Source organism: Halichoerus grypus, chromosome 1 (assembly GCF_964656455.1).
Source record: "Halichoerus grypus chromosome 1, mHalGry1.hap1.1, whole genome shotgun sequence".
In the NCBI taxonomy this organism is placed as follows: Eukaryota; Metazoa; Chordata; class Mammalia; order Carnivora; family Phocidae; genus Halichoerus; species Halichoerus grypus.
This window is the reverse complement of record NC_135712.1, coordinates 214,325,848-214,395,671: the sequence shown is the minus strand read 5'-3', so window position 1 is coordinate 214,395,671 and position 69,824 is coordinate 214,325,848. Positions and strand designations below refer to the sequence as shown.

Below are 69,824 nucleotides of genomic sequence, written 5' to 3'. Positions count from 1 at the left end.
TTTTATGTACAAAATATATGAGGTGCTATACCTGAAGGTTTTCCAACATTCTTTACGTTCATAAGGTTTCCCGCCAGTGTGTCTGATTGGCTTTACAAGATTTTAAGGACAAATGAAGGCTTTCCCACAGTCCTTGTATTCAGAGTTTCTCCCCAGTGTGAGTCCTCATGTGGACCCGCAGGTTTGCAGGATACCTGAAGGCTTTCCCACAGTCCTTGTATTCAGAGTTTCTCCCCAGTGTGAGTTCTCACATGGGCTCGCAGGTTTGTGGGGTACCTGAAGGCCTTCCCGCACTGCTGACATTCATAGGGTCTCTCCCCAGTGTGAGTCCTCACGTGGGCTCGCAGGTTTGCAGGATACCTAAAGGCTTTCCCACACTGCTGACATTCATACGGTCTCTCCCCAGTGTGAGTCCTCACGTGGACCCGCAGGTTTGCCCGACACCTGTAGGCTTTCCCGCACTGCTGACATTCATAGGGTCTCTCCCCAGTGTGAGTCCTCACGTGTGCCCGCAGGTTTACTGGATACCAGAAGGCTTTCCCACACTCCTTGCATTCATAGGGTTTCACCCCGCTGTGCTTTCTCACATGGACTTGAAGGGAGGAGTGACAGCTGAAGGCTTTCCCACAGTGCGGACATTCATAGGGTCTCTCCTCAGTGTGTGTCTTCACGTGTGCTCGCAGGTTGGCTGGGTACCAGAAGGCTTTGCCACACTGCTGACATTCATAGGGTTTCTCTTCACTGTGCGTTCGCACGTGTTTTTGTAAGGACGAGGACCAGCGGAAGGCTTTCCCGCATTGTGCACACTCGTAACGTTTCTCCAAACTGTGCGCCCTCACATGTCCTTGAAGGGAGGAGTGACGAGTGAAGGCTTTCCCACACTGCTGACACTCGAAGGGCCTCTCCCCAGTGTGCGTCCTCACGTGTTCCTGCAGCGATGTCGAGCTGCTGTATGCTTTTCCGCACTCCTTACACTCATAGGGCTTCACTCCACTGTGCATCCTCACATGTCTCTGGAAATATCGAGGATGTCTGAAAGCCTTCCCACACTGCTGACATTCGTAGGGTCTCTCTTCACTGTGTGTTCTGACATGTTCTCGAAGAGATAAGGAACAACTGTAGGCTTTCCCACATAACGTACATTCATAGGGTTTCAGTCCACTGTGCGTTCTCACGTGTCTTCTAAAGTATTTGGGACAACTGAAGGCTTTCCCACATTGCTGACACAGGTACGGTCTCTCTCCAGTGTGTGTCATCATGTGTCCTTGCAAGGATGCGGGATACTTGAATGTCTTCCCACACTGCTTACATTCATAGGGTTTCTCACCACTGTGTGTTCTCACATGTTCTCGGAAATACGAGAGGCAGCTGTAGGCTTTCCCACACTCCACACATTCATAGGGTCTCTCCCGAGTGTGAGTTCTCACGTGACGTGTAAGGTAGGACTGATACATAAAAGCTTTCCCACACACATCACACACATGGACTCTCTGTCCACAGTGACCCTTTACGTGACCCTGAAAGGATGAGGTGCAAGTGAAAGCTTTTCCACACTTCTTGCACTCTAAAGATTTTTTACTACCGAGACTCTTCAAGTCTCTTTTTGATGCTCTCCCAGTGTCCTGATGTTCATAGGGTTTCTCTACAAGGTCTGTGTCCACGTGAGTGCTAAGCCTCGAGACACAGCTACAGGCCGGCCCACATTCTTCACAGGGACTAGGTTTGTGTCCAGGCTGAGATCTTTGTGAATTCTCAGGGAAAGAACCATCTGCGAAGGCTTCTCTACACTTAGCACATTCACAGGATTTGTCTCCAGTAGGACAATCCTCATGCACACTAAGACTTGTAATCTGGTTTATGGTATCTCCACATTGATTACCTTCATTGCTTTCACAGACACGCTCCACCAAATGATTTCTGTTCAAAATAGGAAGGCACACTGTTAGGGAATAATGATTATAACCAAACTCTTTATTAATGATCTACCGATGCTAAGTAATGATTATCTGACTACAAAATGACCATTTCCAAGGAATGGGCATGTTTGGGGCACCGTCTACACTGCTATAACGTAGAAGCAGCTAAATGCTCAAAACAAGGGCCCAGTAATAGCCATAACTGTCAGCGTTTCTTACACGTGGGTTTTCCTGATAAATGTTTTGAACTGAATTCTATTTCTGATGATCAGTACTACATCACATCTATGAAGATATTGTGTTGTGTAATTCCAACTACACAACTGTTTTTTTTTTTTTTTTTAAAGATTTATTTATTTATTTATTTGAGAGAGAGAGAATGAGAGAGCAAACACATGAGAGGGGGGAGGGTCAGAGGGAGAAGCAGACTCCCTGCCGAGCAGGGAGCCCGATGCGGGACTCGATCCAGGGACTCCAGGATCATGACCTGAGCCGAAGGCAGTCGCTTAACCAACTGAGCCACCCAGGCGCCCTACACAACTGTTTTTTGTTTTTGTTTTTGTTTTAAAGATTTTATTTATTTATTTGACAGAGAGAGAGACAGCAAGAGAAGGAACCTGCAGGCAGGGGGAGTGGGAGAGGGAGAAGCAGGCTTCCTGCTGAGCAGGAAGCCCGATACAGGGCTCGATCCCAGGACCCTGGGATCATGACCTGAGCTGAAGGCAGACGCTCAACGACTGAGCCACCCAGGCGCCCCCCAACTACACAATTGTTCAGCTAGGTTTATAACTTTATACCTTCTTCAATTTCAAGTTATTCTAACATTTGCCAAGATCCCCATTTCTCCTATGGGAGAGAGAGGCACTCACCTCAAACACCTCTCCTGGGATTGGGACCGATCTCCAATGTGATGAAACACCCAGTTTTCTCCAAAAAGAGCCCAGGAATCGTTTCTTGTAAATCTTACTATTTTGTCTTCACTGGATAGTTCATTCTCCAAAATATTCAGCTGAGTCCCTGATCCACAAGGCTTAACTTGAATGCAACAATCTGCAAGAATTGGGAGCAATTTAATTTTTTGGGAATGATCTGATGTTTAAAGGTAAGAAAATTAAGAAAATAGACCATATGTGGATTTCTACTCATATACTGATCCCAAATGTATATTAAGTTCATCAGGAAGAATGAACATGTGACCACAGAAAAATTCTAAGGACCCTAGTGATTTGGGACTTACGCAGTAAGAGGGAAAGTGTATGAAAAGGCAGCCCGTTTACTCAGAAATACTTCAAAATCGATGGAGACTAATGTGGAGATAGTATTATCAGAAAAGCAAAATAGGAAGGAAATGGGCAAGATACAAACATCCATACACTACCTCATAAAGGAATACAGAAAAGCTTGCCACGTGAGTGTGGATGGATGAAAAGTCCGACAGGGAGGCCAGGTAAATGACAAACATCACACTTCTCAAACAAGGACTGAGTCATGTTCCTAATGGACATGTGCAAATGCCATTCCCTTCTCCAGACCCTGGTCCAACCTAGGGTAGCTGGACTGTCCTGAAGGCACCAAGGCCTTCAGTTAAGCCACCTGCCACTAGGGGTCAGATGGTATATGTGTGTGGCTGAACAGCTCAGCAGGAGGGAGGATTTTAAGGGCAACAAGCAATCTGGAAAATGGGCTGTTAATTTGGTCTTCAAGGTCATTGAAGATGACGAAGTGTGAGTTTAATTACAGCATGATTACCATGAGAAATGTGTATTAACTGCAGTGCATCTTCCACAGAAATGAAAACCACAAAGCAGCACTCACTGCCCCAGAGCAACACTGGAGACCATCCTCACACTGATAAAATTAGACAGTCTGACTTTGATCCAGAGCCACAGTCAACTTATTACATGAAACTCTGTTTTCACAGAAAAGGTATGTGACCCTAGGTAGTTTCGGCTTGGACCATGGCTGTCTCTTCTTCAATATATTCCCATTCCTCCGCCCCAGTAAGATCAAACTCTTGTAAGAAACGTTCGTTCCCTAAAACTCCAGTGAAGGGGTGGAGCCATCCTTACCCAGCGAGGCCAGGTTCCTGCAGGTCTCCAGCATCACATCTCTGTAGAGCCTCCTCTGACCACGATCCAGCAAAGCCCACTCTTCCGGGGTGAAGTACACAGCCACATCCGCGAAGACCACCGCGTCCTGAAACATCCCACATATCCTATTGCAGCAACGCTCCCTCCTCACCCATGTGCGTGGGAGGATTGGGGGGGGCGGTGACACGCAGGGAACCGCACTCCATTCCTAGGACCTGAGTCACACCCATGTGGGAAGTGACAACACACAAGCACATCCGCTGCCACGCATTCAGTGATGGGAGGGGCCGGGAACCCGAAGCAGAGGGAGATGACAACGGCTGATTCAGACTTACATACACCCAAATATAGGCTATTTTTGCTGACTCAGAGCAGATCTGAGCACTCCAGTACGGTAAAGAATGGAAAATGAAATCCTCATTCAAACAACACAAAATCAGACAACAAACACATCTTTGACTTGATCAAAGATTTATAGCCTTGTCAGCTCCAAGAACTTGAACCAGAATGTCAGGATGTTGTGGACACTTAAGCAGATCTCTCCTTGGAAGGCAACAAGGTCAAGGAGCCTGGTGCAGTCCCCTCTATCCCGGCAGAGGTAGACACGACCCTTTCCCTGGATCAGGTGGACTGTGAGCATGGACACAGGGACCAGGGACCTAGCACACCTGGTGTGTAAGAGGAATTCCAGTTCTGGAAGAATCATGGAAGTCAGCAGGGCCTCAAATATATACCTCAGTGCCCAGAATTCAAGGAGAAGGGCACCAGGAAGGAGAGCCCCTGAGGGATTGATGGTAACAAACAGCCACTGGTGACTTTAACAGAGAAAGAAAACAAGGCTAATCCATATCTTTAGAGCAACAAGGGATGACACCACACTCATGAAATACAGAGTTCAAAAAATTACTTTTTTCAAAAAATCAGATTTTCCAAACAAAAACTATGTTCTCAAAACTTAATGAAAAAAAAATCCCATATGCCAACCATATCACTTAATAGGAAGGTAAATTCTACTTCAACTGTGGTTATAACTGGGGTCTGCGTATCACACACCTGGTAAGTCCTGTATCTTAAATATGTTTTAAAAATCCATATGACAACCATGAAAAATAAGACAATATAAAGAAAAATAATATGATCAAATCATGGGGAAAGAATATGAGCAGATACTTTTCTACAGAAGATATGCAAGCGGCCAATAGGTTCAGGAAAAGATGCTAGATGTTAGTTATCAGGGAAATGGACGTCAAACTATAAGCAGATACCCCTTCAGACCCACTAGAATGGCTACAAAGAAACAAGTGCTGGTGAGGATGTGAGGAAGGGGAAACTCTCATGCATTTCTGCTGCTGGGGATGGAAAATGGTGCAGCCATTTGGAGGTGTCTGGTGCATCCTCAAAATGAGTAACGTCGAGTTACTGTGCAATACAGCAATTCCACTCCTAATATTGATCTACCCAAGACAAGTGAAGATGAGCACCAACACCAACACTAATTTCCATATACTCTCTCAGCAGCTTGATTCATAATAGCCAGCAAGTGAAAACCACCCAAAGGCCCATCAACTCTTTGAAAATGAATAAAGAAGACATGACTCAAATGAAATTAGAAGGCCACAGGGGGAGCTCCCACCAGTACCACTCATTCTCCATTGCACTCAACAGCAAGAGACAACCTTGGACACATTACTGCCCCAGCAGGAGAAAGGAAGGAAAGTTTCCTCCTCCCCTGCAACAGCCCAGCCAATAAGAGACAGTCACAGCCCACCCTATGAGAAGACACTAGGGGTAGAACCCCAAGTTTGCTCCAGTGGATGTCGTTTGGAACAGCCCCTCCCAACATCCCCTCTCCACTATAAAAGAGAGGTCCTCCCTTTGTTCTCCAGACCTGCCTGTGCTTTTACGTAACAGAATTGCAAATCTCCAGGCACCTGGTTGGCTCAGTCCATTGAGCATCTGCCTTTGGCTCAGGTCGTGATCCCAGAGTCCTGGGACTGAGTCCCGAATTGGGCTCCTTGCTCAGCGGGGAGCCTGCCTCTCCCTCTGCCTCTTTCTCTCTCTCTCTCTCTCTCTGACGAATAAATAAAATCTAAAAAAAAAAAAAGAATTGCAAATCTCTGCTATTACTAAATAAACCCATTTTTGCTAGTAAAATAACTGACAGGTTTACACTTAACCCACTGAGCCACCCAGGCATCCCTGGCAGGTTTACTTTTAAAGTTAACATTACATGATCATCGGTCTTTCCACGACTATTACAAATCAACTCCAAATTGTCTTTAAAGAAAATTCTGGTCTTCCTGTAGATGTGGAATCCACCCAGGTAGCATTTAAGTCTATGTTTATTAAAGAGCGGAACCAGTGTCTTTTTCCTTTAGTTAAAAGGACCAGGATAGAATGTGAAAATATGTCCACTGCAGATATAATTTGGCAAACCATCCACACACATCCTAGATGAGTCACCTAAAAGAAAAACCGCTAAAATTCTTTTTTTTTTATTTACTTACTTTTTTTTTTTTTTAAGTAGGCTCTAAGTCCAAGGTGGGGCTTGAACTCACGACCCTGAGATCGAGAATTGCACACTCTACTGACTGAGCCAATCAGGCGCCTCAAGACCACTAAAATTCCTAATTCTCAATTCTGGCAAATGGAGGTTCCTAAACAAAACTCAAACCTGACTCTTCTCCTCTTCTTGCAGAGGACCAGGACACTGGAAAAAAGATCACTACCAACTTAAACACACCCACATCTCTATCCCTGCAGCCAGACTTTCCAAATTCCTCCTCATTCCCAATGATCGAGCTCCAGGGAACCACAGGGGCCCTTCCCAGTCTTCCCTTGTAATCAGCTCGAAGAAACCACTCTCCACACTGGGAATGAATCTCTGTCCTTGCTGACACGTGTCCAACCCCTTGCTGTACAGCAGCCCCCCCCAGGAGGACTACAATATAAATAGTAGGGTTCCCTAACAAACCTCAATAGGTTCCTGTATCTGAATGCACTGCCTTTTGTCTAGGTCCTTTGAGATATACACCATTTTCTACTTAGTTCCTATGGCTCTATTCATTTAATTGGGCGGATATTTTTTAAACAAGTGTCTTTGTCCTAAAAAGGGGAAATAATTCTAGAATTTGATAACAGTAATCAACACAGCCAAAGAAAATAAATGACCCTTCCAAATCTTTCATCTCTTCCATCTCTGACACACTATAGTGGAGTCTGGGGACACTGATCATTTGTCTTGGTTGGATCACCTACCATCCTCTTCCTGGGCAAAAACCTCAACTGATATTGGTAGAGTCCACAGTGTGACTCCCATCAAGGTTAAAATGGATCTCTCAAAGCATCTCCCAAAAATTAATCAATACCCTATAAATAAAGAAGCTCTTTAAGGCATCAAGCCCATAATAGAAAATTACAAGCCTCAGAGGCCCATCATCCCATACACTAGTCCCTGTTTCTACCCTGGAGAAAACCCAATGGCTGAAGATGGAGGTTTGTCTAGAACCTCTGAGCAATATATACCATTGTTAACCCTTGGGACCCTGTTCTTCCTAACTCCCATATGCTACTGATTCAATTCCTACTGTATGCAAATTCCAGGAGGAATACATGACTCCAGGTTTTTACCAATAGAATAAAAAAATTTTTCCCCAAGTCTGAAAATTGCCAATATTCAACTGGCTATTTTCAGACCTAGGGTCCTGGTTTAGAACCGTCATACAATTTGGATTTTCATGTTACCTTTGCTTTCATAGTTATTACCTGTCAAAACATTGTAAAAGTGATGTATCCAGCAAGGAGATAATCTCCAGTGCTTACCATCTTGATAAATAGGGACCGGAGATGAGAAGTGCCTGAGACTCCTTCCTTCTAATATTTCTTGCTACTCAAATATGGCCTGAACTGGTTTCCAACTGCTATGCACTTTCCCTAGGATGTGTGACATCACTACCAGGAAAGGTCTTTCCCGGCACCAAGAAACAAAACCACTAAACATGGAAAACTGACTCATAATCAATGACGCATTTGAGAAAAGATCTCTATCAAAAGTGGGAAATGTAAGAATTAATATAGGGAAACCTTGCTAAGAATGGAGTCAGGAGGGGCGCCTGGGTGGCTCATTCAGTTAAGCCTCCGACTCTTGATTTCAACTCAGGCCACGATCCCAGGGTTGTGGGATCAGACCCGAGTCAGGCCCCACACTCCGCAGGGAGTCCGCCTGAGAATGCCCTCACCCCCTCCCGGGGCCCCTCCCCCTGTCCGTGCTCTCCCTCTCTAAAATAAACAAATCTTTAAAAGAAGAAGAATGACGGAGTCAGAAGACCAGCAGTGGAGCCTCCACACGCTACCACTCACGGTCAGCTGCAGAAGCCACAGCGAGAGAAGGACCTCGCAGTTGAAGTGGACACCGCTTTACTACGACAACAGGAGGAAGATTATTTCCCCACATGGCAACAGCCCAGCCAATGAGAGACAGTCACAACTCAGCCAATGGGAAGCAACGATACTTCCAAGCCCAGTTTGCTCCAATGGGCTTTCCGCTTACAGCAGCCCCTCTTCAAGGCCCCGCCTCCTCTGTGGAAGAGCCTCCCGTCCTCCGCTCCCCGTCCTGCCTGCGGTCTCACCGCGGCTGCGTTTCGGAGCTGTAATTCTCAAGCCCGTTTTGCTGGCAAATTTAATGACAGTTTTACTTTCACTCATTTCAGTAAGCAAGATGGGGTATATTCATAAAGTGGAGTATTACTCAGCAATGAGCAGGGTGAAGGACTGAGCGGACGCAGACCGGTGAACCCGGGCACGTTCGCAGGCTTCCCGGGGACCACACGGTCGGACGACACAGTGAGCCATCGGCGGGGGGACGACTCCCAAGGCGTCCAGAAGCAGGGCTGGGACGCGCTAGGATGTGGGGTGACCACCAGGAGGACGCAGGTTGTCCTTACGGAATTATTAATACTTTAAAATGTGAAGATGGTTGAGTAATTCTGTCAGTACAATCAACGCCATCAAACTTTATATTTTAAACATAAAATTCACGGTATGTGATCCAAACCTCAGTTAGAGCTATTTAAAAAAACAGTCACAGAGGGGCGCCTGGGGGCTCAGGCGGTCAAGTGTCGAGCTCTCGCTCTGGCTCCATCCGGGTCTCGGCGCCATGAGATCAAGCCCCGCATCTGACTCCGTGGTCGGCCGTCGGCTTGAGATCCCGCCCCCTCCCGCCTCCCCTCCCCCCACTCACATATGCTCTCTCTAAAAAAAAAAAGTCATAAAAGCTAAAAATATATCCTCCTTAATCTTTTGGCAACTCTACTCAAAAACAATAGATTTTAGGCAAATAAGAAGTATGAAAAAGAAACAATATGAAAAAGAAAAATTACAATTTCAGATTAAGCAGATTGAGAGATATTATAAACTAGCTGTGGGAAAAGATTTTTTTTAGATTTTTTTTATTTATTTGAGAGAGAGAGAGAACGAGTGGGGGAGGAGCAGAGAGAGGGAGAAGCGGACTCCACGCTGAGTGCAGAGCCCAACCCCACAACCCTGAGATCACAACCTGAACTAAGCCAAGAGTCATATGCTCAACCGACTGAGCCACCCAGGCGCCCCGATTTTTTTTTTTAAGTAGGCACCATGCCCAGCATGGTGACCGACATGGGGCTGGAACTCATGACCCTGAGAGCAAGACCTGAGCTGAGATCTAAAACATACTTAACCAAATGAGCCACCCAGGTGCCCCACCGGAAAAGATGTTTTAGAACAGAGGGAAAGGAATACATGTATACAAATTGGTGACATACCTGAGATGATGCAAGGTAACAGAACATGTAAGGACGTCCTTGTCATTAAGGAAAGGAAATCAGTAGATTCACATATCCCCACACTCTAAAGGCATCTCCAATGGTGCGTAGGCCAGGTACCAAGCATTTAAACATCGGGGGTTCCCAATTGTCGAGAGGGATCACAGAGTATTACCAAGATGGGAAAAGGACAATTCAAACAGTATTAAAAGGCAATATTCATAAATACAAAGGCAAAAGTCTGTTTAGAAGGAAATCTTGTATAGGTAACATTAGAAGACAAAACCCAGTCTGTTTTATTCTAGAAATGGATTGGATATTGACTCTTCAACGAGTATAATTTGCCCCACTAATGGAAACAAGACACATGAACTACAGGCTTCCAATCCATTCGTGCTGAGGACATGCCTGTCTCATGTCACGGCACATTAATGACGACTGACTTAGAGACCAGATGGAAACATGCACCATCAGGAAAAAAATGTGTCTGAACGAAACCAAGAGCCAACTCCCCATGTGACCGGTTCCCTCCGAGATCAGGAACAAGAAGCTAAGGAGGCATATATACAATTCTACACCCGTGAAGGCCTGGCCAGTGCGGCAACAGAAAACAAGGAATTGGTGAAAGATTTACCAAGGGAAAGGTAAACTTCATTATCAGCAGGTGATCAGATTTAGTGTCTAGAAATCCCAGAATCCTAAGACAAAATTATGAAAATGTACAGGTGAGCCTAGCCACAACCTAAGTGTTGTTTCCATCTGGCAGCGACAGTTCCTGGAGAAGCACCGTCCCATGGATCCTGCGACATTCCGAAGCGGGATCGTCAGAGCCCATCAGGTCAGAAACGAGATGAGAACAACTTTCAAAACTGCAGAATCATACGCCAGCAGATAAAAGGGACCAGCACAGAGAGCGTCCTGAGAACGGGCCGTGTTGATGGGGTGCAGCCTCGTAAGGCAACACTTACACTTTTCCTTCTTCCGTCCTGCGGACACCTGTTCCTCCCGCTCTATTTCCTCCGTGTGTGTGCCTCCTCCACCTCCCCAGGGAACGCTTTCCTTCTGTCACCTCTGTCACCAGACCCACAGAGTTCCGTGCGACACCAGCTGAGGGTTGTACACGGAAACTCACCCTGAGGCTACCGACCCGGAGGCAGGGTCGGATCCCACAGGTAAGCGCTCAGCCCCACGAGACTGCCCCCACCCAAACACACACACACACACTTCAGACGCCAGAAAGAGGCCCTGCTGTCACCTGTGCTTCTGACCGACCAGCAGATCAGGTTCCCACGCTTTCTCCTGGGGTTCCAGTGATTTGCTGGGAGGGCTCACAGAACTCGGGGAAACACTTACTTACGTTTTCCAGTGTAGGAAAGGATGGATAAAGGATACAGATGAGCAGCCAGACCGGGAGAGGCACAGGGGGAGGCTAGGGCAGGGGCGTGGAGTGTCCATACTTTCTCTGGGTGCCCCACCCTCCCCGCACCCCCCACCGTGTTCATAAAGCCCCTTCTCTTAGGATTTTTATGGAGGCTTCACCCCGTTGGCATGATGGACCATTAGCTCCACTTTCAGCCCTTCCCCTTCTTAAGAGAATGGGGGCAGGACAGAAGTTCCAGCTTCTAATCACCGCAGGTCTTTCCGGCGAACGGCCCCCACCAGGAGCCATCCAGGAGCCCACCCAGAGTCACCTGATGCAACAAAAGATGCTCCTATCCCCCAGCACGTGACAAGGGCTTCGGGAGCCCTGTATTAGGAACCGGGGGCAGAGACTGGTATGTACTTCTAGTCTCACCAGCCCGTACATACAACTAGTGCTAGAGGCGAGGAATGTCATCAGACCTGGAGATGAGGAAAGAGAGACCATGAGTAAGCCAGGCTCAACGTCTCTCAGGATCCTTCCCTGGTCTGGAGGGGGCTTCCTGTCAAACACAGTGCAGGTCATTTCTCAGGCAAGAAACACTGAGAGCTCACGGTTCATGAAGAGACGTGATTGTATTAGATTATTTTCACAAACCTGCCTTAATAAAAGGTGAACATGTCACTCTACTGCATTTTTTGCGAAGCCTGTTGAGCTCTGAAAATGGACAAATATGGGGAATAATACACAACCAGTGTTAACTTATCTTATTTTAGTGGATGTGATAAGTTTTCAAAGATGGATCAAGTCCGTTTCAATCACTCGTCTCAATGGAGCAAAATACTAAGTGAACAATCATTCTACTACGTTCTCCAAGTTTCCAATTAATGGAGTTCTCGTGTTACATAAAGCCTTCATCTTGTCTTCCTCTTGATCCCTGAAGCACAAACTGCTTCAGAGAAGGTGAACCAGCAGTTGGAGCTTTGTATATAATCCTCCTTGTAGCTCCTTTTTAGTCTTCAACGGTGAACTGCTTCTCTGTACTAAACAGGTACCGGTCGATACCTGTCTCTTGTTTGGGTCAAGGTGCGCATGCTCATGAGAGCTTTCACAGTGTGTGGAACAGGAGAATATAGCAACCAGTCTGCCGAACGCATTTGAGAATGCTGGTTCCTGTTTAACACACGTCCCTGCTGCATATAGCAGGATGGGAGCAACAGACGCCTTCACACGTCACTGCCTTGTTAGAGACAATGAGTTTAATTACTCCCTCTTTATCTTCTCCTCTGTGTTTTTAGTTGTTAGATAAGTTAGCTTTTTCTTTTTTTTTTTAATTTTTTTTTTTCTTAAGATTTTATTTGACAGAGAGAGACACAGCGAGAGAGGGAACACAAGCAGGAGGAGTGGGAGAGGGAGAAGCAGGCTCCCTGCTGAGTAGGGAGCCTGATGCGGGGCTCGATCCCGGGACCCTGGGATCATGACCTGAGCCGAAGGCAGACACTTAATGACTGAGCCACCCAGGCGCCCCAAGTTAGCTTTTTCTAAATGGATTAACATGAAACCACATTTCAAGTCTTATTTCTTTTTCTTTTTTTTTTTCCTCCAGGGAAAAGTGCGAACACAGTCCCCCACTTTTCAGGGTCTTTTCAAGCATCCAAATGTACTTCTCACCCTGAGCAACTAACTGGTAATGATAGACACAGACATCTCTCTCCTGCTGAAATGTAGTACATGCTTGATTTTTTACAATCACTTGTGAAGAAAACTAATGATGTCGTTTTAGCTAGAAAATATTCTAACTGAAAAACATTTTTCCTTTACTCATAAGTCAAATGATTATGTAGATCGCACCCAAAAAGAATAGAAAGGTAATCATAGACTCAGATTTTTAGTAAGTTTCCAGAATGCAAACTCCTAAATCTCAGGGTACACTTAATCACTAGAAACAAGAGTTGAAAATTAAATATTAAAAAGAGACTTTTTAAAAAAAGATTTTATTTAAGAGAGAGGGAAGAGCATGAGTGGGTGGGAGGGGCGGAGGGAGCGGTAAAAGCAGATTCCCCACTGAGCAGGGAACCTGAGGCAGGGTTCGATCCCGGACCCTGAGCCGAAGGCAGACGCTTAACTGACTGAGCTCTCCAGGCGCCCCTAAAAAGAGACTTTTTAACATTAACCTTTATAACTGCTATTAAACTAATTGTCCTTATGTCCAAAAATATGTCTAATGGAGGATATAAGCTGATTTAATGGAAAACCTACAGAACGCTATTCAATGACACATAGCATAAGGAAATAAATGGAGAGATGCCACATATCTTCCAAAATGAGACCATAAGGCCAATTCTCCCAAAAGGTCAAGAGTTTTAAGAAAATTTCATTAAATCTACAACCAGGTTTGTCTGGGATTTTTGTTCATCCTGTTCCATTTGAACTTAAGAGACACTACTTTTTTTGTATTTATTTTTATTTTTATTTTTATTAAAGGTTTTATTTATTTACTTAAGCGTGAGAGCACGACCCAGGTTGGGAAGGCATAGAGGGAGAGGGACGAGCAGACTCCCTGCTGAACACAGAGCCCGATGCAGGACTTGGTCCCAGGACCCTGAGATCATGACCTGTGCTGAAGTCAGACACTTAACCGACTCAGCCACCCAGCGCCCCTTCTTTTTTTCATTTTTCTTACAGATTTTATTTTAAGTAATCTCTGTGCCCAACGCAGCTCCAACTTAGAGCCCCAAGACCAAGAGTCACGCCCTACCGACTGAGCCGGCCAAGCACTACTGCCTGCACTGAGATGTAAGGAACACTTCTAAGAACAGTGGAGACGTGTCACAGAACACACTGGTGGGATTTTACCTAACAGACATCAGAGCTTTTTAAAGTATGTCAATATGAAAATACAAGAAAACCTCATTTAAAAGAGAGTAGAGAGGCGGGCAGGGGAAGCGCTCAATCCCTAAAGTTCAAGAGCAGCACCTTGCAAGCCTACACTTTAGGTACATTACTGCCCCAGGAGAGGGATGCAGGAAGGTTTCCTCCTGACCCGGCAACAGCCTGACCAATGACATGGTCACAGCTCAGCCAATGACATGGTCACAGCTCAGCCAATGAGAGACGGCCACAGCCCAGCCAGTGAGAAACCAAGACACACTGAACCCCCAGTTTGCTCCAATGGACATTTCCTTTGGAACAGCCCCCCCCAACCCTCCTCTCCTCTATAAAAGAGCTTCCTTCCCCAGACTTGCCTGTGGTTTGGTCCCATATTACAATTCCCATATTACAATTCCCATATTACAATTCTTGCTATTCCCAGATGAACCCATTTTTCCAGGAAAAATAACTGACGGCTTTATTTTTAAGGTCAACATTCCTTGGTGATCATGCACGGACCCAGGGAAGACCCCACGTCTCCAAGCTGCTGAGCAAACAGGTGCGGGTCCCACAGAGCCCACTGCGCCCACTGCTTTCTCCCCCCCCTGAGCTGGAGGGCACTTTGTCCTGGGATCAGAGCCCCGCTCCCCGTCTGCGCTCTGCAGGGTCTACAGGGACCTGGGTTAGGGGCTTCTCCTCTCTGACACTACTCATTCGGCTTTTGTTCCCCTCCTTTTCAGAACTGGCCTGTTCCTCTCGGATCTGGAAATGCGCTGGCCTTGGTCTGATTTCTTCTGTACGGACCAGTGATTAGAAGTTTTTATTCTGGTCTAGACAAAACCACCAAGAATGGATTCCAGTCATCAAAGCGCCATGAGGGGCACCCAACGGGGACCCTGGCCAGTTTTAGGTTTCAAAACCATGGTCGTGGTGCACCTGGGCGGCTCAGTTTAAAAGCAGCCAAATCTTGATTTTGGCTCAGGTCATGAGATCAAGCCCCAGGTGAGGCTCCGCGCTGGGCATGGAGTCTCCCTAAGACTCTTCCTCTCCCTCTGCCCCTCCCCTCCCCCACCATGGCCTGCTAGCAAGCTTTCTCTTAAAAACAAAAAACATGGTCTCTCCTAAAATGCACTGCTAATAATTTAACCAAATGAACTAAATGTAATTTAAAACTACAATGGCCTTTATGGGGAACTTCCGATCTCGATCTCCACAAACTTGTTTTATTGATAACTGAATTAGGAAGTCATGATTCCAAAACACTGAATACGATACATATTTTAATCGGTAGCTCAAGACTTGCAAATATTTTCAGGAAGCTAAGTGCCTCCTCACAAAAGACTATTTGAAATTAACTGAGGCAAACAACTGAAAGAAGACAAACGGCTTCTGAAGCATCTTTTTCTCCTGCCCAGCTTCACGGTCAGGTCCGCAGACCCGCGGGAGCCGCCCTGCCCCCCGCCCTGCCTGCAACCACCTCCCTGCACACTCTCTGCTGACCTTCCCTTTTCTTCTGACCCTGCCCTTGCTCCCTCCTTACCTCAGCCTATTAAAGCCCAGCCTCCTTAAAGATAAGGCTTCTCAAGATCTAAACCCCCAAATGTCTCATGTTCCCTGGACTGAGGCAGAAGTGTCCTGAGCGACTGAGGACCCCCATAATCTTGCTGAAGAACATAACACAGCGTTTCAACCTACCAGCCTGGTTTCCCAGATTTATACAAATTATAACACAGGTGTGTTGCTGAGGGCCAGGCCACAAGTGGGGTGACACGGACCCAGGAGAGAGGAACAGACGCCTCACTTCTGGAAAGACACTACAGCACTCGCTGGAAATCCCCGCGGAGCAATTACAGAAGCTTTTCCTAACACTGCGTATTGACAACATCCAGTCCTCCACACGGAAGCCTGGTGAACCTGTGCGTGGCGATTACAAGGGACTCCAGCTTGTCTCCGATGCAATTTGGGGTCTTTCTTCACATGCGGAGTCTACCCAGGCAGCAGCTGACGGGCTGAGCCGGGATCGTTCTTTTTACTTAAAAGCACCAGGATGGAACGGGAAACCACGTCCACCGCGCATGTAGTTACTCTGGGAAACTAGCTCACTCACACCCCACAAGAAAGAAAGTCAGCTGAAATTCTTAATTTTCACCTCTGGCAACTGAAGGCCCCTAACAAACCAAATGCCTACTGGTTTGCCCTATTCCTGCAAAGAGCCACAACAGCTGAGCCAAGACTGTTACCTGCAGCCCCCCTGCCGGCCATTCCCACTCCCTCCTCCTTCCCAGCGGCTCTTCCCCGAATTCCCTCTTGATGGGCTCGGAGAAACCTCTCTCCACACGGGGAAGGGCTCTCTCTGTCCTTGTGGACCCCGGAGCTACACTCTTGGTGTCAAGCAGCCCCCGCCTCAGGGAGCTCACATCGCTCCTATAGTGGGGGGGCGGTCTCTCATGAACCTCAACAGGTCCCCGCCTCTGACCCCGCTCCCCTGGTCTAGGCCCTGGGACACAGACACATTTTCACGTGAGCCCCTGTACCTCTGCTCACTACTGCTCTCATTCCTCAGAAAGGATCAGGCAGGACTTCCTTCTCCCAAAAAGGGAAAGTAATTCTAGAATTGGATGAAGGGACTCAACCTAATCGGGAATAAAATGCCCCTTCAACATGGTTTATTTATCCCTTGGCACCCCGCTGTCCCAGCTCCCACACGCTACTGACATCCATTCGCACTGAAAGCAAACATTCAACGTGATGAAACTACGCAGTGCATTTCTCGTATTCCGGTTGATGAGGACGGCCAGTAGGAAAGGAGCAGAAATACACCTGGGCACTCAGGCCCTGGGCTGCACAGTCGTTCTGGCTTCTCTGGAATCTCAGAAGCCCATCTGGGTGACGGAAAGCTTTTGCGGGCTCCACTTTGTTAGGATACGTGGATGATTTCATTCTCTGCCCCCTTCTCAGACCTCTTCACAGGAACACAGAATCCACCTGGTACAGCTTTTTGCCTTCAAAGGCCATCAGGATCGCCATGTAGGGCATCTGATCCGGGAACAGTCACTACATCTGGACCCACATGAAGCCCCCATGACTGCTGAACGCTGACAGCTCACCTTCTTTTTTCTTCTTTATTTCAATTTTGTTAGTTAACGTACAGTGCGGTATTGGTTTCTGGAGCAGAATTCAGGACTCATCACTTACATACAACACATCGTGCTCATCACTGCAAGTGCCGTCCTTAATCCCCATCCCCCATCTAGCCCCTCCCCCACCTCCCTCCATCCATCCTCAGTTCCTTCTCTATTGTTAAGAGTCACTTACAGCTTGTTACTCTCTCCCCCTTTTTTCCTCCCCCTTCCCATATGTTCCTCCGTTTTCTTTCTTAAATTCCACGAGTGAGACCATACGGTATTTGTCATGCTCTGACTTATCTCAATTAGCATAATACATTCCAGCATCATCGATGTCATTGCAAATGACACGATTTCATTCTTTCTGATGGCCGAGTGACATTCCGTTGTGTGGGGACACACCTCTTGTCCCTCCGCTCATCAGCTAACAGACACTAGAGCTGTCCCCGTCCTGTGGCTGTTGTTAATGCTGCCGCTGTAAGCACAGGGGCGCACGTGCCCCTTCAATCATAGGTTTGTACCCTTTAGGTAAGTACCCAGCAGTACAGTTGCTGGGTCCCCACCCCCACAGAATAGGGTAGTTCTATTTTTCACTTTCTGAGGAAGCCCAGGCCGCTCCCCAGCTCGGCGGCGCCGAAGCCTTCTCTGCAGACAGGCCGGGGCTTGTCCTGTGGCTGCAGTTCTCTGAGGAAACACCGTCCCCACCCGGGGAACGGCTCTCACACGTCAGAGGGATCGGGGCACCCATGCTACCAGCCGGGGCTTCACCAGCTCCGCTGCGTGTGGTCGGGTTCACGCGTTCGCCGTGCGCACCACGCACAGTCCACGGGCTTCGGGGCACACGCTCGTGTCACTACTCATACTCACTGACAGGCTGGGGGGCGACCCCGCCCAAACACCGCGTCCGAAAGCCCTGCGGTCGGTCCTCCTACACTCCCGGCCTCCCCCCGGAGCTCCTACACTCCCACCACGGAGCTCCCCCAGGACGTCCGAGACACTGGCCCGGCCGCCTTTGACCTCCGGCTGACAGAACGAGATGGACTTCAATCCTGGGAAAGACTGATGGCTTCTATTCAAAACCACCATGCTCTGGGAGAGCAATGGTCACGGCGCCCGCCCAGGGGAGGAAGACGTCAGCAGGACCCCAGCCACCTAGAGAGGTCGTCCCCAAAAAGTCACCTCCAGGTTCTCTCCAACCTCGCTGGAAGGCCCGTCAGGATCTGCCCCCCGACCCTTGTGTGGCCACACTCCAGGGAAGGGGCTCCTGGCTGCAGGGGACACATCTAGACTCACAGCCCACCCTGCCCGGCCGTGCACACCGCGTGCGGACGGGACAGTAAAGATTTCCCGGAACGGCAGCCGACAACATCTGAGCCCCAGGCTCCCCGAGACGTCCGGCCCTGGCCTGGGTTCCCGAGCCTCACGGTCGCGTCTCCTCTCCTTCACGGAGACACAGGCCCTTGTCTGCGTGCACAGCACCCTCGCGGGAGGGGGACCTCTTCTTGGGGTTCTGGCCTTTCAGCAACAGGCCCATGAGGCTCCCGTGACAAATTCATCGTTCTCTTGCCTTTTCTCAAGTGTCAGAGGCTCTGAAATCACAAGTCTTTCCCTCACCTGAACTATTCACCCAAATTCACTGTCGCTCAATACACAACCTCACAGGCTGTCTTACTGGATAACATTTGGTTCCAACAGTTCTGTTGAAAACAACATCCTTCAAAACATCTTTGAAGTTCTGCTATTTTTGCAAAAACTTCACCCGCTGAGCCCGTGTTCTGACCCGCACTGTCTCTTCCCAAAGGCCCCGGCCTCGTTCTCTCCCGGAGCTCCGCAGGATCCACGATGCTGTCCTCACGCTCGCCCGCAGCAGGGACCTCCAGGAGGCACACAGGGCCGCAGCTGCCTCCACGGCGAGAACGTTCCTCCCCAGGCTGGAACAGGGGCCAATAAACACTTCAGCTGGCTGCCTGCACACCTAGGGTCCTGGATTCTATCCATTTTGTCATTTGGAATTGTCTCGTTACTTCTGATTGTATGTTAAAGTTTTGTAATTTATTGCCTATGAATTTGAGAAAACGATGCACATAATAAGTACACGCTCTGCGATCTCACACTCCTGATGAACACGGACTAGACGGCAAGCACCTGAGAGTTTCTCCCTCCTGTCCTTCCTTGCTACTCAGCTGCGGCCTTCGCTGGTTTCCACTGCCATGCACGTTCCCTCCAACACACCACACGACAACCAGAAGACGTCCTTCCTGGCGCTGAGGGACAAACCCACCAAGTATGGCAAACCCGCCGCTTACTCAGAGATGCTTCCAAGGAAAGGTTTTGGTCAAATGGAGGAAATGTAGAAATGCACACAAGGAAAGCTCATTTGGGATGGAGTGGGGAGCCAGCAGGGCCGCCCTTGGGTCCTTACTGGGGGGCCCAGCAGGAAGCCCAGCACCCTGCAAGTCTACACTACTTTCCCTGGGATTTCACCGCCCCAGCAGGAGGCAGCCAGCCTCCCCCTCCCACCACCGCCCAGCCAGGGAGGAGCCCCTGGGCTTCCAACTCCCAATTTCCACCAAGACCTTTGTGTTTCCATAGCCACCCCAGCCCCTGCTCTCCTCTGTAAGAGAGCCTTCCTCCCCTTTGTTCTCCAAATTGCCTGTGGTTTTGTGACCTTACACGTCCAGAATTGCAATTCTCTGCTATTCCAGAATAAACTCAGTTTTGTGGCAAAATAACTGACCATTTTAATTTTAAACTTACTAGTAATCAGAACAGTTGGCATTAACAGAGGGATGGACAAATACCCTGTCAGAAAACCGTGGAATGCAGGCACAGGCCCCCTGATTTCGGGAAGGGAAGCAGGTGTCGTGGGGCAGGGGCAGCGATGGGGACACTTGGACGCAGGGCCAGGGAGGACTGCTTATCTACAGGGGAATAAGGAATCATTTCCCTTGTCAAGTTCATGGACCAGAACCGAGTCCTGTGGATTTCACTGTCATGGAAACAAGGAGAACACACAAGGAGGAAGATCCAGCAGGCGTGTGTATGACCTGAGCGATGGAAGAGGTTTCTCATGGAACAAAAGTAGGGTGATCTACACAGGAAGGACGGGCAAGTGCAAGTGTATTGCAAATGTGAAGAGTCCATCCACGCGGACAACGGAGAGGAACAACCCCTGACCTGGACAAAACACTATCAATACACAGAAATGAAACAGCACGGACATCCCCAGTGCGTGAAGAAAACAGAAGAAATCGGGAAGCAGACAGGTGGGTTACAGGTGATAAGGGGCTGGAAACGCTTCCATAGAAGGCGGAACCCCACAGAGGCCAGTGCTCCACCCCAGTGGGCAGCAGAGAAACCGATGTGTGACCCCAAGCAGATGCCGTGTCCCGCACCCGCGCTGGACAAAGTGAAGCCGGACAGCTGCCGGCGCCGGACTGACAGGCATCAGCCCTGACGGGGGACGCACACACTGCGTGTGCGGCTGCTGGTCAGTTCTCACTTCCTCGCCGTCTACGATACGCAATTCCCCCAGCGTGCAGGTATTTACTATGGATTTACACCTAGTCAGGACTGACTACAGCAGCAGTGCCGACGACAGCAGAGGATGAACGTGGGGACCCCGCGCCCCACAAGGCCCAGAATGGAGAGTTCACTGGGCGACCCGAGCCACAGGCACCTGCCTAAGGGAGACACGAGGGCTGAGCAACCGCACGGCAGCCGTGACCTGAATGGGGGCACCGCTGACATTCTCCGACTGCACCTGCCACAGGGAAAGTCACATGACACGCTGATGGCGGTGACGACCACCATCGAGCTGCCATCAGCAAGGGGCAGGGCACTGGTCCCCCTGGGGCAGCACAGTGGCGGATGCTAACAGTCAAAAATATAAAGAACCTACCCCGCGAACATGGCCCGAAGACAAAAGTCCTGTCGCCCACACGGACTCTCCCCGCTTGCAAGAGCCTCTCCGGACACGGGCGGGAGGAGCAGTGAGCGTGAGCCAGTGGGGACCAGCAGCCCGCTGCGCCCACACAGCACAAGAAACCCCCCGGCAGAGGGTCAGGCCGGGTCCCGAGATGGGGGCCAAGCTCTCCCTGCTGACACCAGCCCAGGACGGCCACTTCCAGGGAAGGAGGGAGGGGACCCTGAGCTCCCGGGGACGAACCCTGTGGCTCCACACACCCGCCCTCCCCCCTCGGTGTGGAAACGGCCCCTCCTCCAGGGCCCCAATTCTCACCAGGGAGGAAACCCTCCGAGTTCGGTTCTGACCCCTAGAAGCTCTGCATTCGTCAACCCTTCCAACAGCACTTGATCCCAAGGAGCCTTCCCCGTGTCTGACCTTCACAGACTTCCTTCCTCAGTTTCCACAAATCCCACTTAGCTCCACCAACTCCACGGCTGATGCCAAACCAATGATCGGGGCCCAGCCCCTGGGCGGCCCCAGCTCGCCCCCCCGCTGCGGTGTCTCTCCTGTTGCATGCTTTGGGGCTTCTCTGGGCAGCAACAGCACCTTCTGCAGGGGTCCTGGGGGCTGGAGGCCGCCTGCAGGGGAGCAAGACCCCACTGGTCCTTCCTTCACCTCCCACCAGGCCCAGCTTCAGGTGCGGCTTGTCCCCAGCCCAGGGAGGCACCTGCTTCCAGCACCCTGGGTCATTTAAGTAGAACAAAGACCCCAACCTAGAGTGTGAAGGACAACGTGCAGAATCCCTCCTTCCACCCTGTGCTCAAGGACCAAGTCGGAAGGGAAGTTCCTGGGCAAGTTTACGGTTTTCAGTATATGAAAACTGTTTATCCTTTTCACCAAACAGGTACTTTACTCTCATGATAACAAATCATATGTCGAATTGATCACGTCTCAGATTACAAAATCTCTATGTATCTCTGACCATCAGTTATTAACCAGAAGTGGGTCAGGATCACATGGTGTCCCAACTCTGGACCCTGCATGGAACACTCACTAGCATTTGGATGAATCCTTTAATCCGTACCTCCACCCACCCAGCATGAAGGTGGGGAACTCCGTGCATATTCCCCCCAATCCTAATGAACAGGGACAGTCTCTGTACTGAGACACTTTTCCCCCAGCGGACATTCTCTGGATAAGCCCCAGAATAACACGAGTCAGCAGGAAAAGGAAGACATGACCCACTGACCACCCTCCACGCGGAAGGGGAAGGAAGGAGGCAGAAAGCATTCAGTCATTTTCCATCTGCTGAACGTGAGGCTGCCTAAGAGAGAGCTGTCAGTGCTGAGCTAGACAGGGACATGCTGCCCCCGGGGTCAGTGACAGGCAGGCTCCACCTGAGTCCTGTGCTCCTGGGCAAGCATCCGTGGAGGTGAAAGGCACTCCCTCCCCCACCCTGTTGGGGCCTGGAAAACAGCAGGCTGCAGAAAGGGCCCCTTCCCCATGCCACCAAGATAGGACTCACAGGAAGTCCCCCTTGTTCATCCACCCCAGGGCCGGGCACAGACCCCCCAAATCCACACTCTGTGCCTCATCCACGATTCGCTCAGCTGCCTGTCCCCACGGACCCATGGGCACAAAACGCTTGCTGCTTCCACGTTGGTCTGGCTTCTCTCCTTCCTCCAGACCCTGAGCGTGGTGGACCTGCCCTCAGCCTGAGCCACTCACAGCCCCTCCTGTGACAGGCTGGCTTCAGGGAACCCCCAGGTCATCATCACACCTCGTCATGCCTGCTTTTCCTTATTCTTCTCTAGAAAAGAAAAACCCCCTTTTACACAACTCTTGAGACACTTGCAGGTCTTATGCTCACAGTGGTGGCCCTACTGATGTAGCCCCCTGCCCCTAATGCAACAGCCCCCTGCCCCTAGCGCCACAGTCCCTGCCCCCCAGCCTTTGCCCTCATCCTTCTCAGTACCAGCCTCTTCCCGCTAAATTCGCATGTTTCACTGGACACTGGTGTGACCAACCGTGCAGCACCGTCCCTCCCCGCCCACACTCTACCCTGACTTTGCCTCCCCATCCCCACCTGGTCCCAACAGGTACCGAGATGCAGAACAAGCCACTGCCCACCTGGGCAAAGGAAGCTCTGAGCACACGGAGGCCATTCCTCTCAAACCACCTTTCTGCCACTGTTCCTCTTAAAGCACAGCCCTGTTTCTGCTGGGAGGTGCTGGAGGGTCTCCGAGACTCGTCTCTCCCGCAGCAGTCTTTGGAATGTTAAAAACAAGACAACAGACCCAAAATGGAGTCCCTCATACTCATCTCAGCTCCTTGTCACCAAACCAAGAGTTAACTTAATTGCAGTTTCGGCCTCTCCCAGCAATGGAATCTTAAACCCGTCCATCAGGAATGAGCTGGTCAGCAGCAGCGAGGTCGTCCGGCTGCTAGACCCCTGCCGGCCCGGAAAGGAAGGTGACCTGCCACGACCCACCATCCACTTTTTCTCCATTATAACTTCCTGCTCCCGCTCCTGGGGCCTGTAAGTCCCTCATCGCGTGCAGCTCCTCCGAGCTCCTTTCTATCCTCGAGATGGCACGCCGCCCGCTTCGTGAATCACTGAATAAAGCCCATTACTCAGCTGAATGTTGTTTTTTCGGCAGGAACAAAGCGTCCTTAACCAAGTACGGATTGGGTATTATCTGCCAGGTGGGGGGGGTCCCTACCTCAGCCGCCCCCCTCCTGCACCCCAGCCCTTGACCGACTGCGCTGGGGTCCTCCCACCTTCCCTCGGACCCCCACCCAGGGGAGGAGGCGGCTCGGGACCGGGGAGGGGGGAAGGCACAGGACGCTGCGACTCCGCCCCGGCCGAGGGCACGCACTGGGGCCGGGACCCCCAGGGGCGGGGCCCCCTCCAGCCGGTTCCGGCCGGTTCGAAGCGGCCCCTCCGGGCTCCGCCCGAACCCGCACACTCACCATCTCGCGGCCCCGCTCGGGGCTCTCCCTGCGTTCAGCCCGCGGCTGTGCGACCCGGGCCGCTGAGACCGAGAAGGACGGGACGGGACACCAGCGTCCGCGCGGGGCAGGTGCGCACCGGCGCCCGGGCAGCAGGGGAGCGATGGACACGCGACTGGAGCGCGCCCTCCCCCGGCCTGATTGGACGGCGCCCCGGGACCTCCGCCCTGATTGGACGACGCTCCGGGCCCCTGCTCCTGATTGGCTAGCCTCCCGGGCACCGCCCCCGGAGCCGGAGCTTGCGGTTAACCACGGACTGGGCTTCCGCGCCTCGGCACCGCCCCCGCAGCCCCTGATTGGACAATCCTCCCAGACCCTGCCCCCTGCGTCCTGAGTGACAAGCCGTTCGGACACACGTGGCCTACTGGCCCGGGCTCCGGGTAGAACCCTGTCCTAGCGCCCGGACCTCTGGGCGCCTGCGTCTTCCTCTTGGACCGTGAAGTCTTGACTCAGTTTATCCGCGGAGCTCCCGTTGTTGGGACCTGGGACAGGAGGGGACAGAGGAAGGAGCCGGTGAAGCCTAGGGTCAAGGGTTGGCCTGGGGGCAAGGTCAGGGCTTAGGTGGGCCTTTTGTTTAAGAACAGTGATCTTCGGGGCGCCTGGCTGGCTCAGATGGTTAAGCGTCTGCCTTCGGCTCAGGTCATGATCCCGGGGTCCTGGGATCGAGCCCCGCATCGGGCTCCCTGCTCAGCGGGGAGCCTGCTTCTCCCTCTCCCTCTGCCTCTCTCCCTGCTCATGCTCTCTCCCTCTCTCTCTCTCTCTCTGTATCTCTGTGTCTCAAATGAATAAATAAATAAATCTTTAAAAAAAAAAGAACAATGATCCTCAACAATGACGTCACTGCGTGCTGGGACGGGTTGGTGGGTTTTGACCTGTCACCTTTCACAGCGAGAGGCCCCGACCTCTTTCCTGTCCCCGTCCCCACCCCACCTCTGGGGCTTGAGGTCAGCAAACCGCCCCCTCCCCACCCCAGGGAAGTGGGACCCCAGCTCTCCAGCCTGGCACAGGACCCCACTCAGCAGAGCCACAATGTGGAAGGTTAGAATTCTCAGATGTGCCTTTTCCTCTTTACAGTCAAGACCACAAGAATATAAAGCAACTAAAAGCATTTATTTGGGGGTCTTAGGCATTGCAATCTGGGAGACACAGAGTCAAAATCCAGGGTGTGCTCCAAATGGCTAGCAAGGAGTGCAGGCTTATAAAGGCGAAAAAATACAAGGTTACATAAGTTGTTTTGAAGGAATTACGATTGGTGCTGGCTGAGTTTGAACTATCTCATACGTGATTGGCTCTTCGACTAACAGGCATTACATTATCTCTATTTCAGTCCCCAGTAGGAAGATGTGTTCCAGGAGCTGGTCCAATGGGGATCGACAAAAGTCAAAAGTTCATGGTGTTCTGAATATTGAAACAGGAGATGTGCGTAAGACCTGCTTCCTCAGTGTCCTTCCGACTTTTTTTTGAGTGACTCTTTTTTTTTTTAAGATTTTATTTATTTATTTGACAGAGAGAGACACAGCGAGAGAGGGAACACAGCAGGGGGAGTGGGAGAGGGAGAAGCAGGCTTCCCACAGAGCAGGGAGACCGATGTGGGGCTCGATCCCAGGACCCCAGGATCATGACCTGAGCCGAAGGCAGACAGTTAACGACTGAGCCACCCAGGCGCCCCTTGAGTGACTCTTTTAGGGATGCCTTCTTCATTTTAAATCTTCTTCACACCCTACAAGGAAATGTTTTTAGATCCATTTCTGAGTGAATCTCTAGGGAATTTTGCAATATAAAAGGCTGTGATATCTTGAAGGCAATTGAATTCCTATTTTAACTGATTTAAAAGCCATAAAAGCTGAAATACATTTATGTTGGACCCGAAACTCTCAATACACCAGAAGCAGCATTTAATATGACCTCTCATTTTGAAAATATCTCCCAGTTTTGGATAGACAAGTACAAACTCCAGTATCATGGACCATTTTACCTACAAACATAATTTAAAAAATTCATTTTCTCTATTTTGCAAAAAGGTGGTATTCACTTTCATAAAAATGAGTGTTCTGGGGCGTTAAAAACAAAATCCATCTCCATGAATTTGAATATGTAATTGGCTTTATTTAATGATTCATGAATCAGGCAACATCCGATCTTAGCAGATGGAAAGGAGCTCCAAGGAGCTGTAAAATAGAAGGCTTTTATGGGCAGGAGGGGACAGGAAAAGGAAGTTTCTAGCAACAGCTGGATTGTTTCAGGCAAGGTCACCTTCCTTTGGCGGGAAGGGGTCTACCCGGCAGGTTATCTAACTGGGCAATCACAGTGACTGGGAGAGGCCAAAACTGCATAAATTAGGTGTTAAGTCTCAGCGTGCTGATGTGGGACTTGGCACCCGTGACTCTATTTGGGGCCTGTTGTTTCTTTTCTAACAAGAGGAACATATTGGAGAAACGATTTCTTATGTAGAAAAGTGACTTCCAATTAAAAATAAATCACATTTGAATTATAAACTATTTAAACATGTTTTCTTTGTGTTAATAATGACTGTCACATATAAAAAAAAAAATCAGCCTGAGATTTAGAAATCTAAGACTTGCTGGGGGCATGTCTTTCAGCAATTGGGTTTCTTGTACATCTGGTCAGTGTTTAGGTAAAAAGTAACAAGTTGACTACCCGTTTTGTTTTCTTTGTTATAAAAAAAAGTAACACCGTGTACACATTGCAATACACTTTGCTTTTTTGGTTCAATTAAAAATAAATCCTACAGCTTCTCATCTCAGTTGGTGACTTTTGTGATCTTCCTAAAGGGGTATAAACTGCTAGAAATTTATGAACCAGTTCTCTCTAAGTATACGCTGGGCTTATTTCCAAACTCTGGCTACTCAAATATTGCTCTCTGTTGGGGAAATATAATTGAAAACAAAACCTCCTGCCAACCCAGAAAACCCCTCAAAAAGCTAAGAGAGAAAGAAAACAGTTTATTTCCGAATCAGCACTAAACCAGAATGTGACCTGCATCCCAGGCAGTCCTCTAAGAGATTGCAAAGACAGAAAGAAATTTCTCCCACGGACACAGCCAAGCAGGGGCAAGTCATGACATACATGGTCTCAAGCTGAGCCATCACCAGTCTTCCTGGGACAGAAACCAACAGCCTTGGTCATACAATCGTGCCTCCTCCAGCCACCTGGGAACCGGATTACCCTCTGTATTAGTTCATCAGCTTTATGCAAGGAAAAAAACAAACTTCTCTTATCTTTATGACAGGTAGTTTTGCAACTGAGAGAGGGGCCCCCACAGCAGGTTAAGCTCCTACCCTTCCCCCCACAATCTGGAGGAACCCTCCCCCCCACCATGATTGCTTTTCAAAGGGTTAGCTCCCAGCAAAGACTCCTGGTGAGAAAGCAGGAAGGTGCTTTCCTTAGCTTTTATGGAGGTTTACTTACGTTTCAAAGGACAGAGAAAGGGTTTACAAACACAAGTTCTCTGAAGAAAATGCTCCCCAAAAAAGGGGGAGGGGGAGAAATCTGTTTCCTTATTTTCAAAAGGGAGAATGAAAGCTCTTCCTCTGGATGTGATTTGCCCTTACACCTATAAACAAAGTAAATGTCAAGGGACCCGCTGTAAAAGGCTTGAGACCCACTTCCAAACTAAGTGTGAAACCAAAACTGGGAGATGGGACCACCTGGGTGGCTCAGTCTGTTGAGCATCCGCCTTAGGCCTTCAGCTCAGGTCATGATCCCAGGGTCCTGGGATGGAGTCCTGCATCAGGCTCCTGGCTCAGCGGGGAGCCTACTTCTCCCTCTGTTGCTCCCCCCACCCCCCTGCTTGTGCTCAGTCTCTCTGACAAAAAAAAAAGAGTGGTGCCTGGGTGGCTCAGTTGACTAAGCGTCTGCCTTTGGCTCAGGTCATGATCTCAGGATCCTGGGATCGAGTCCCGTGTCGGGCTCCTGGCTCAGCAGGGAGTCTGCTTCTCCCTCTGCCTCTGCCCCTCCCCCCACTTGTGCTCTCTGGCTCTCTCTACCTTTCTGTCAAATAAATAAATAAAATCTTTAAAAAAAACTCTAAAAATAATCTACATAGACAACACTTCATTATCACCATTAACAAAACGATCATTTCTTTATATCTAGTCCAAATCTATATTTACTTTAATTATCCCCAAAATGTTCTTTATAGATGGTTGTCCTAACCAAGATCCAACACAAGCCATGTGTTGCATGGCTTCTTATTTTGTAAATATTAGACACTAAAATTGACTTTATTTTGGGGGTGTGCAGTTCTATAAATCTTAGCATTCGTATAGTGTTATGGGAATAAATTGTGTCCCACCTTCTACTTATATGTGGAAGTCCTGACTTCCAGGACCTCAGAAGGTGACAGTACTTGGAGACGGGGTCTCTAAAGAGGTAATTAAGGTACAACGAGGTCATGGGGTGGGCCCTATGCCCATCTGACTGGTGTCCTTATAAGAAGAGATTAGAGGAACACCTGGGTGGCTCAGTCGGTTAAGCATCTGCCTTTGGCTCTGGTCATGATCACAGGGTCCTGGAATCGAGCCCCGCACCTGGGGAGTCTGCTTCTCCCTCTCCCCACCCCCCACTCATGCTCTGTCTCGCTCTCTCATGCTCTCTCTCTCTCAAATAAATAAAATCTTTTTTAAAAAAGAAGAAGAAGAAATTAGACACACACAGAGGGACATCCAGGTGAGGATTTGGGGAGAAGACAGCCGTCCGCACACCACCAATGAGAGTGGTCTTGAAGGAACAACTTTGCCAACACCTTGAACTCAGACTTCCCGGCTTCACAACTGTGAGGGCATCAGTTTGTTGTTTCAGCCACCTAGCCCGTGGGATTTTGTTACAGCAGCCCAAGCAAAAGGGTACAGTAGTAATCGAGACCGTGTTTAAAAAACAAAACAGGGCGTCTGGCTGGCTCTGGCGGCTGAGTCTGCGACTCTTAATCTTGGGATCGTGAGTTCAGGCCCAACGTTGGGCACAGATCTTATTTAAAAATTAAAAAAAAAAAAAAATCGGTCTTGGCTGTTTTTGAAATGTGGGTTTTATTCTTGTTCAGGTGTGATGAGGCCAGCAGTTCAGCCAGTGACGGGCACTGAAAAGTCGGCTTGTCTGTCTGTCTGTCTGAGGCACAGCTGACATGGAATGTGGTATTACCGTCAGGCGTGGGACCCACGACTCAGCAGTGAACGCCCTGAGAAACTACCACCACCCCAGTCTGCTCGCCATCTGTCACCACAGACCTACGATGAGAAGGTCGTCTGTCACTCGCGGCTCTGGACCACCCACGGCCACTCAGGGAAGCACCAGCGGCCGTTGGGAGGACAGGGAGAAAGGGGGAAGTGTGGGCAAGTGTTTATTGTGGTTCCATCAGGAAGAAAGAGGCGAGGCAGGGATGCAGGCTGAGGACGGGCTAGTGTGAATAAGTGCAGCTAGTCTGGGGTGTAGGGGCTACCCGTACTTGCAGTGGTCCTTGGGCCTGGGGTGTCAGAGCAGGGGGACAGTGGCCCGAGAGTGAAAGCCCCATGGAGGAGGGGGTGGGGGGCAGGCTCTGAATTGGCTGGTTTGCACATAAAAGGTGTGCTCTGAGCAAGCTGTTTCCCCGCGGCCGGGACCCCCGAGGGGCCCCAGATGTGGAAGCATCAGAATACAGAAAATCAAAGGCATACGTTGGTGAGGATGGGGAGAAATCGGAGTGGTTGCCCAGGGTTGGTGGGAAGGGAAAGGGTGCAGCGGCTGTGGAAATGTCCGGTGGTTCCTCAAGCAGTTAGACAAAATGACCCTGTGACCCAGCGATTCCAGGGGTAGGTATACACCCCCAGGAGCTGGAAACGGGGTTCCAAGAGATACTTGTACATCAGTGCCCATTGCAGCGTGATTCACAAGCAGAAGATGAATGAGGGGACGCGCACAACGCGGCCACCACCCCGGGATCGGCAGTCAGCCGCGAACAGGAGCCCAGGCCCCAACTCTGCTCCCACCCGTAGAGGCCCCCGGCCCAAAGCCCCCTCCCCGATGGTCGGTCACAGCTCCTGCTTCTCCCCCTGCCCCTGCAGCCTTGGAATCATTCCGACGAGCCAAGCTCATCCTCCCCAGGAACCAGGGTGGCCCCTGCATCACTGCGAAGCCCGCCTCCTGCAGCCCCTGGGGTCACTCTGTCCCCGAGTGCGTCCCCCGCGTGGCCCAAGGGGCCTGTGGTGTCCTGCTCCCCCAGGCTGTGAGTCCATGTGACCAATAAATGGCTCCGGGTCTCGTCTGCCCAGTGTTGGGTGCCGTGTGTTGGCTGTCCCCGTGACCTTGGGGTGGGGGTCCCTCCCTCACCGATGGGTCAGAAGGAAGCGATGAGAACAGATGGTATCTCACGATGCCTGTGTATTCCTCTGGACCAGCCGACTCTGTGCACAACGATGGATGAGACCACGATGGGTCATCCTCATGCCCTCAGCACAGGGAGAGCGGGGTCAATGCGTGACGGGGCATTACAAGTGGAAAACAGGGCTGCCTGGTGGCTCAGTCCCCTGAGCACGTTTGTCCCAAGGGGTGTGCAGTGACTCCTGCTCTGGAGCTCCGCGCTCCTTCCAGGGGCTCCCCGCCCCACACGTGCCCCCGCTGCCCCTGCTGACAAGGGGGGAATGGTGGCTCCAGGGTCCCCACCCGGCTGTTCGTAGGGCGCCGCAGGCCTGCACCCCACCTGTGCTCTGGGGCGAAGCTCCCCAGCGCAGCTTGCGCAGGATGGTTCGCCGGGAGGATCCATCATGCTCGACTATCCCAGGGCTTGGCTTTTGGATCACCGTTTACTCCTGATTTCTCTTCCAGAGACTCATTCAGTGCAAGGAATGTTGTGGAAATGTTTACTTGTGGGAATGTTCCAGAAAAAGATGTCTGAGTTAGGTTTACGGTGGAGCTGGCAAAGGCCGGCATGTGGGCCAAATCCCACCCACGGCCTACTTCGGTCGAAGCTGCGCTGGAACACAGCCCGGCCCTTCCTCAGGGACTGGCTGTGGCTGATCTCGGGGTGCGGTGGCAGAGCCAAGTGGCTGCCCCAGAAAACGCCGCAGCTAGCCAGACGGAGGGACCAGCAGGCCTCTGACAGGAAAAGTTTCTGCTCGCTTCCTCCCGATTCATACTTTTCACAGACTTTCTCCCGAGATACAATACGTCTGGAACAAAAGCCATGTCTCTCGCATTTCTCTCCTGCTCCTTTGCTTCCTCCCTACCTTCTGGTACTGACTTCTCCAACAGCAGAGGATAGGACCTGCCCCATTGTGAATCTTACCATTTGCATGCCATGGAACATCTTTTCTCCCAAAATACACTGTTTAGAAGTTGGCTTCTTGGGTTTTTTTTTTTTTTCTAAGCAAACTCTCTGCACCCAATGTGGGGCTCAAACTTATGACCCTGAGATCAAGAGTCTCATGCTCCACTGACTGATCCGGCCGGGCGCCCCTGGCCCCTTGATTTTAAGTTGTTTCCTCCACTCTAAAATAAAATGGACAAAAATATATATATATTTAAGGTCTTAGAAAAAAGATACAACACTTAACAATAAAAAGATCAAAACAGGGGCACCAGGATGGCTCAGTTGGTTGGGCGTCCAACTCTTGGTTTCGGCTCAGGTCATGATCTCAGGGTCCTGGGATCCAGCCCCGCGTCAGGCTCCCTGCTCAGCGGGGCATCTGCTTGAGATTCTCTCCCTCTTCCCCTCCCTCAGCTCATGTGCTTGCCTCTCACTCTCTCTCTCTCAAATAAATAAATCTTCAAAAATTTTTTTAAAATAAAAAGACCCAAACAAATGAAAAATGGACAACAGATTTTAACAGATATTTCTCCTAAGAAGACATACAAATCGCTAATAAGCAGATGAAGAGATGCTCAACGTCACTATTCATTAGGGAAATGCACGATTATAACAACACACTACTTCACACCCCCTGGGATGGGTATTATCAAGAAGACTGATGATAACAAGTGCTGACCAGGACACGGAGACGTTGGAGCGCTCTGTACACCGCTGCTGTGAACGTATAAACGGTGCAACCCTTTGGGAAACATTCTTTCTGCACAGAAAGTCAGACGTGGAGTTAGGACATGATCCAGCAAGTCCACTCCCAGACATATACCCACTAGAATTCCAGGCCAGGACCCAGGAGAAATGAAAACATGTCCGCGCGAAAACGTGTTCATGCCTGTTCCCAGCGGCACATTCACAACAGCCCCAAAGTTGAAACAACCCAAATGGCCATCAGCTAGTGCGTAAACAAATGTGTCCATCCATACACTGGAACGTTATTCAGCCATAAAAAGGGAGTGAAAATTAATAAAAGCAAGCCTTATTAAATGGAGGCCAGCAGGGGGCGCCCTCGTCCCTACCCTGGTCCTCCAGGCCGACCAGGGAGGAAGCCCACCATCCTGCTGGGACCTCACTGCCCCAGCAACAGCCCAGCCAATGAGAGATGGCCACAGCTCCGCCAATGAGAGACACTCACAGCCCAGCCAATGAGAGATGGTCATAGCCCAGCCAGTGAAAGACAGTCATAGGCCAGCCAATGAGAGATGGCCACAGCTCAGCCAATGAGAGATACTCACAGCTCAGCCAATGAGAGACACTCACAGCCTAGCCAATGAGAGATGGCCACAGCTCAGCCAATGAGAGATACTCACAGCCCAGCCAATGAAAGACAGTCACAACTCAGCCAATGAGAAGCCACGACATGTGGAATCCCCAGTTTGCTCCAATGGACATTTTCTTTGGAACAGCCCCGCCCATGTCCCCTTCTCTATAAAAGAGTGGTCCTCCCTTCCTTCTCCAGACTTACCTGTGGCTTGGTTGTGGCTTATGTGTCCCATGTTACGATTCTCTGCTATTCCCAGATGAACCCATTTTTCCTGGAAAAATAACTGGCGAGGTTTTTTGTAAGATTTTATTTATTTATGTTGAGAGAGAGAGAGAGAGCACAAGCAGGGGGTAGGGGCAGAGGGAGAGGTCAGGAGCAGACTCCCCGGCGAGCAGGGAGCCCACATGGGCTCCATCCCAGCACCCTGGGATCACCACCCCAGCAGAAGGCAGATGCTTAACTGTCTGAGCCACCCAGGCACCCCACTGACCATTTTATTTTTAAGGTCAACATTCCTTGGTGATCATGCACGGACCCAGAGAAGACCCCACCTCTCCAAGCTGCTGAGCAAACAGGTGCGGGTCCCACAGAGCCCGCTGCGCCCACTGCTTTCTCCCCCACCCTGAGCTGGAGGGTAAGTTTTGTCCTGGGATCAGAGCCCCACTCCCTGACTGCACTCTGCAGGGTCTACAGGGACCTCGGTTAGGGGCTTCTCCTCTCTGACACTACTCATTCGGCTTTTGTTCCCCTCCTTTTCAGAATTGGACTGTTCCTCTCAGATCTGTGCCCTTTGGAAATGCGCTGGCCTTTGGTCTGACTCCTGTTGAAATGGTGTTCTTCGGGACATTTTCCTTTTTCTTCTAGAGAAAACCCTCTAAGAAATGGGATCTCAGTCATCAAAATGCTTTTTGGGCATCACCTCCTTCTTTCAGTTGTAAAAACTGGGCCCCCTGCTCATGTGCATGTCTAATTAAGTGGACTGAACCAAAAGAGACATAGAACTTCAGTGGTCCTTCTGGGGACCTTTCCATCTCCCCAAACTTGTTTTACTCAAAATTAAGTGAGAAAGTTGTGGTTGCAAAACAACAACAAACCAACAACAAAAACTGAATGGATGCCCACTTTAACTGGTACCTGAGGCTTCCAAACATTTTCAGGATTCTAGCTTTGGCTCTTTGCAAAATACTGCTTCTAAAATAACTGCGGAGGGGGCGCCTGGGTAGCTCAGTCGGTTAAGCGGCTGCCTTCAGCTTGGGTCATGATCCCAGGGTCTTGGGGTCCAGCTCCCTGCTTGGTGGAGAGCCTGCTTCTCCCTCTCCCTCTGCTTTCTCCCCAACTTGTGCTCTCTCTCTCTCAAATAGATAAATAAAATCTTTAAAAAAAATTTTTAAAAAGTGGGGCGCCTGGGTGGCTCAGTCGTCAGGCATCTGCCTTCAGCTCAGGTCATGGTCCCAGGGTCCTGGGATCGAGCCCCGCATCGGGCTCCCTGCTCTGCGGGAAGCCTGCTTCTCCCTCTCCCACTCCCCCTGCTTGTGTTCCCTCTCTCGCTGTGTCTCTCTCTGTCAAATAAATAAATAAAATCTTAATAAAAAAAATAGAATTAAGAGGATTGCTTTAAAAAAAATAAAATAAAGTAACTGTGGCCAAAGATAAATAAATAACTGTGGCCAAAAAACCATCGAAAGGTGTTTGATACCTCTACCCCATCCCCGCCTCCTGTGTATCCCACCCTCATCCTAATCGTTTCCCTGAATGTCCCTTTTCCTCTGAATCTTGCCCCGATCCTTCCTTTCCTGAACCTGTTAAAATGGGTCCCTTTACAGTTAAGTCTTCTCAGGATCCCATCAAACCCCATGTTTCTTATGTCCCCTGGACTAAGGCCAAATTTTGAGCCATAAAGCGTTTCCTAAAGTGACTGAGGATCCCCATAGGTTTTGTGAAGAATTTAACATAGTTATTCAAACCTACAAACCTGGTTTCTCAGATTTATATCAACTAGTCCACATGCTTATTGGCGAGGGTCAAGCCACACACGGGACGAAGCCGGCCCGATTGCAGCTCCCTGAAAGGGACTTAAATAAGCAAACTCCTAACCTTTGGCAAATGTTAGAACACTTGCTGGAAATCTCCAAGAAATTGAAGTAGCTTCTCCTAAGCCAGCTGAATGCAACAAACCTCAGGCTTGCACAGAACCTGCTCTGAGAGTATGACAATCAACTCCAAATTGTCCTCCAAAGGACTTTTGGTCCTCCTATAGACACTGATCCAGCCAGGTGGCATTTATATCTATGTTTATTGGGGCGCCTGGGTGGCTCAGATGGTTGAACGTCTGCCTTCGGCTCAGGTCATGATCCCAGGGTCCTGGGATCGAGCCCCTCATCGGGCTCCTGACTCAGTGGGGAGCTTGCTTCTCCCTCTCCCTTTGCCTCTCCCCATGCTCGTGCTCTCTATCTCTGTGTCTCAGATGAATAAATAAGATCTTTAAAAAAATAAAAAAATAAAATAAAATAAAAATAAATCTATGTTTATTAAGGGGCTAAACTGGGATCTTCTCCTTTAGTTAAAAGGACCCTCAGCTGACAAAACGAGATAGACTTCAATATTGGAAAAGACTGATGGCTTCTATTCAAAACAACCATGGTTTGGGAGAGCAATCTTCATGGCGCCCCCCCAGGGGAGGAAGACGTCAGCAGGACCCCAGCCACCTGGAGAGGTCGTCCCCTGAAAAGACACTTCCAGGTTCTCTCCAACCTCGCTGGAAGGGCCCCGGTCAGGATCTGGCCAGCTGCCCAACTCCGGGCCTGGGAAGGAGGCGCCTCCATCTTTGGGGAAAAGGAAGGTCCTTTTGAGGAAGGAGGGATTGATTCTCCACTCACCTGTGACCAACTCCAGAGAAACCAGCAACCTTCCATCTTCTGCGTTCCCCTCGTGGGGATGCACAAGGTGCCAGGCGGGCGGGGATGGAGGGGCCATGCAGCCCCCAGCCTCCCCTAGTCCTCGAGGGTGCCACACTCAGGGCCTGCATGGCCCATGGAGGGGCCGCAACATCCCCATTTTGCAGATTAGCTCAGAGTGATCTGGCTGCTGACTAGGCCAGGGTGGCCAATGAACTCAGGAATGGGGTTCTGGGATTGCCCCCCCCCCCAAAAAACTCCCTCCCCATCTCAGACACCAGTGGGCGGGGCACTGGGGCCTTCCTCCAGCCAGCCTCGGGCATGACCATGAAGCATCCACCACCGTGTGATGGGACGGTGCCCACGCGCCCACACCACCAAGACCAGCGACCCTCCAGGGGCACCAATCTGGGGTCATCGGCAGCGGATCGCTGCTGGGCTGAGCAGTGGCAATGCCGGAATGTCCCCCATCATCCCATGGCCCCTCTGGGGAGTGAGCTTTCTGGCGTCCCGTCTGAACCGTTAACACTGATCTAGGGCGTCAATCAGACACCAACCTCCGACCCTTCCCCATCCCGGGGAAGGAGGCTTAATGTGAAAGCCACTTGACCTTGAAAATGGAGCAGAGCCTTGTTAATGAGGCACCACCTCTGAGCAGTGACGCGGTCATGGGGGTGACAGCCGGGCACGGTAAGCTCATTAAATTTTCGTAATGAGCCACTGCAATTAGTCATCTCGGGCCACTAAAACGGATGCCACAGACAGATCAGCCTGCTGTCCTGGTTCTGGAGGCCAGGAGTCCGAGCCCCAGGGGCGGGCGGGGCTGGCTTTCTGGACGTGCCCCCCCCCCCGGCTGGTGAACGGCCCCTCCCGCGCCTCCGTGCACCCCTGCCGCGGGAGTCAAGGTGTCCCCAACCCCTTTTTCTTCTAAGGACACCGGTCAGATTGGATGGGAGCCCACACTAACCACCTCATTTTACCATAATCACTCTTTAAAGACCCTTTCTCCAAATAAGGCCACACTCCGAGGTCCTGGGGGTCAGGGCTTCCACGTAGGAATTGTGGGGGACACAATTCAGCTCGTAAGCCCTGCAAAGGGGAGACTCTGATTTTGACTCAAGAATGAGAGGCGCTGGTTGGATAAGAAGCCAGCCCAGTCACCAAAATGCTTTTTGGGCATCACCTCCGTCTTTCAGTTGTATGGGAGGCATAAATCCGGGTCTGTCCAGACACGGGGCACGTCTTCGCCTCCTGCGGCAGCTCCAGGCACTGCTGGGGTGGGAGACTGGCACAGACGTCCCCCATCTGAGAAGTGGGCCCTGTCTGTCCTTTCCGGCTGCCATCACAGAATACCACAGACCCGTCTCGTGGTTCTGGGGGCTGGAAGTCCAAGGTCAAGGCACTGGTGGACTCGGAGTCTGGTGAGGGCCCACCTCCGAGTCCCTGGATGCCCATCGCGGTGCGGTGGGATCGCTTAGGAGGTGTTAATCCCTCTCCTGGGGGCCCCACCCTCCTGACACCCCCACACTGGGGGTCATGTTTCAACACAGGCATGTGGGGGGGACCCAAACCTTCAGACCACAGCAGATACTAAGCGTGGATGTGAAAGGATCAAAGCAATGAGAGTTTACAGTTGCACAAACACTGCACTGAAGGGCCGGAGACGAGAATAAATTTCATCCCGACCGCACGCGGGATACAACGCAGCACGGTGAATCGGTGAGAATCCACGCGGATGCACGTGGTACTGGATTCGTAAGAAATATGCGTTGTGGGGGCACCTGGGTGGCTCTGTCCGTGAAGCGTCTGCCTTTGGCTCAGGTCATGGTCCCGGGGTCCTGAGTTCAAGCCCCACGTCAGGTGTACAGAGGACTTAAATATATATTTAGGTGACCAAAACATATTCCTCATATATATGTGGTCTTGTCCATGGCTTGTGGCCCACAGCTCCTAAAACCCTTGGAATTTCCTAGAAGGTTGATTATGTTGTCTTGTTATGCTAAGGAGGTGACTTTTGGAAAGCCCTTATGTGACCTTAGGATGGGGATGGCTGCCAGGAGAACCTATCTCAACCTGGGGGGGCGGGGGCGGGGGCGGGGGTGGGGGTCGTGCTGGAGGCTGAGGCAGCCAAAGCCTACCACTTAGTCAATCAGGGCGACGCCATGAAGCCTCCAAGAAAACCCGGGACGACAGGTTTTTGGCACTTTTATTGTGACAGCTTTCTCCCGTGGGAGCCAGAACGTTCCCACGTGCTGCTGAGCAGGTCCCGAGCTGAGCTCTGCAGGGACAGAAGCTCCTTTGTCTGGGACCTCGCCCTACGCACCTCATCTCTTCATGTGGCTGATGATTCACAGCCTTGCACAAATCGGGAAACATGCTTCTCTGAGTTCTGTGTAAATTAATGGAACCTGAGGAAGAGGTGGTGGACCCGGCTGGGGTCTGAGAGCTGCTCGGGGTTATGGGGGACCAGCCCCTCCCCACGTGGCAATTGGGCCCAGGAACCCTAAATGAATGTGGAAAAGTGTCCAGATGGGAGAACAAAGAGAGGAGACCTCTCTTTGGCCCCAGGAGGGCCTTCGACAGCCGCCCCCCACCCTCCAACCTCCACGCCGGGGACCCTTTCCTGCCTTAGGTCTCCAGCCGGTCTGCAAGGAGCACAAAGGCCTCCACCCCACGCCCTCGGGGAGCAGGAGACCTGGTCCCGGCCAATCCCGAAAGCTCTCCCACCCTGCTTCTGCTGCTCTCCTCGGGGCAGCCTCTCCCAGCTGCTGTGAGCAACTTCCTGTCTGGTCTCTGTCACGTACCCCTCCCCTGTCCCACTCCCCTCCCTCTGGCCCTGACTCCCAGCCTCAAACCTGCAACATCCAGGGTCCCACCGTCCCTGACAGGGAGGACCCGGTGCTCCGTCCTCCATGCCCACCCTGCCTCGTCATCACCTGAAAGAGTTTCCCCTCCACTGTGTGAAATGGTAGGTTCAACTGCCAAGCCTCTGCTACCTGAGCCCGCGACCTTCCTGGAACCAGGGTCTCTGCAGAGGTCATTAGTTAGGAGGACATCACACGGGAGAGGGCGAGCCTCTATCCAGCGCCTGGTGTCCTTACCAGACCCAGGACGGCCGGCAGCCAGCCCAAGCGAGGAAAGGCAGGAAGGACCCTCCCCAACCTCGGAGCCTTCAGAGGGAGCCTGGCCCCACGACACGTGGATCCGAGACCCACCACCTCCAGAACTGGGACAGGCTAAGTTCCTTTGCTCCACACCATCCCGGTCAGTGGGCCTTCCCATGCCCAGACCACGCGTCTTCCTACCCAGAACCCCCAGCCAACACCCTTGTCCCCCAGCCATGCCCTCCCTTCCTGGCACACAGACCACCTGAAAGGCCCCGACTGCCAGCCGCGGGCTCCCAAGTGCGATCCACACCCACCCTGGCAGCCTGGGCTCCCCACCTGCCCCCGCCCCCGCCCCCGGGGCCCCAGGATCCAGGAGAGACAGAACCGACGGCCAGACTTCACTCAAATCAAAACCTCCGGGTCTGTGGGACGGACACTGAGAGAGGAAAGACAGGCTGCAGACTGGAGGATACGCTTGCGGAACATACGTATTGATAGAGGACGTGTTTCTGAAAACACACAAAGAATCCTTAAGGCTCAGCAACAAGAAAACAAGTGATTCCATCACCAACGGGCAGAGGATCCGACCAGACTCCTCGCCAACGATGCATCGAGGGCAAAGAGCACATGGAAAGATGCTCCCCCTCCCACGTCATCGGGGACATGGGAGTGAAAGCATAAGGAGCCACCAGCCCCGGCCGGCCAGAATGCCCCACATCTGGACACCGCCGCCGGGCCCAAGCGCCAGCAAGGAGGCAAGGCTGGCCGGCCACTCCTCAGTCACTGATGACTTCTGACACAACTGAACACGCCCCTAGCCCACGATCCAGCCATCGTGCTCCTCGGCGTTTCCCCGAAGGAGTTGAAAACACGTCTGCACAAAAACCTCACGCATGGATGCTTACAGCAGGTTTATGCATAGCTGCCCAACTCTGGAACAGTCAAGATGTCCCTCGGTAGGTAAGTGGATAAATGAACTGTGGGACAGTTAGACGAGGGAATATGACTCAGCACCGAAAGGCCATGAAAAGACACGGCGGAATCTCAGATGCATATCACTAAGTGAACGAAGCCAGTCCGGAAAGGTTAATGCTACGATTCCAACTCTACGACATTCTGGAAAAGGCAAAACTATGAAGACAGCACGGAAATCGGCGGTTGTGGGGGGTGGGGGGGGGGTCAGTGAGAAGGAAGGGATGTGTGGACAGGCAGAGGACAGGGACGTGGGGGGCACTGAAGCGGATACAACACGTCATTACACATCTGTCCAAACCCATGGAATACAGCGCTGTGAACCCTAACGTCCACAACGGACTTCAGTTAATAATCTATCGATATCAGCTCACCACCCATGGTAACAAATGTACCAGGAATGCAAGATGTTCACGACAGAGGAAAGGCAGGGTAGGGCCTATGAAGAAAACAGTACCTTCTGCTCAAATTTTCTCTAAATCTAAAACCACTCTAAAACATAAAGTCTACTGGGGCGCCTGGGTGGCTCAGTCGTTAAGCGTCTGCCTTCGGCTCAGATCATGATCCCGGGGTCCTGGGATCGAGCCCCGCATCGGGCTCCCTGCTCCGCGGGGAGCCTGCTTCTCCCTCTGCCTCTGCCCCTGCCCCTGCTTGTGCTCTCTCTCACAAATAAATAAAATCTTTAAAAAAATAAAGTCTATTAATTTAAACAAAAATTCAAACACAATTAAGATTATATTAGAGGTGCCTAGGTGGCTCAGTTGGTTTAAGCGTCCAACTCTTGATTTCGGCTCAGGTCAGGATCTCAGGGTCATGAGATCGAGCCCCGTGTCAGGCTCTGAACTGAGTGTGGAGTTGGCTTGGGATTCTCTCTCTCCCTCTACCCCTCCCCCCACCCACTTGCACTTGCACACTCTGTCTCTCAAAAAAAAGAAAAAAAGATATTATACATACTGCTTTGTAACATTTTTATTTAACAATACAACATTTTCGGGGCGCCTGGCTGGCTCAGTCAGTGGAACATGACACTCTTAATCTCGGAGTTATGAGTTCAAGCCCCATGTTGGGTGTAGAGATGACTTAAAAATAAAATCTTTAGGGTCGCCTGGGTGGCTCAGTCGTTAAGCGTCTGCCTTCGGCTCAGGTCATGATCCCGGGGTCCTGGGATCGAGCCCCACATCGGGCTCCCTGCTCCGCGGGAAGCCTGCTTCTCCCTCTCCTACTCCCCCTGCTTGTGTTCCCTCTCTCGCTGTGTCTCTCTCTGTCAAATAAATAAGATCTTTTAAAAAATTTAAAAAAATTAAAACTTTAAACAATACATTTTCCTGTGTTGTCAGATAATCTACAATATAATTTTAATGACTGGTTCATAGTTTTAAAACAGGATAGCTATATGAAGGACAATACCATTTGCATTTAGGTAAGCTCTCCAAAACCACTCAGAAGCTCCATACGCGCTGTTCAAGGATGAGGGCACAAGAGGTAAAAGTAATGACATGACCTGGAAAAATACACGAGCATAATAAACACTGCAGACCCCTGGGAAGGGAGGAAGGGGTTCCAGAGAAGGGGTTCCAGAAGGGGTTCCCCTTCAAACACAAACTTTACATTTCTATGCATCAAAAACGCCCAGGTTACATTTTATTAAATCTGGGTGGCAAATATAGGGAATTTATTATATTAGCCTCTGAGCTGCCCTTTGTTTGAACTACTTCACACTAAACAAGAAATAACATGCAGATGGAAGGAAGTATTTTAAATGCCCTGAACACAAGATTCAAGAATTAAACTGGCATTTGCAAATAATTTTGTGATGAAAATTCACCACTGATAATGATGAGGATTTGCCATCTGTCGGGATTTGCTCTGTGCCCTTCTGCACGTGCCAGATGACTATAACGATCCCAGCTGCACAGATACAATGCCTACCACGTGCGGAAACTGCCGGAAGTCCTTATGTATTAGCCCCGGTCAATGCCTCCCCAGGCAAAGCCCACCAGGAACACACCTGTGGCTCAGCACAGCGGTTTATCACTCCTGGCGGCCAGAGAAAACACACAACATTGCAAACCGTGGGATGGCGCAGTAAGAGGGTGCAGGAAAGGACTTATCACGGGGTTTAGGCTTAGGTTTGGGAATACTGAGGAAGGCTTGAGACAGCCAGGCTTTGCTTGGGATTTTGGGTGCTGCCCCGAAGCTGGAGTAATTCTGTGATGGCCTATCTCATCTACAGGAAGGGGAGGCTGTGACTGACAAAGCAGCAGCCCTCACTCCCACCAGCGGGGAGAGGGATGGGATGATCTTTGCTGTGATTCCAGCAGTCTGCCTTCTAATAAGGGGTTACAGAATGTTCTGTTTGTCCTGATCCATAAGGATCAAAGGGTGGCTTCCCCTGATGTTGACAGCCTGTTAGAGTGTTTATGCTCATAAGGAGAACATTTCTGCCCAGCTGTGCCCAGGTGGGTTCTCCAACGTCAGGGGCTCCCTTTCTGCTTCTTACTCATTTAATCACCACCACGACTAAGAGGCAGGTATTAGTTACTGTGAAGCCCATGGTACAGTTGAAACACGGTCAGAGAGGTCAAGTCGCTTGCCCAAAGTCACACGGCTAACAGGTGGCAGTGGTGGGGTTTGATTTCCATCACCCGGTTCCAAAATCCAGGTCCTCACCCACCCCGACAACCTGCCCATCACTCAGCGTTTCAAGGTTTGGGTCTGACCAGCTCTTCACCACCGCCTGTCTCAGCCTCTGCTTGGTCTTGACCAAGACTTTATTCAGGCTTCTGTCATTCCCACAGGACCCTGCACTTGTCCCCAGCCCTGCGCAAGCACTAAAAAAGTGGACCCTAGCCCCGCTATCAGCTTCCCCTGGGCATCGGCCGAACACGGCCAGACTTCACCGCCCACCGCCCCAGAAAAGGTTCTGCTCACCCCTGCCTCCCCCGCCTGTTTTAAAGCTCTTTCTGTTTAATTCTGAGACGCCTGCAGCTGCCTGAGATTTCTGCAATAATCTCTCTTCCGCATGAGGTCTCTCCCCACGTCCGGACAGGTACCCAACAGCAACAGGGATTCGCGAGGGCCAGCGCCTGCAGCACGCCGGCCCCGCAACGCCTCCGGGCCTCCCCGAGGGAGGGACAGCGACTCACCCGCCCTGGCGGAGGGCGCCCGGGGCCGGCGCGCCCGCGAAGCCCCGTCTGGAGGGAGCGTTGGGGGTCCCGGGCTCCTGGGACAGACCGCGCGGCGCCCCCAACGCGGGTCCCCGCGGCCCACTGGCCTCCGGAGCCTCCTCCGCGGGGTCGCACCGGGGCTCGCCGCCAAAAACACCCGTCCTGCTGCCCCGAGAGCCCCGCCCCACCCTTCGATCGGCCTCTGCCCGTACCGCCCTGCCGAGCGCCGGGCCGGTGGACGCTGGAGCCACCAGAGTCCCGACCGCCTCGCGGGCAGGAACTTCCGCTTCCGGCTCCGGGGCCGGAAGAGGTGAGGCTTTCGGGGATCGGGATAGGCGGAACCTCAGAGCTGGGAGGGGCGGGCCGCGTCCTCCAATCACCGGGCGGAAACACGCTAGTCCCCGCCTACCAGGAGCGCCTTTGGGCTCAGGACCGAATCCGGACATCTAGGGCGTGTCTGGGGGAAACAAAACGGCCCGTGGGCGTGGCTAGAACATGTTCTAAGGGCGTGGTTTGTGACCTGGCTCCTCTTCTGGGCGTGGCTGTGGGCGTGGCCTCGTGGTGTTAGGTGACCGGCCCTTAGAATTTTTCTTTTCTTTTCTTTTTTTTTTAAGATTTTATTTGTTTATTTGACAGAGAGAGAGCACAAGCAAGGGGGAGCAGCAGAGGGAGAGGGAGAAGCAGGCTCCCCGCTGAGCAGGGATCCCGTCGTGGGGCTTGATCCCAGGACCCTGGGATCATGACCTGAGCCGAAGGCAGACGCTTAACCAACTGAGCCACCCAGGCGCCCCTTAGAATTTTTCCTATGGCCTTTTAATTTTTTTTAAATGAAAGTGGGATCATTTCATACACACTATTTCTGCAATTAACTTTTCTTAATAAATAGTACAATATGATAATCTGTCCAAACCAACACAGAGGTATCACTTTAAAGTTAATGGATTTTTTGTGGCAATCCATTGTCAATAAAAAGTCCCTCTCAATGCAAATACCTGGTCCCCCAGAACCCTTCCTAAAGACACTGTTACCAGCGCTTTGCGTAACCGTCCAAAGATGTTCTGTGTATGCACGAGCAAAAGTGAATATACAGGGCGCCTGGGTGGCTCAGTTGGTTAAGCAACTGCCTTCGGCTCAGGTCATGATCCTGGAGTCCTGGGATCGAGTCCCGCATCGGGCTCCCTGCTTGGCGGGGAGTCTGCTTCTCCCTCTGACCCTCCTCCCTCTCATGCTCTCTGTCTCTCATTCTCTCTCTCAAATAAATAAATAAAATCTTTAAAAAAAAAAAAAAGTGAATATACATATTCCCCTAATAAAAACACTTGACCCTAATGGGCGCCTGGGTGGCTCAGTTGGTTGAGCGACTGCCTTCGGCTCAGGTCATGATCCTGGAGACCCAGGATCGAGTCCCGCATCGGGCTCCCTGCTCAGCGGGGAGTCTGCTTCCCCCTCTGACCCTCCCCCCTCTCATGTGCTCTCTCTCTCTCAAATAGATAAATAGGGTCTTTAAAAAAAAAAAAAAAAAAAAAAAAAAACACTTGACCCTCGAGCAACATGAGGGTTAGGGGCTCTGACGTCCCACATAGTTGAAAATTTGTGTGTCACTTTTCACTCCCCAAAAATTTAACTAATAATCGCCCACTGTTGACCAGAAACCCTACTGATAACACAAAGAGATGATTAACACATATTTAGTATGCTATATGTATTATAGACCATATTCTTACAATAAAGTAAGCTACAGAAAAAAATATTAATATCATAAGGAAAATACATTTACACTTCGGCACTGTGTTTATTTTAAAAATCTACATATGAGTGGACCTGCACAGTTCAAACTCGTGTTGTTCAAGGGTCAACTGTGCTCATCAAGCATCTTCTATAACCCAGACTGTTCTCTGCACTGGGGGATAGAGTAAATGACCACAAAAATCCCTGCCTTCATCCTTCTTAGATTCCAGTGGGGAGCAACAAAAAAAACCCATATTAATAAATAGCATATGTAATAAATATAATAATATATCCCAATGTGAACAGGGAGTGACTGTGAGTGCCCGTCCCTTTTGCTGCCTCCCTCAAGCCCTGAAAAGCTGTTAGAGTCCCATCACTCCCAGGAAAGCCCCTACCCTGTCCCCCTGCCCCCTACACACTCCCTACACTCCCCACTTCCCCGTCTGGGGACCAGCCCCAGCCTCTTCCAGGTTCTAGGCAGGATGCTTCTGGTGCCGGGGCCTGGCCCAAGGTGCTGAAGGAGAGGCTGGGGCAGGCCTGGGGATATGCTTACATATTCAAGAAAGTGAAGACAATCCACAGCCTAGGAGCAAATATTTGCAAATTACATACCTGACAAGGGAATTATACCTAGAATACATAAAGAACTCCCACAACTCAATAAAAGGATAAGTCATCCAATAAAAGGAGGCAAAGGATGTGAATGACATTTCTCCCAGGAAGATATCCAGAGGGCCAATTAGCACATGAAAAGATGCTGAACATCATCAGCCACCAGGAAAATGCAAATCAAAACCACAAGGAGGGGGCACCTGGGTGGCTCAGTTGGTTGGGCCTCTGCCTTTGGCTCAGGTCATGATCTCCGGGTCCTGGGATCGAGCCCCGAGTCAGGTTCCCTGCTCAAAGGGGAGTTGGCTTCTCCCTCTCCCTCTGTGATCTCTCTCACTCTCTCTCAAGTAAATAAAATATTTTTTAAAAATCCACAAGGAGATACCACTTTGCACTTGCTAGGATGGTTACAATCAAAAAGACAGACAGTAACAAGTGTCTACAATGATGTGGAAAATCAGAATCTTCACTCACTGCTAGTGGGAATGTTAAATTGCATAGCTACTGTGGGAAAGTCTGGCGGCTCCTCACATGACGAAACATAGTCTCCATAGGACCCAGCCATTCTACCCCTAGGATTGTTGGAAAACACAGTTTATGAGTAAGTTTTAAAGATCTTATTGGCTTTATTTAATGACTCATGAATGGGGCAACATGTCACCTTAGCAAACAGAAAGGAGCTCCGGAGAGCTGTACAAAATGGAAGGTTTTCAGAGACAGAGGGAGAGAGACACAAGGAGGTATTAGCAGAGTGGACTGGTTTCAGGCGAGGTCACCTTTCAGGGACACAAGGGGTCCATCAGCTGCCTGGCGGAGCTTATGTTCCTGGGAGAGGCTGAACTGCAGTTTGGTCAGCTGTTACTCCTCTGTTTGGTGACATGGGCTTGGCACAAGTGACTCCGTTTTGGTCCTGCTGTCTCTTTAACAGCATCTAACAAAAGAACTGAAACAGTTTCAAAAGGATACTTGTACACAAATGTTCACAGTAGCATTACTCACAATGGCCCAAATGTCCACGGGCAGCTGAATGTATGAACAAAATATGGCCCAACTACGCCCTGGAATATCATCCAGGCTTTTTTTTTTTTTTTTTTTTTAAGATTTTATTTGAGAGAGAGAGACAGCAAGAGAGAGCATGAGCAGGGAGGGGGAGCACAAGAAGGGAGCGGCAGAGGGAAAGGGAGAAGCAGGCTCCCCACTGAGCAGGGAGCCCAGATGCAGGACTCGATCCCAGGACCCCGGGATCATGACCTGAGCCGAAGGCAGACACTTAACCAACTGAGCCACCCAGGCGCCCCGTCATTCAGTCTTAAAAATATATAAAGCACTGATACACGCTACAATGTGGATGAACCTTGAAAACTTTATGAAAGAAGCCCATCACAAGAGACCACATATTGTATGACTCTATTCATATGAAATATCCCAAAGAGGGAAATCTCTAGACAGAAAATAGATGAGTGGTTGCTTAGGGCTGAGGGTGGGGGACAGGGAGACAGTATGGTGGTAGCTAAAGGGTACAGAGCTTCTTTTGGAAGTGATGAAAATATTCTAAAATTGTATTCATGGTTGTGCAATTCTGTGGATGCTAAAAGCCACTGAATTTTACACTTTTTATTTCAGTAAAGCCATTTAAAAAAAAACACATACACTGAACTCTAAAATACAATTTTTTGAAATGGCCTCATGTCGCTACCACGCAGGACAGCACACACTGCTGAAAGAAACACCACAAAAATCACAGCTTGCAGGGAACAGAGAATTGCAAGAATGAATTCTGAGAAATAACTGGAAAAAAATAAATGTGCATAAAAATGACAGAAGAATCAAATCTTCTTGACAAGGGAGTTCTGCAAAACCCAGCCAGGGAATCTTGCCATAGAAGGCAGCTTCAAAAGAGACAGGGGTTTCAGTGAATAATTTGAACAGCCACACCCGTGACAACTGAGTCAACCCTTGCAGGTGACCATGAACTCCAGAGTGATGGTACTTCCACGTCTTGGCCAACATTGGGTAAAAACAGCTCTTCTCAGGCCCTGCAGGCTGCTCCAAGGACAATCTTATTGCAATGAAATTTAAATTAAATTTCATTGCAATTTAAAATACACACTAATTGTCTCCCTGGGCTTAAAGGACATAGGATTGTACGTGCGGAGCTCTGAAAATCCATAAAAGCAATTGGAGGTTTTGGTGGCTTTTTAGGGGCTTGACTAAGTGACTAGGGACTGGTGTGGAAGGAGCCTTGCTTTTCTCAGGCACCATCTGGGACCGTACTTTGCCCCATTGCTCTCAAGGAGAATATGCTCACACAGCTGCACAAGTCATATAAGTGTTCCAGAGAAATCGAGATTTGTAAACATTCAGCTCCCAAATACATAGAGCAGCCAAACTGTGCAGTTTCTCCCCTGGACCCCTCCCACAGCTGCCCGCAGGATTCCGGAGCAAGGATGGGCGGTATGTGCAAAAGTAAAACACGGACAAAACAGACTAAAACACCACCACCAAGAAAACAGTTAAATAAGTCACAGTATGCACAGGGCAGCGGTAAGGACCTAATCACACCTCCGCGTATAGCTGGTACTCGACCAAGTGTGAGTTTGCCCTCCAGGGACATTGGCAACGTCTGGAGACATTTCTGGTTGTCACCAGTGGGATTGCTCCTAGCATCTGGGCCAGTGAGGCAGTGAGTTTGAGAAACCCTGATGTATAATCAACACTAAATCTGATGGACATTAAGGAGGGAGCCCGACGCGGGGCTTGATCCCAGGACCCTGGGACCAGGACCTGAGCCGAAGGCAGACTTCTAACGACTAAGCCTCCCAGGCGCCCCTATCAGTACTGTTTTTATTTTTTATGTACTGTTTTGTGTACTGTTTATCTGTACAAACATTTGTAGCAAATATGGGTACATGTTAAAATTATTTATCACCTCTGTACTTTTGCTTGAAAATTATTCGTGAAAAAGAAACTAATAGTCTAGCTGCCTCGTTGAGATTAAGGAAATAACCTGGATCTGAGGAAATTAACCTGGATCTGGAAAACCACTTCTCCATGAAAATTCATCAATAATAGAATAATATCAATAACAATGATATATGCCTGGTGAATGTCTGTCTACTCCACGCAAACAGGGCATCTCAGGGTGGGCACATTAAACACGGGGGCGCCGTCCTGCTCACCGGAGGGTGCTGAGCTGCATCTCCAGCTTCCGACCACCCAACGCGAGCAGCAACACCCCACTAACCCAGGCGTCACCACCACTGTATCTTCCAACATTGTCAAATGTCACCTGGGGATAAAAGCGTCCTCAGGGTGGGAATCCCTGGTCTCATTTGACCCTTATTTGGGTCAAAGCCCACGGTCATAACCACTTGTCCTTCTGCTACGTGAAGTCAGGGGTCTAAGACTTGAATATGAGGATGCCCACGATGATGAGCTGACGTTATTAACAATAACCAACACTTTACACAGCACTCGTCAACCTGCCCAGTGCAGGTACCGTCCTGTACTTTCATTTCACAGATGTGGAATCTGAGGCTCTGAAGGGCTCGACAAATTGCGTGATATCATCGGAGAACCCATTAAGGCTCGGGGCCAGGACTGGAGCCCAAGGCTGGCGCCCAGCGAGCACAACGTCTCAGTGCCCTGGGTACGAGCGGCAGGAAAGATCAACTGAGAAAAGTCAGTCCCTGCCCTGACACTCGGAGGCCGGAGAGGACAGAGGCAGTAAAGCCAGCCGCAACATTCGCAGGAAACCTTTCTCCGGCTGGAGCCATCCCCCCCTTTCTAACTCGCCGGACACTCTGCCCGTTAAGAAGCGTCCCTCTCTCGCCTGGACGATCTGATTCCCTTGGACACCCGGGAAGCGGGCTGCATTTCCCACCAGGTGCGGAGGCTCAGATAAGGGGTCTCCGGACACAACAACCCCCATCTCTCCCGTCTTTGTGGTTCCCAAGGAAACGGGACCTGGCTCCACCTCGCAGCCCATTCGCGACGCTGCCCCTCCGCACGCGGCCCTGCTCCGCTCCGAGCCCACGGAAGCCAGGCTGCATTCACGCCGCACCCACGGCGGCCCTTTCCCCAGCCTGGGCTCCGCCGGGCCCCAGCGTCCCGGGGGTCGGGGGCGCCCCGCCCTGCCCCAGGGGCCTCCACCCAGGCTGGACCCCGCCCTTTGACCCAGCCCCGGCTGTCCAGCAGAGACGGGGCCGGGCCCCGCAGCGGACACAGAAATGGCCACCCCCAAGAAAGGCGAACGTCCGCAAAGAAGTAGCACCGCCGCCGCCGGCCGAGGCCGGATCGGCGCTTCCGCTTCCGGTTCCGGGGCTGCCGGGAGCGGAAAAGAAGGCAAGCCTGGGTCTCTGGATTGGTGGAGCCTCAACGATGGGCGGGGCGAGATGCGTCCTCCAATCGTCGAGCAGATAGATGCTAGTTCCCCCCGCCCTCTGGAGCGCGATTGGGTCCAGTCCCCGGATCCACCGCCTTAGGGCCTGTCTGAAGCCAGAATGACACTATGGGCGTGGTTGAGACTGGAACCGCCCCTAGAGGGGCGTGGCTAGAGGCCGAACGAGACCCAGGGGTGCGGTTGGGGGCGTGGCCACTGAGCAACCCCTGAGCCCCCCGTTACTTTGGCAATAAATGCTTATTTCCCCCACACTTCCCGCCTGCCGACACACTCCCGTGAAAACATATTCACATCATCGGAATGTTTCTCCCTGGAACGTCTTTTATTTCTTCCAGAAATGGGGTCTTTGTGCGGTTCTCTACATGCTGTTTTTCCTCCTGTGGGTGTGGTATCCTGTCCTGGCCACTGGATGGCGACCTGGTTCACATTTCCACGTTTGTGCGTCTTCGGTTGCACCGGGTAGATCAGGAAAAATGCCTGTGGGTTCCTCCAATACATACTCGGGAGGCATCTTATACCCCAGGCTCGGTTCTCTGCACTGGGGTATATGGCAGTAAACGAACACAGTAATTGCCCTCATCCTTCTTAGATTGCAGTTGGGAGGGACAAAAACGTTAACCATGTTAATAAATGGCTTATATAATAAATATAATATATCCCAGTGTGGACGGGGGAGTGACTGCTCCCTACCCCAGGCCCTGCACAGCTGTTTGAGTCCCATCACTCCCAGGGAAGCCCCCACCCTACCCCACACACTCCCCACACCCCCCACTTCCCCGTCTGGGGACCGGCCCCAGCCTTTTCCAGGTTCCAGGCTGGATGCTTCTGCTGGGGGTGGGGGGCTGGCCCAGGGTGCCTGGGGACTCTGTGGGAAGCTCCTGGCTATGAGCTGCCATCAGGCACCTGCAGAAGCTCAGATGTGTTACGGATGGTGGCTGGGATGTGCGGGGACAGCTGGTTACAATTACGTTAAATCAACAGGCTCAACTGAAGGCCAACTGAAAATTCTTACAGATCTTCTTTTTAAGAACATGCCTGTCTATTCACAACCAGTGAGTTCATCATAATATAGTGTACGCAAATCAGTTTTGAGCCAGTCGTAGACCTGAGAGTAGGAGCTGAAACTCTACACATCTCGAAGAAAACCCAGGAGAAATATCTTCGTGACCTTGGGCCAGGCAAATATTTCTTAGTACGCAAAATGTGACAAATACAAAGAAAAGATCAAGTGGGTCATTAAATATTATTTAAATATTTGCTCTTTGAAAGCTACTTTGACGCAAACAAGGAGACAAGCGACAACAAGGCGAAAATATTTGCGAATATTGCGAAACATATCCTGACGAAGTGTTTCTAGAATATGTAAGAATTATTTCAAGGGAGAAAAAGCGTGACCACAAGAGGGCGCCCCTCATCCTCAAAAACCAGTTCGCTGAAGTATTTCAGGATAAAGGGGCACAGAATGCAATTTACTCTGAGTTAAGAGAAGGAATACCCATAATTTGTATATGTGCATACACACACACATGCACACACACATATGCACACATGCACACACAGACACGTGCACGTATACACACACCACACACACACATACGTGAGGTCTTAGTACTATTCTTGCATAAGTTTGAAATGATATCGAAATAAAAAGCTACCCAAAACTAGTCTCCTTGTTTGTACTATCAAATATGTAGATAGCCAGCGAATGATCAAAGAATAACGGGTGAGCGATTCTAATTGTCTGCAACCATTTCCTTTCGTTATTTTGCCTGTGTCTTTGGCTTTTTCAAGAACATACCAGGTAAGATCATTCCTTCCAAGAATTTTAGAATGGCTTCTTTGCAGTTGAAAACAGTGGGTCCCAAACGAAGCCATTTCCTTGAGTCACCTGGACCCGTTCCTTTTTGTTTTTCATCCTGAATTTTATCCTCACCTTTATTTCTGTAAAGCTGATTGGACGATAACAGGGAAAGATCATTCCACAAGGTCACTGCTTGGAAGCTGCAGCCCACAGATTCTTCCGTTTAGCCTCTCATGGTATTGGCACGTCCACTGTGATGCTATTTTCCTATGTCTCTTTTTTTAATTGAAATTTTTACTGGGAGAATGGCGATTCACCTGCAGTTGTAAGAAATAGTGCAGAGAGATCCCGGCTACATTTTGCTCACTTTTTCTCTAGTGGTAACATTTTGCAAAAGTAGAGTTCAATGTCACAACCACAAGGATCTCCCATAATACCCTTTTATATTCACGCCCACCTCCCTCCTGGCTCTCAGGCCACCCTATCCCACCAGGAAGCTTTCTAAAAAGATGCTCACTCTCTGAAGAATCCCTAATTTCTGCTCCCCGACCTGCTGGGCTGGGGCTCAGAAATCTGCATGTTTACAAAGAAGATCCCAGGCCTGGGACAGGAGAGGAACAGGAGCCTGGACCATCCAGTCCTGCCTGCAAGCCAGGAGGCACTCGGAAGAATGCTGCGGCGTGTCAGAAAAGCAGAGAAGTCAGCTTGAAATCCGGCCAAATCTAGACAATGGGACCATCCAAATAATGAAGGAGAATGATGAATTATAAGCCATTAAAAAAAATGGGACTCTAGGCGTCCACACCAATAATAACTAGATCCACAGGAGAAAAGGGAAGGCTCTCACATACAGCCAAATACCAAGGGCCCAGTGGCAAATGTGGGGGCGTCCTCGGGGTACAAAGACTGCTTCAGGCAAGAAGCATCCACCATAATAGCTTCTGGAATGTTTTCCAACGATTCTTGCCTCCGAGTGTCTAAATTAATATACTGTTGTCCAACAGTGAAATTAGTGTGAAAACAAGATAAGGGGATTAGAAGGTGCCTCCTCAGGCTGAGGTAGGGTGCAGTTTCATGTGGGTGGGGGTCAGGGAAGGCCACTCTGAGGAGGTGACATTGAGCTAAAATAGGAAGTACTTGAGGGAGTGAGTCACAATGCAGTCAAGGAGAAGAGTGTTCCGGATGAGCAGACAGCCCGTGCAAAGGTCCTGTGGTAGCCTGTGAGGAAAAGCAGAAGGTCCGTGTGAATGGAGTGAAGGGACTGTAACCCGGGATTAATCAGCAGGGTGGTAAAGACTGCAGGGCTTTCAAAAGCCCTCTGAAGACTTTGGTTCTGAGTCCAAGGGAGAGCCGTGGGAGGAGATTGGGCAGGGGAGGGACAGGATTCCACTCAATGTTTAAAGGATTGTCCAGCTCTTTATTAGAAATATACCGTAAGGAGGGGCGCCTGGGTGGCTCAGTCAGTTGGGCGACTGCCTTCGGCTCAGGTCATGATCCCAGGGTCCTAGATCAAGTCCCATGTCGGGCTCCCTGCTCAGTGGGGAGTCTGCTTCTCCCTCTGTCTGCCACTCTCCCTGCTTGTGCTCTCTCTCTCTCTATTTGACAGCCAGATGCGGGACTCGATCCCAGGACCCCAAGATCATGACCTGAGCCAAAGTCAGTTGCCCAATCAACTGAGCCACCCAGGTGCCCAGTAAATAGAATCTTAAAAAAAAAAAAAAAGAATATATTGTAAAAATGTGGATTCCTGGGCCCCACTGCCGATCTCTTGTGTCAGAAACTCGGGGGGGGGGGGGTTGGGGCGCAGTGATCTGTGTTTCAACAAATCCCCCCACCCCCGAGCTATCCTGATGCCCACCAGTCTGAGAACCACTGACTTAGAGATGAGTGGCTGAGGCCAAGGAACCCCAATGAGGACCCAGTGGTGACAGCAATTTTCCATTTGAAATCTTTGGGGTCTGTTTTGTGTTTAGAAGCAATGCATCAGTGTAGTTCTTTGGAGGGACATTTTCAAAAAGTGTCAATAGAGGGGGCGGCTGGGTGGCTCAGTCGTTAAGGCTCTGGTCATGCTCCCAGGGTCCTGGGATCGAGCCCCGCATCGGGCTCCCTGCTCAGCGGGAAGCCTGCTTCTCCCTCTCCCACTCCCCCTGCTTGTGTTCCCTCTCTCGCTGTGTCTCTCTCTGGCAAATAAATAAATAAAATATTTTTTTTAAGTGTCAATAGAGAGTAATAATGGAAAGATGGATAAACAGAGAGACCCCCTGAAGGGAGAGGTCCTCACCCATCACAAGGACCCACAGGGCTGGGGCATCCCAGACCCATCGGACTCTGAGCCTGGCGTCCAATCTGAGGATGGGCAGAAATGAAGCTCAAACTCAGGCTTGGAGCAGGAGAGTCTGGAGCCGGATGAGGGCCAGCTGGCCACCAGAAGACCCTTCTGAGAAGGAAGACGTTCCTGCCACCGGGAATCCCCTCATTTAGAAGTTTTCCCACTGAGAGCATGTGGAGCAACTCTGGGCCTCAGACACAGCCAGTGGGAATGCAAGACGGTGTCCCCACTTTGGGAAAAAGCCTGGAAGCTCCAGAAAAAGGTAGACACATTCTCATATCTACCCAAGAGGAACGAGAGCACATGCCAACACACATACCTGTTCGTGGACGTTCACCGCAGCTGTGTTCACGACCACCCAAACTGCAAACAGCCAAACCTCCACTAAAGGCCCAAGAGAAACAAAGTGGGGGCCACCCACCCAAATGAAATACTCAGCTGCAGCAAACAGGAACCGAGCACCGATACACGCAAAAAACACAGGTGAACCTCAAAAGATGACGTTCGGTGAAAGAAGCCAGACACAAAAGACATGTATTTATTATAAGCCCATGTATATGATGTTTCTAGAAAAGGAGATACTCCCAGGGAGAGAAAGCTAGGGATGGGAGGGAGGGGTCGATTCACAACGGACCAGAGGGACACTTCCCGGGTGATGCAAATGTTCCAAGATTCGGCTGTGGCGATGGTTGGGCAACTGGACAAATTTACTAAAGATCCTGGGACTGCGTGGGGTTTTGAAACGGGTGACCTCACGGTAGGGAAAGGACACCGCGACGGCGCTGTAATAAAACATTTCGCCAGCAGAGGGCGCCAGAGACCATAAGTTCAACTCTGAACGGGCCTCGGGGTCGGGTCTAATGGGGACCCACATTCCCCTCTTTCCACCTCCTGGAGGCGATGAACTGGACCCTCAGGGGGACGTCTGTGGCCTCGCCCTGCCTTGGGGGTCTCATTGGGATGACTTCACTGGAAATAAGAACGGGCCACCCGGGAGTGTGCTGGGAAGCCCGCGGCAGCCCAATGCACCCAATGAACCAACCGTGGTCACTTTCGGTCCTAAATGTAGATGAGCTGGCTGGTTGGGCAAGTCTCTTAACTCCGTGTCGGGAAGCGTTGATGCTGGGACCTCATCCAGGTCACATCTCCTCCCCAAGTCCCGGAGGAAGGCTCCTTTTGAGGCGAAGTGTAAATTGGGACGAACGTGTACTTTGGGATGGACGTGACGAAGGGCTACTTTGGACCCCGCAACTAAGACACAGACACCTGGGGAAAATAAGCACGAAAAAGGCCCATGGATGGACGCATGTGTTACCCACTCAGCCATCCTGTCATCCACGCCTGCACGCATACACACACACACACGCACACGCACGCACACGCACACGCACACACACGACAAAGAAGAATTAAGTCAAACAACAACAAAGCACCAGGTGGTGAGTACGATTAGGGTCAAGGGAGACAGAATGACAAGACGGGGCCTTGCTGAGGTTTTCAAATCGACTTCTGGATGGCACAACACGTTCGCTGGGAAGGGAGACAGAGAAGCTGAAAGGTGGACAGCTGCTCATCAGCCCCCCTAAAAGTGATCCAGCAAAGCTACCTCCAGATTCCTGACCACCAGAACCTGTGTGAAATGATAAATGCTTATCGCCTAAGCCACTAACTTTGGGGACGACTTGTTACGCAGCAGTAGCTAACTAATACATCTGGGTTTCTTCAGAAGCGAGAGCCAGGTCCAGGAGCTCCAAGAGGCCACTTCTGGAATGGATGCACGTTCCTCCAAGCTCGGGTCCACAGGGGGTCCCACCTAATGCTGCGACGTGGGCAGTTCAATGGCAGGAACCTAATTTAGATCTGGGCATTATGGTGTCAGGGTTACAAGGGTATATCCCACAGCAAGATGACCGGGGTTCAAACCTTAGCTTAGCCGCTCAGTTGCTCTGTGACCCTGGGGACGAGAGTTAACCTCTCTGGATTCATGGCAGATCGAGTTGAGGTCATACTGGAGTAGGGTGGCCCTAAATCCAATGACTGGTGTCCTATAAGAAGAGGGGACTTTGGACACACACACACACCAGGAGCCCATGTGAGGACTGACACAAAGGTTGGAGGGATGTGTCTAGAGGCCAAGGGACACCAAGGAATGGTGCCCCCCCCCCAAACAGGAAGGACAGGAGGGATCCTTCCCTGGAGCCTCCAGAGGGAGCACAGCCCTGCCCACACCTGGGTTTTGGACTTCTGGTCTCCAGAACACGATGGAATAGATTTCTGTTGTTTGAAGCCCCTGGGCAGGGGGTCATTTGTGACAGCAGCCCCGGAAATGAATACGAGCCTCTCTCCACCAGATGGCAGAAGGCAGACTTCGATCAATTCCGGGTAATTCAATAAATTCACTTTTCCTGGGACTAGGTCTAAGTTCAAGGGCATTCCAGTGCCCTCTGAGGGTGGGGCAGCTGAGGGGCATCCTACCCTTGAGCATCTATCACCCAGCGCAGCCACAGTCTTTGGAGGGTCCCTGTCCTTTCGCCTCTTGGTCATTCATCCACTGACTGGACACCAGGGTCCTTCTACCTACAGGCTTTCTGCAGCCGCTCTTTCCCCTCCGTCACTCCCCCACAGGGCCACTGGCATGTCCTGGGGTGGGGGGAGAGAATGGGGGCAGGGGACTGAAAGTGGTCACCCCCTCCCTGCTGCCACTTCCCCGTGGTCACTCCACAGCCCCCTCTGCACCCCAGGCTTTCCCTTGAGCCTTCTGCCTGGCCTACACCCAAGCCAAGTAACCCTGGGCCTCTGGGGGCCTGGGTCTGAGGTCACCAGGGCCTGCCAGGGAATTCCAAAGCTTTGGAAATGCAAACCCCTTCTTCCAGACCTGGGGCTTCCAAGTCAACCACAACAACTCAAAAGCCAAGAAGGAAATCTTTGCTGCCTCCCCTCCTCTCTGCTGTGCCCTCAGCCCTTCCAGAGGGCTCAGGGACGGCTGCGTCCCTGCGGGCCAGACTGGGGGACATGGGGGACAGCGAAAGGAAGGGCAGGGCCCACCATCCCGGCTCGAACCCCACCCGCCTGCGGGCTTCCAAAGGAGAGAGTAGGATGATTCCTTGTGAAATGCTTCTGACCTCTGCGTGGACCTAGACCTCAGACCTGTCCTGTCCACTGGAACTTCCCGCCAGGATGGGAATGTTCTTGGTTTGCACTGTCCCGTGGGGATGGTCATCCCCAGACACGTGTGGTGTGGCTGCAGAGCGATTGACATGTGGACAGTGAGCCTGAGGAACTGAGTTTTTAATTCTATTTCATTTTCATGTGTTTTAATTTAAATAGCCACAGGTACCCAGTGGGTACCGTGTGAGACAGACAGCCTTGGATAAACTGGTGTGCCCAGCAACCACGAAAGGAAGAGAGCCAAGCTCACAGAGGGAGGCAAATTAGCAGGCTGGCCCATAAATAAAATACGCTTCAATTAAGGGCCAGTGGAGGGATCATGGGTGAAAACCGGTTTTTTTTTTTGCGGTGCACACGTGGCAGTCCTCACTTTCCCCTCCATACACCAGCCACAAAGCCCAAGTTGTGTGTTTACATTATAACCTCGGGGGACTGTGCATCCCAAGATCTGAACCCCCAAGTGTGCCCCTCCCCATACAAAGCACAGCAAGGGCCAGCAGAGTGTCCTCTCCCTTCTGCGGATGCCAAGCCGGCATACCTACCAGGGTAGGCCCTGTGGCCGGTACAAGAATGTCTGAGAACCCCATCAGCAGTACGTGAATTTTGAACACAGCAGGACTTACAGCCACTGAGCTTACAACAAGATTAGTGCCAATTCAAACCATGTTTGGAGAAAAATTAAATAAGGAAGGGAGAAGGGGGGCTGGTGCTGGAAGTTCATTTTTAAAAGGGATGAGGGGAGGCCTGCGGAAGTGGGGAGCTCTGAGCAGACCACGGAAGGAGGGAACAAGCCAGTGGCTGTCAGGGGGAGACTATTCCTGGTAGAGGAGGGAATGGTTAGTGCAAAGGTCCTGGGGTGGGCAGGACACGGCACACCTCCACGGCACACCTCCAGTAGGCCTTGCAAACTGGGCCAGAGCACAACTCTAGAATCCTACAACTCCTACAACCCCCACCCCTTATCTTTCTATCATCCCAGGCCTGGAATACTCACCACCCCTTCCTACCCTGGCCTTGAACCTGGACAAATTGTACCAGCTTCAAGGCCTCTGCAGTCCCTGCTTTTGGTTCTCAGATCCTGGGCTTAGGGGACAGTTGGGAAAATTCATCGACATAAATACAGAGCCCAGGGCTTGGTGCGGGATGAAAGGGAGCTGTTAAGTTTTCCCCATTAAAGGGGCTTGAAGCTTCGTTTGAACTGCGTTATTAATATTGAGGAAAATGTTATTAGCCCCTATCTAAGGATTGGAATGAGTACTAAGGAGTCTGCCTTCATTCCCAGCCCCACCCCTAGCCCCAAGCCACGCTGGGGCACGGCTTAAAATGATCATGCTTTTCACTAAACAATGCAACTACAGGCCCTCCAGCCCCTTCCCAGGTTGCACCCTCTGACCCCAAGCCCTTCTAAATATCCTCGCCCCGCTCTGGACCCCAAACTGCCTGCGGCTCTGCACGCTGCCTTTCCCCAGAGCGGTACCGCAAGGGTTAAGCGAAGGCGCCGGGCGCGCTGATTGACAGCCCGGCCGGCGGCTGGGGCGAGCTGGCCAATCAGCGATAGCGGCCGCGGCCCACGTGGGAAAGCGGCCTCGCGATTGGCCAGTGCCTGCAGCGGCCGCCCGCGGAGAACGAGCCCACGTGCAGCTGCTGCTCGTTCATTGATCGTCCTCGTGGTGCAGGTGGCGGCGGGGAGGGGCGGGGCCGGGGCGGGCGGGGGCGTGGTCGGGGCGGGCAGGGGCGGGGCCCGACGGGTCAAAGGGCCCCGGGAGGAGGGGAGATGTGGAGGGGTGTTCGTTCAGGGCCTGAACTTGGTTGACCCTCCGCAGTTTCCTCCTTGCTGTCCTGGGCCTCCATCCTAAGGGAGGTGAGTAGGCAGGCGGGTCTCCTGGAGGACCCCAGCGTCCCCCCGGGCTGGAGAGGAGGCTGGAAGGCCGTTGAGGGGCAGAAGCGAAGCAAAGAAGGGGCTTAGTGCCGCAGGAGGGACTGGGGTGGAGAGAGGTCCCTTTCCTCCGGTCTGAGAAATTCTGCTAATTCACCTGGCCAACTCTTACTCATCCTTCAAAACCCCTTCCCAATGATCTTCACCCATGCTTTAGGAAATTATCTCAAAACTAAGGTTGAATTTTACCGTCCTTCCCTGGGGTCCCCCAGCGGTGACAGCTCCTGGCAGGGAGTGTAAGTATTGGCACCATCTCCCCTCTACCTCCTGGCATGATGTCCCTGGGTGGAGCCCACTATTAGTTGGGGCAGCCGGAGGCACTGGAGTTTGACAAATGAAGAGGGTATAGGGCATGCATTGGGGTGCTGGAAGTCAGGGAGGGGGCTGGGGATCAGGGACTGGGTCCTGGAGGGGAGGCGGGGAGTGGGGTGGGGTTGGCTCTGTCCCTGGCTGCCGGGCCTTCTGCCCTCTCTCCTTATTATTTTAGCGTCCCCGGATAAAGTCCTTGGGCCTCCTGCCTGAAGATGACCTCTTGGGGCCATCTCAGCCCCCAGAAGCGCCCTCCAAGGATGAGGAGGGCCCCAGGAACTTTGGTGAGGAGGGCATTAATCCCTGTGGGTAGAGGGAAGAGCCTGGAAGCTGGGCTCAAACCTCACTGTGCTGCTCCTGATGGAGGGACACGGGCAGGTGGCCAGGCCTTTTGGCCGGGGGCTCCAACCCATCATACCTACCGACAGGTGCCAAGCACTTTCTTTTTAAATTAAACTTGCTTCTCATCACCCAGGTGATAAAACACATGACTGCATCATCCCTGGTTAACATTTTACAGGCAGAAGCTCCCCTCCTCCAGAGGTGACCCTTTTCAATAGATGAGGCTGGGGTGGGCAAACTTTCTCTCTCAAGGGCTCTCCAGAGAGTCCGTATTTGAGACCTTAGGCCAGGAGGCAAATTGGAAGATACTCCGTGGGGACTTAAGTAATCAGAGAGAGCAAATTCCCTTCAGGTTTCAGGAGGTCCCAGCCCAGCCCCTGGGGGGCTGATTGGAGATAAGGCCTGAGGGTGGGCGAGCGGGAGGCTGGGGTTGTCTACAGTCTCCTGGGACCTTCCCAGGCTCCTTCTGAACTGAACTGTCGCGGTGTCCTGGATCAGCTCCGGCAAGAGCTCCCCAGGTGAGGGCGACTCTCAGGGGCTGGAGGTCCCGCTGTGGCCCACGGAGGGAGGGAGAGCGTCCCCTCTGGTCTCTTGGGGGGCCCAGAAACCCCTGGCCCAGAAGACAGAACTAGGAATGAGGGAGCCCGAAGCAAAACGAAAACCACTGGTACCAATCCTGGCCTTCATTTTAAATTTTCGAGTTGTCCTTGTTTAGTGTGAATTTACTTGCATTGATTATATGTTTAAAAACACTGCACTAAAATGGCATCTCTGACACCGCCTTGGGGTGGCTCCTTGGAGTGGGGGGTCCTGGCCAGGCGGGGGCGGGGCTGGTTCCGGGGAGGGGTCTTGAGGGCTCTGTGCGCTTTCCTTCCCCTCAGGTTCCCCCCTCACCTCACGGCGCAGGTGGAGAGCGTGTGCTTGGCGGTGAGCCACACCGGGCAGCCCTGGCAGCCCCCAGACAGCCTGGAGGGGCTGTGCCTCTGGCCTCGGGAGCCGGGTTTGGGGACACCTTCTCCTCCACTTGTTTCTGCTTCCTTTGGGCGAGCGAGGTCACCCGTGCAGGCCGGCTTCTTCAAGAGCGTTCTTCCTCATGAGTACTAACCTTGCTGCAAAAGTTAGAAATTCAGTATTTACAGGAAGCGTTTCTGTGGCTGACAGCTCATCGTTGAGGGATGGGTAACAGGAGTCCCTGCTTGTGAGGAGCGTAGGTGCTATGTGGTGCTGTCTTCTAGAACTTTCTGCAGTGATGGGAATGTTCTATAGCAACATTGCCCAATATGGCACCCGCCGGCCACATGTGGCTATTGAGAACTTGTGAGGAACTGAATTTTTAACTTAATTGAATTTAAATAGCCACACCTGACTAGTGGCTAGCTCCATGGACAGGGCACCCCTAGGGGGAAGAGAGAGACGAGTAAGTAGAGAAACGGGATTCACAAAATGTAGACACTATAAAGAAGACAGAAGATGGTGGGGTGGACATCGGTAAAGATTTTGCACTAAGATAGTCAGGAAAAGCTTCTTGGAAGAAGTGATGTTCATGGGGAGATAGGGAAGATACGGAGGTTCTACCTTCCCTGAGAGAGCAAGGAAGGGCATTCCGGGCAGAGGGCACAGCCTGTGCAAAGGCCCTGGGGCAGGACTGGGCTTGGTGTGTTGGAGGAATGAGTGAGGAGGCCCTGTGGTTGTAGCAGAGGGAGGAGAGGAGGGAAGGGATGGGGGCGGGTGTGCAGGGCCTTGTGGTTATGGGAAGTCTTTGAACTCCACATCGAGAATGAAATCCAAGGGCCTCCCTAATTAGCTTCCACTCTGTGTGGTAGGTGGTATCACCTTTGATGAGTGTAGTGACCAGAGAGGTCGAGCAGCTTGTCTGGGGCCACACAGCTGGGGAGAAGCATGCACAGCACTCGACTCCTCACTCTTGCCCACCTCTGTCACCACCTCCCAGTGTGATCCCTGCTGTTCTCTTGCAGCTCCAGAAGATCCGGCAGGGTCTCCAGGAGCATCACAAGCAGGTGAGTGAGTAACCAGGAGCTGGGGTATGGCTGCCCCTCCTTGAAAGGCAGGAAAATATAGGGAGAGAGGCCATGACAGGGCCAGGTGGTGGGGGCCCCGTGGGGATGGGGTGGGGAGGGCTTTTATCTGAAGGAGGTGGGAGCCCTGGAGGGCTGTGGGCAGAGGGGGGCAGGACCTGACCTGGGATCTCCCAGGGATCAGTGGATCCGGCCCCCCCCAAACACACACACACACACACACACACACACACACACCTACACACCTTCCGGGTGTGTCTCCCACCCTCTTGGAGGCTCGTCCTTCCTGGCCTGCTCCCGGTCCCTGCGTGGCTCACAGGAGGCCAGGGGCCTTTCCAGCACGTTGCAGGTCAGTTGCTTCCGCTATGAAGGGCCTGTTATGTGCCAGGCGCACCCGGGTTCCGGCCTTCCATGTGTCTGAGCGTTCTCGGGGGCCTGGATCACACGTGAGTGGGGGGCGAGGGGGGCGGGGGGGGCAGGTCTGCACAGGGGCCCAGGCTCCCAGCACAGGGCGCCTTGCCCAAGCTGAAGCACGTCTTCCACTCCCGCCTGTCCTCCCGCCACCTGGCCCCTTTCTCCTGGGTGCTGGCAGGATTCTCTGCCTGTACCAGATGTGAGTGGCAGAAGGCCAGGGCCGTGTCTGCAACTCAGCAGGGCCCCGGGGTGGGCAGTGCGGGGAACCGGGAGAGACGGATCCAGAGTGAGGGGGGCCAGGAAGCAGCCAGAACACGGTTATTCATTCAGCAGATATTTATCCATCACCTTCTTGCCAATGCTGTTGTAGGCGCCAGGGAAATTGCAAAGGACACCGACAAACCTCTGCCCTTGGGGTGATGGGAGCTTGGTAAACAGAAGTGTCCGATGGTGAGGGCCGGGCAAGGTGCAGGGATGGATTAGAGCAGCCCGAGGGGACACGCGGGAAGGGGTGGGAGTGGCAAGCCTTGCTGAGAAGGTGACATTTGGGCAAACTCTTGAAGGAGATCAGAGAGGGAGTGCAGCTGTCTGGGATGGGAGGAACAGGGGGCACAGCCCATGCAAAGGTCCTGGGGCAAGACAGTGCCTGGTGTGTTGGAGGGACAGAGAGGAGACCCCTGTGGTTGGAGCAGTGAGGTGGGGAGGGCAAGGAGGGGACAGGGCAGGTCCTGTGGCATCTTGGGGGTCCTGGAGAGGACTTGGGCTGAAGTGGGAGCCCTGGAGGGCTGTGGGCAGAGGGAGGGGGGACTTGAGTCGTGCTCATGGGCGCCCTCTGGAGGAGAGGCTCTGGGCGCAGAGCAGGAGAACAGGACCATCTGGGTGAGGTGTGGTGGGGAGAACTGATCAGATTGTGGATTCAGGGGTGATCCCAACATAAGGATGTGAGGGGGGGTCTTGCCCAAGAGAGTTGCTGTTCAACCCAGGGGCCTTGCTGGCCCTGGAGTCCCGCCGAGACTCCCCGCTGTCCTCTCCCCTCCGTCTGGGCTCCCGGTTTTCCCAGCCTCCCTGCTGTGCATTGAAAATCCCCCGCGGCAGCCGCCGCCCAGCCTGCGCCGCGCTCTCCCCAGGGAGGGCCAGCTAGCAGGCAGGAGGGAGCAGCGCTTTTCATGCTGAGTGCATTCAAGTGCCAGTAAATTGCACATTAACGAGCCGGGCGAATTGGGGAAGGCTCCCCTGGGTCTGTGCTGCTGGGAGGCCCAGCTGGGGAACCCATCACCGGCTGCCGCAGGAATGGTGGGCTCAGAGGGGGGGTCCCCGCTGCCCAGCCCCTCCCTCGCCATTCTGCCTGCCTGCTGATGGAAGCAGGTAAACACTGCCTGGCCCCTGTTCCTCCTGACTTGGGGAAATTGGCTTTGCTTCTCTGGGCCTCTGTTTTCTCATCTGCAAAATGGGAATGCCAGGGGCTCCTGGGAGCTAGGACCGGCCGCAGTTGGCACGGACGCTGCATTGCTTTATTCCTTCTTTCTTTGTGAATCAGGATGTTTTCCCAGGATTGGGGAGCTTGCCTTGGGCCAGAGCACTCTGGGGAGCTTCTTGGGGTCCACCACGGAGGGGCGTGCATCGATGAGGCCCAAGGGCGCTGCTTGGGGCGCGCAGACCAAAGACCAGACCTGGGCTGTCTTCTCTGGTGGCCACGGGACACGTGCCACCTTAAAACAAGTGGCACGAGCCATGTTTCAAGTGCTCAACAGCCACGTGAAGCCAGCAGCTGCTGCATTAGACGGGCAGGCCTAGAACGTTCCTGCTGTCACTAAATATAGCTGCAAACAGGCATGTTCCCATGGAGCTCCCCATCAGCCCCAGAAGCTGGGTCTCCCCATTCTGAATTTCTGGGGACACTGGCCAGGAGGCTCCCATCTCGCCGGGTCTGCCCTCAGCCTGGACGCCGGGCCCGTGCTAGGGACCCCTGTTCTTGGCGCCTGTGACATCCACGTTGGCGGCCACTGGCCCGACGTGGCTGTTGAGCACCTGAGTGGGACTGGAGAAATCGCATTTTTCACTGGACTTCGCTTTATATTTAATAGCCGTCTGTGGCTGGTTGTTGGTCTCGAGGACGGAGTATGTCTCCTAAAAGGACAGGCAGATGCCTGTTGGTCAGGTGGAAGAAGGGAACTTAGATCTCTCAGGCCCTTCCAGGCCTGTAGAAACTGTTCACTTCGATTTGGAATTGCTGGTAGTCACGTGGCGTGGTTTTTAAGTATAAAATAAAGGACCGTGACCCTCCCACGGGGGTCCCCTATTGTCCTGCTGCCCGCCCTCCTCCCTAAGAGGTGATCACTGGTTTCTGAGCATCCTCCCAACACTTAAGCAAATTCAGGTGTCCCCACACAGAGGAAATTGGTACCCACGAATTTGCTTCTTGAGGCCGTTTTAAGCAGAGTGGTGTTGAGACTTTAGTTTTCTTTCTTCCTTTTTTAAATTTTTTTAAAGATTTTATTTATTTATTTGAGAGAGAACACGAGCAGAGGGGAGGGGCAGAAGGAGAGGGAGAAGCAGACTCCCCGCTAAGCAGGGAGCCAGATATGGGGCTCAATCCGAGGACCCTGAGATCATGACCTGAGCCGAAGGCAGATGCTTAACCAACTGAGCCCCCCAGGCGCCTGTGGCTTTAGTTTTCAAACCTCCTAAGAAAAGCAACTGGGAGGGGAACCCAGATTGGACCCTGCTTTCTACCACTTGACGCTGATGATCAGCCTTCAGGGTTGGGCTGTGGAGTTCTGGGTACGAAGAACTTGCTTTACGCTCTGTGTAGTGGGGGGGGGCCCTGCATTATCACGAATCCACCCCAAAACCTTCGAAGCAGGCTGTGTATCCCCATCTCACACACTGGGAAGCCGGCTTGCAGGAGGAGGTCTGCACCCAGGCTGCCCGATGACAAAGGCTGAGCTGGGATGTGTCCTCTCCCCACCGCCCGCCCTCCCCGTCTAGGCAGAGAACTTCCTGCGGACCATGGAGACCTGGAGCCGACCGCTGGGCTTCCAGCCTGGGGAGGTGGGTGCCTGGGCCCTGGAGGAGGGAGGGGACCAGCTCAGAGCTGCCGCTCACGCCCCTGGGCTTTGCAGTACAGGCGAGCGTGGGCACCTCTGGGGAGCAGGCCGACCCGGACTCCTGGGGGCCGACCAGCCCCGAGGCTTCCCTGCACCCAGGGGCTGAGACCCCACAGCCCTCTGGGCTCCAGGGGCCACCCTTCGAAGACGTCCTGGCTGCAAGGTCCTCAGACTGGCTCCGGCAGCCCTCCGGAGCCGACGCCGCCCCCGTCTCCCAGCCGGACACGCAGCCCCCCTGGGACTCCGAGCCCCGGTTTTGGCAGGATGTTCTGACCGAGCAACTCTGGCAGATCTTTGCGGGGACCCACAAGAAGGACCAGCTGCGACGCAGGAGTGAGTCTCCCTGCGGGTGGGGGATGGGGGCGGCCTGGGGCTGTGTCTGGCGACAGCACCGTTGAATCCTGTTGTTCTACTGGCTCCCCGTCTGTTGTATCAGCGACAGAGCAGGCGCCAGGCCTGGTGAGTCACTCTGCGGCACCTGGAGGGGTGGGCCCTCAGGTCGGGTTGTCTGGCTTCCTGTGGGGTCAGTCCGCGGCTTCCACCCCGGATTCCCTTAGAGGACTCAGGCCTGGGGACTTGGGGCTGTTGAGGAGTTTGTCTACACTGCCTGGGCCTCCCCAAGGTTTTCTGGGTCTAAGACCGACCCTGGGCAGGTCCTTTGGTCTGACCTGATTGCCCCGATTCCCGTGGGCAGGAGAGCCAGGACCCAGGACCACACGACTTGGGACTGGAACCAAGCGAAAACACTTTGGGTAATCCCGGTGAGGGGGCGGGGGGGCGGGGGGGGCAGGGAGCCTGCTCCCAGGAGCCCACACCTGCCACTCATCTGTCTCTTCTCCAACCAGTGCCCAGCCCACCTGCGCCCTCCCCCAGCTCCCCCGAGGGCTCCCGAGAAGGGAGCGCAGAGCCAGGCCCAGACGCAGAGGGGATGCTCTCCCCCCGTGTGGCCCAGGTGAGGCCCCATCCTCAGTGTCAGCCTCCATGAAGGCTGAGAGGGCTGGGGCAGAGGGAGCTGACATGGCTCTGCGTGATCTTGGTCCTACCGCAGGAACCTGCTGGGAGAGCCTATCCGTTCCTGAAGCCCATGTAAGTCTCTATGTTGTCCCTCTTGTCTGTACTTCTGTCCCTGTCAGAGAAGGGACTGGAGGTGCGGGTGTGTCTTCCCCTCCCCCACCACCCTGCTACTGTGCTCGATACCCAGAACTGAGGGGACTGGGTAGTTACCATCAGGCTAGCATCACTGTCCCTCCCCACATAACTAGCTCTGGGTTCCAGGGATTTGGGGAAAGAACTCCCATGGAAAGGTGTTAGAGCTAGATACAGACAGTCCCAGGCTTGTGGTCAGAGGCTGGGGGAGCCCAGAGGAGGACGAGAAGGCTTTCCTGGAGGGAAGGGGCATAATGGTTAGGATTTTGATGGATGAGTAGGAGTTTGCTAGGATGGGACAAAGCATTCCAGGTGGAGGGGATGTTTGGTTCTAGGAGAGGGAGAATACTGGAAAGGACCTGGGCAGCCCCTGGGGGGAAGCCCGTGTAGTAGGGAAACCAGGCTTGAGGGGGGCCCCCTGTGGGCAGAGAGGCTCCCAGGTAGGCCGGTGACCCCGAGGCCTCCCCTCCCAAGATGCTGGGACCCTGAGGACTTCGAGGACATGTGCAAGAGACCAGACGCCTTGCCGGGGCAATCCAAGAGGGCGGCCATCCCACACAGAGCGGAGAAGATGAGGATGCTAAAGCATGGGGAGCCGGTGCTGGCCACGGCCGTCAGCAGCTTCACGCGACACGCGTTCACCTGCGGCCGGGGCGGCGTCAAAGTGTGGAGCCTGGTGGGCCAGGGGCTAGAGGCCCAGTATCCTGAGAGCCACCTGCGTGTACAGGTCGGGGAGGGGCTGGCTCTGGGGGCGGGGCTCGTGGGAGCAGAGCTCCCGCAGCAGAGGACATTCAGCTGCATCTGCGCCCGCCCCAGACCCGCCAGGCCTACCTGCGCACCTGCCTGCTGGCCCCGACCAGCACGACCCTGCTGACGGGCGGCCACAACCTGGCCAGCGTGAGCGTGTGGGACCTGACCGCGCCCTCCCTGTGTGTGAGCAACGAGCTGCCCTGCGCAGGCCTCACCTGCCAGGCCCTGGCCTTCGGCCCCGAGGACACGCTGGCCTTGGCTGGCTTCACGGACGGCACAGTCAGGATCTGGGACCTGCGGGACCAGAGCATTGTCAGGTGAGGCCTAGGGCTGGGTGGGCTCATCCTGAAAGCCCCTTCCCATCTCAGGCCCTGAGCAGGGATCCAGCAGTCCCAAGGCTAAAAGCCCCTTGACTGCTTAGATTTGCATTTGAGAGTGTTGGGGGCCTGAGTTCAGATTCTGACTGGGTTTCTTCAAAGCCCAGTCATGGTACTTGTTGTCAGCCTCAGTTTTCCCATCTGTCACCTGGGTGTGATTGCGTAGGTGGTATTCCTGGGGCTTGGGCTCAGAGTCTCAGCCCTGACCCCTTCCGCACACCCCTTGTGGTCAGGGACCTGCAGGGCCCCCCGAATGGAGCCAAGAGCATTGCTATCAAAGACCAGAACATCTGGACGGGGGGGCTGGACACCTGCCTGCGGTGCTGGGACCTGAGGACCCCCGGGGAGCCCCTGGAATACCAATTTGAGTCTCAGGTGTGTGGCCTGGGATGGGCCTTGGGCTAGAGAAGGAGGTGGATGTTGCGGGGCGGGGGGGGAAGGGGGTAGTAGGACCCCACGTCTGATCGGTGCTGGCAGGAATAGGGTCATGAGAAATGTCCTCTCCCCCCACCCCACCGGGCCCCGATAACACTGGACACTTGCATACTCTGTATCGGGTGCCCATGCCCATTTAGTCCCTTAAGGTAAAGAGGACCAACCCACTTTACAGATGAGCAGACTGAGGTTCAGAGGTGTGAGGTTGCTTGTCAGGGCCTCGAAGCCAGGAAGCTGGAAGGAGGTCAGCCCCCAGGGTGGGTCCCTGTGCCCCTGACCACCTCTCAGGCCCGGCTGGGACCTGACCGGCCTCTTCCCTGCTGCCCACTCCCCAGATAATGAGCCTGTCCCCCAGTCCCCAGGAGGATTGGGTTCTGGTGGGCACAGCCAATGGGCAACAGTGGCTGCAGCCCACCCGAGGGGGCCAGAAGCACATGGTGGGGTGTAAGGACAGCACCATCCTGGGTCTCAAGTTCTCTCCGCTCGGTGAGTGGCCAGGAGGGGGCGGGGGAGTCCCCTGTGGCCCCCCGCCTCCCACAGGGTCCTGTCCCACCCTTCCTGACCACCCCCCCCATCGCCCTTCATCAGCAGAAACCTCTCAGTGATGCTGTCCATGGGGGCATAAGGGAGGTGGGGGGCTACCTCTGTGCCCCAGGTCCCCAGGGGCCCTGCCCTCAGCTGCCAGATTTCCCACCACCCAGTCTCCTTCTCCCCATCCCAGGCCAGTGGTGGGTGAGCGTTGGGATGGACGACCTGGTCAGCATCTACGGCATGCCCGCGGGGACCATGGTGTTCCAGGTACCACTGCGGGCCAGGCGCGGGGCGGGGCGGGGGGGCAGCGCTCGGCTCCAGGTGCTGAGTGCAGGGGTCCTGAGAGGGACCAGGCTTGAACTGACGGGCAGAGGGTAGGGGTAGGGGTGGGTGAGCCCCCTCAGCTCATACTGGCCTTCCACCTTCCCAGGTACCTGAGACCTCCTCCATCCTGTGCTGTGATGTGTCCCCCAACAACCGCCTGATCATCACCGGGTCCAAGGACCACGCCTCGGTGTACCAGATCACCTACTGAGGGGCTTGGCATGGTCGTCCTGACTCAGGATCATTTTTTGTTTTGGGGTTTTTTTTTTGTTCTTTTCCTCAACAAGGTGGAGGCTTTGTGGTGGAGGGGTGTGGTGGGTGGGCCGGGTTTCCTTCCCATTGCACATGTAGTAAAGCAATTGGAAAAAAGCCGAGTGGGTCTGTCCTTTTCTGTCCCCGGCCTGTCTTGTAGAAGTTTGGAAGGACTTTGACCAGCTGGGTCTCCCAGCCTCGAGTCCACAAGCACTGAGAATCTCCTCAAAGCCACTGACCCCCTGTTGGGAGTGGGGGTGGATATGGACCCCTTCCTCCTGCTCCCTCATCTCCCAGAGAGGGGGTTTCCCATCCAGGGATGGGTTCCCCCACCCTTCCCAAGACACCCTGGTGCATCTCACCTGAGGATGAACCCAACCCCCAGGGGGACACATGGCAACATCTGTGGACATTAGTGGTCATCATGACTTTGGGGGGGTATGCCTGGCATCAAGCGAGTGGGGGCCAGGGATGCCACTCGGCCCTCCACTGCCCAGGACGCCCCCACAGAGAGTGATGGGTCCCAGTGTCAGCAGTGCCGGGCGGGGAGAGGGTAGTCGACAGCAATCGCTCGTTGGCTGGCTTCTCATCCACCCTCTTCGTGCCTGGGGGCTCTCACGACAGCTTTGCTCACCCTGTCCCTCCAGGATAAGCGTCCCAGAAGGTGCCGACCTGTCTGCTTTCCTTACCCAAAGAATTATCCTCGCCCCAAAAAGTGCCTCCAAAACTCCAGCTGGGTCTGACTTGTTTTCCCCGAGGGGCCCCGCCATCTCCGTCCAGGAGATTCCCAGCAGCACCCCGGCTTCACCCCCAGTCCCTCCACAGCTGCCCACGGGAGCTTCCAGAACGTCGACCTGATTATATGGCTCCGCCCCAGGCTGGCCCCGCCCCCGGGCTGGCCCCCCACCCCCAGGCTGACTCCCCTCCCACCCCGCCCCCAGGCTGGCCCCGCCCCTGTCTGGCCCCGCCCCCGGGCTGGCCCACCTTCCGTAGG

The 69,824-nt window shown here is 52.4% G+C and overlaps 2 protein-coding genes and 2 long non-coding RNA genes across 12 annotated transcripts in view; 1 reads left to right on the top strand and 3 right to left on the bottom strand.

The window, feature by feature from the left end:
- LOC118550786 (uncharacterized) overlaps positions 1-24,198 on the bottom strand; it is a 28,906-nt gene extending 4,708 nt beyond the window's left edge. The window contains exons 1-4 of one of the 3 annotated variants that reach the window (XM_036116142.2): positions 24,041-24,198; positions 3,986-4,112; positions 2,786-2,966; positions 1-1,917 (exon numbers count right to left, since the gene is read on the bottom strand). The exon at positions 1-1,917 is cut by the window's left edge and continues 4,708 nt beyond it. In XM_036116142.2, coding sequence (XP_035972035.2) covers positions 222-1,917; positions 2,786-2,966; positions 3,986-4,112; positions 24,041-24,043 — 2,007 coding nt within the window. In that variant the 5' untranslated portion in view covers positions 24,044-24,198 and the 3' untranslated portion in view covers positions 1-221. Of the gene's footprint in view, positions 1,918-2,785; positions 2,967-3,985; positions 4,113-9,804; positions 19,679-24,040 lie in introns of those variants that run through there. The other 2 variants (XM_078057728.1, XM_078057730.1) reach the window with 2 other exon arrangements.
- Positions 24,199-31,895: 7,697 nt separating this feature from the next.
- On the bottom strand, positions 31,896-43,121 carry LOC118550788 (uncharacterized). The gene is made up of 4 exons (XR_004924740.2): positions 42,814-43,121; positions 35,400-35,516; positions 32,896-32,977; positions 31,896-32,136 (listed from the first exon to the last, which is right to left on the bottom strand). It is a non-coding gene; the product is annotated as an uncharacterized LOC118550788 (long non-coding RNA).
- A 2,652-nt stretch (positions 43,122-45,773) lies between these two features.
- On the bottom strand, positions 45,774-49,471 carry LOC118550785 (uncharacterized). 2 transcript variants are annotated; one of them, XR_004924739.2, is made up of 2 exons: positions 48,351-49,471; positions 45,774-46,114 (listed from the first exon to the last, which is right to left on the bottom strand). It is a non-coding gene; the product is annotated as an uncharacterized LOC118550785 (long non-coding RNA). The 2 variants fall into 2 exon arrangements; XR_004924738.2 differs by having other exon boundaries at positions 45,774-46,102.
- Positions 49,472-58,662: 9,191 nt separating this feature from the next.
- Positions 58,663-68,908, top strand: TLE6 (TLE family member 6, subcortical maternal complex member). 6 transcript variants are annotated; one of them, XM_078057688.1, is made up of 19 exons: positions 58,663-58,732; positions 58,965-59,043; positions 59,295-59,400; positions 59,918-59,976; positions 60,340-60,385; positions 61,435-61,476; positions 64,897-64,959; positions 65,036-65,348; positions 65,452-65,474; positions 65,710-65,767; positions 65,861-65,967; positions 66,064-66,101; positions 66,636-66,888; positions 66,978-67,228; positions 67,522-67,663; positions 67,899-67,967; positions 68,059-68,209; positions 68,445-68,521; positions 68,685-68,908. In XM_078057688.1, the coding sequence occupies exons 3-19, from the start codon at positions 59,332-59,334 to the stop codon at positions 68,787-68,789; spliced, it is 1,866 nt and encodes a 621-aa protein (XP_077913814.1). In that variant the 5' UTR covers positions 58,663-58,732; positions 58,965-59,043; positions 59,295-59,331; the 3' UTR covers positions 68,790-68,908. The 6 variants fall into 6 exon arrangements, 5 of the variants coding, with proteins under 5 accessions (XP_077913814.1, XP_077913821.1, XP_077913830.1 ...); XM_078057695.1 differs by lacking the exon at positions 67,899-67,967 and having other exon boundaries at positions 68,685-68,904; XR_013442257.1 differs by lacking the exons at positions 67,899-67,967; positions 68,059-68,209 and having other exon boundaries at positions 68,685-68,884.
- The last annotated feature ends 916 nt before the right edge of the window (positions 68,909-69,824 follow it).

Coding starts and splice junctions, on each gene's coding strand:
- TLE6 (XM_078057688.1), top strand. CDS start 59,332: ATGACCTCTTGGGGCCATCTCAGCCCCCAGAAGCGCCCTCCAAGGATG. Junction 60,386..61,434: donor TGGAGAGCGTGTGCTTGGCG/GTGAGCCACACC, acceptor GTTCTCTTGCAG/CTCCAGAAGATCCGGCAGGG. Junction 64,960..65,035: donor TGGGCTTCCAGCCTGGGGAG/GTGGGTGCCTGG, acceptor TTTGCAGTACAG/GCGAGCGTGGGCACCTCTGG.